Genomic DNA, 71,296 nt, shown 5'->3' with positions numbered 1-71,296 from the left:
CGAATCTGGGTCTACTATATTGCAGGTGGATTCTTTACCGCCTGAGCTCCCAGGGTCTCTTTTATGGTATACTAAATTCTCACATGCAATTGGATCAATTTCTGGACTTTCTTTTCTGGTCTGTCTGCCTGTCTTTGGGCCAAAATTAAACTTTTAATTATAGAAGCTTTATAATACCCTCTCATGTGTGGTAAGGCTAGCCTTTCTTCTCTTGGTCTTTGCTCTTTTCCAGGGTTTTCCTTGTTCTTGCTTGTGTACAAACCATATATTTAAAATTTTAAGGAGAATTTATACAATTGTAATACATAGATGTTGCTTAGATCCTTGTTCAAACAAAGAATTATTTTTTTTAAAGTTAGTATCAAACTAAGAGAATATCCATTCTATGTATTTGATGAAATTATAAAGAATTATTGTCAATGTGTTTGTGATGGTGGTGGTTGTTTTAGACACTAAGTCATGTCGGACTCTTTTGTGACCCTATGGACTGCAGCCTTCCAGGTTCCTCTATCCACGGGATTTTCCAGGCAAGAATACTGGAGTGGGTTGCCATTTCCTTCTCCAGAAGATCTTCCTGACCTAGACACCAAACCTGTCACCTGCATTGCTAGGTGAGTTCTTTACCACTGAGCCACCAGGGAATCCTGTGTGTAATGGTACTAAAGGGTATTTTTCAATCCTTATCCTTTAGAGAAATATAGTGAAGTAGCACAGATTAAATCATAATTTATATCTGCTTCTAAGTAATCCTGGTGGCTGGAGGAGATACAGATGAAACAACTGACCATAAACTGATAATTATTGAAACTGGGTGGTGGGGACTTGAGGTTCATTTTACTATTCTACTTATTTTTATATATTTTTGAAATAATAAATAGTTTAAAAAAGAGAAAGGGATTTCGAGTTCTAAAGGTTTTGAAACGTGGAGCAATATGAAACTTTTTAAAAAAGTAAGTTTCAGCAAAGAGTGGGTGCTTTGCATAAGGAAATTTGCAGTCAGAAGCCAGGATGCAGAGGACGGAAGTAAGGAGAAAATGTTTGCATTATTTACCCGACTGACTCAGCCCAGGGCCAGGTGCATGAACTAATCCTTTTCTCCATTAAACATTTACCTGTAACTGAACTATATCCTTTTTCTGGGACATAAAGGTCCAATGTAGATAGGTGTGCCCTGATTTACAGACCAGATGAGTTCCCGAAAAGTTGGTTTCAAATTCTCTATTTTCTAACTGGTTGCCTACCATGTTGCTCAGAGTTTGGGGTCTTTGAAATTCCAAAGTGTTTCAGAAGGACAAATTGAAAAAGATATCATAAATGTCACTTTTATGGAACTCTTTTTATTTATAAGCAATGTATATTTTAGAAATAAAGCTGTAGACTGCAGACCACAGACCCTCTAAGTTGCTCTTTCCACACTTCAACGCTTGAGAGGTGAATTTCGTTCAGAGTTTAAAACTAGCTCTCAATCCTGCAGCTTGACCCCCTCTCTTGACTGAGTATCTGAACACTGCTCTCAAGAAGTTATCATGTTTGCAGTCTGTTTTGAAGAAAAAATACAGATAGAACTGGGTTGTTGATGTGAGGAAGGAGGAAAACAAATATATCCCTTTTATTTCTTTAAAATTCAGTACTGGCTACCTATATTACCTGTCAAACATTAATAGAAATAACTACTTGGTAAAATAGTCCTGCTCTGACTGAAGGTAAAGATACATACAAATGCCACGACCCACAAATCGAGCTTCAGAGATATTCGTGCGCATGGGTCCCTGGACTCAAGTACAAATGAATGTGCCAACAAGATTGCTCCCAACAAGGAAGCACTGGAAACATACAGGTGTCAGAAGCAGTAGGCAGTTGAGCGTTGATAGGCTAGATAATTCTACAGCCATGAAGAGGAAGTATCCATGGTTACATTCAGTAACATGGATGAATATTACAAAAGAGTGCTATAAGAAGAGTAACAAGAATGCATACACACTGTTTATAAACTGTTGCTAAAGGATGCATACATAAATGTTAAAATAAAGAAAACAATAGGAAGAGCGACAAGTATACATGTGCTAAACTCAAGGATCAGTTGTTGAATCATCATAGAAGGTGGGGGCTTCCCTGATGGCTCAGAGGTAAAGAATCCACTCGCCAATGCAGGAGACGCAGGAGATCCGGGTTTGATCTCTGGGTTGGGAAGATCCCCTGGAGGAGGAAATAGCAACCCACTCCAATATTCTTGCCTGGAGAATCCCATGGACAAGGGAGTCTGGTGGACTAGAGTCCATGGGGTCGCAATGAGCCGGACAGCAGAATAGAAGACAGGCTGGGAGTTATCTTGGTGAGAAGGGGAAATGAATGAGAAGAGACACATAAAGACATCTGGGGTTCTGGAAGTGTCCTGTTTACCAGCCTGATTGGTGAATGCACAGGTATACAATGTATGATTATTTATTAAACTGGATATTCATGTATATACCTTGCTGGATAGGTTTCATATTTTTTTATTTAAAGGTTACAATAAAAAGTTAATTAAAGGGCTTTTAAATGTTTATGGGAAACATAATTTCCTTTGTATTGTCTATAAAAATCTATATATCACTCTTATAACAGCCATCGTGGGCATAATTGTAATGTCACTGAATTGCTGGACCATATAACTCATACTTATGTAAAGAATATTGGAGAAACTAGAGATATGTAAGGGAATAAAATATCTAAATATGTCAACAGCAGTGATTTTCGCTGAATTAACAGTTTGCAAATAGACATCTGTGAGTCCAAGTTAAATAATGCTTTGTAAAGAGAAAACATAAAACAGAGAAAGCTGTAGCTCCCAGCAGAAGATTCAGCAAACTCTAAGTATATTGATTTTTTTGTATTTAGAATAAAAGTCCTGTCTCACACTTGATGCATGTTTGTAGGGCAAGGAGGAGAAGACTGAGTGATGAGGGAAGTGATTTTACTTTGCAAGTGCAGGCTCTGGAGGCCCGTATGATTTGCCATGTGGGAGGCAGAGTCCTTTCAAAAATCAGATCATCACAGCTGTCAGCCAGTCAGAAACGCAGGTTAGGCTGCCTTTCTAGATTTTGACATTGGTTAATGTGTTGTTGTTGTTGTTCAGTCGCTCAGTCGTGTCCAGCTCTTTTTGACCGACCCCAGGGACTGCAGCACTCCAGGCTTCCCTGTCCTTCTCTATCTCCCAGAGTTTGCTCTAACTCATGTCCATTGAGTCAGTGATGCCATCCAACCATCTCATCCTCTGTCGCCCCCTTCTCCTCCTGCCCTCAATGTTTCCCAGCATCAGGGTCTTTTCCAGTGAATCAGCTCTTTGTATCAAGTGGCCAAAGTATTGAAGTTTCAGTTTCAGCATCAGTCCTTCCAATGAATATTCAGGGTTGAGTCCCTTTAAGATTGACTGGTTTGATCTCCTTTCAGTCCAAGGGACTCTCAGGAGTCTCCTCCAGCATCACAGTTTGAAGGCATTCATTCTTTGGTGCTCAACCTTCTTTCTGATCCAACTCTCACATCTGTACATGACTACTGGGAAAACTATAGCTTTGACTATACAGACCTTTGTGAACAAAGTGATGTCTTTGCTTTTCAATACACTGTCTAGGTTTGTCACAGCTTTTCTTCCAAGGAGCAAGAGTCTTTTTAATATAGTACATGCATATCCCCTGCATTAGAGATTATTACAAAAGAAATGTGTAGTATTGATACTTCACATGGCACTGGGTTTGAGAAACAAGAGCCAGTTACAGAAATACAACGAACAATTTGACGTGTTATCAGCAGAAGTTACAGAATTACTCTGAGCAAAGAGAAACAAGGAGCGCCTGATCTTTACTGCACACCTGGGACTGTGCCAGTCTATTTCACAGGTAATCTCAAGCAATCTTACCAGCAGGGCTTCCTGTGAAGCAGGAACAAACCCCCAAGGATGATGGACCGTTCTCCCCTATTTCACAGACAAGGACACTGGGATTCAGAGCAATAAACTCACCTGTACAGAGTAAATGGCAGCATCTGGGAAAAGTGTGAATTTCAAGAAAAACTTAAATTGCTGTCATAGACAAGATATTAAGAAAATGCAAGGACTTCCCTGGTGGCCCAGTGGTTAGAAGTCCGCCTTGCAGCACAGGAGATGCAGGTTCCGTCTCTGGTTGGAGAACTAAGATCCCATGTGCCACTGTACAACCAAGCCCAAGGGCCGCAGCTGCCAAGCCTGTGCTCTTGGAAGCCTGAGAGCCACAACTAGAGAGTTTGTGCACCACAATGAAAGATCTCACATGACTCAAGTAAGACCCAATGCAGCAAACTAAAAAAAAAAAAGAAAGCTCAGATGCTTTCTACAATATACTTACTATATGTGAAGACTAAGCACTGAGCTTAAATAAATAAATATTCAAAACGTGACCCATTGCCAAGTCTTCCTGACTTCAAGACTTATTACATAGCTATTATAATCACGAGAGTGTGATATTGGTGGAAGGACAGATATGTGGATCAATAGAAATGAAACAGTGAACCCAGAGGTAGACCCACACACAAACAATTAATTTTTGAAAAAGCAGTAAAAGTAATTTAATGGAGGAAGAATAACCTTTTCAAAACATGGTGCTGGAGCAATTACAAGTGCATAAGCAAAAACCAAAACAGGGACCTTGACCTGATTCTCACATGTGACAGAAAAACAAACTTCAAATGTGTGATAGTTATAAATGTAAAACTCTGAAACTTTTAGGAAAAACATGGGAGAGGATCTAGGATAAAGCAAAATTCTTAGGCTTGACACCACAAGCATGGTCCATAAAAGGACAAATTGATAAATCTGACTTCAAAATTTCAAACTTTTGCTCAGCAACAGACCCCGTAAAGAGGATGAAAAGACAAACTCCAGAGTGGGAGAAAATATTTATAAACCATATAGGCAGCAAAAACCTGCTATCTGGAATATAAAGAACTCCTAAAATTCAACTGTAAAAAAAAATTGAGCAATCTAATTAAAATATAGGCAAAAATCATTTCACTGAAGAAGGTACACAGATGGGAAATAAGCATACATGAAAATGTGCTCCACATCGTTAGCCATTAGGGAAATGGAAGTTAGAACCACAATCAGATCACACTCCGCACTGACCAGAATGGCAAAAATAAAAAGTAAAACCAGCACCAGGTGCTGGTGAAGTTGCAGAGAAACTCACTGATGGAAACATAAGATGGCACCACTCTGGAACCACTTTGGCAGCTGCCTAAGAAACTAAACATAAATGAAACACACAACCCAACAATTACACTGCTGGGCATTTATTCCACAGCAATAAAGACCTGACATTCACACAAAACCCTATAAACAAATGTTTGTAACAGTCCCAAACTGCCACCAATTTCGATGTCCTTCAGTCAGTGAAGAGTGAAACTGATGGGGCCAGGTACACAGCACAACTCCGACGGGTCTCCAGATTCGTCTTCGTGGGTGAATGACTTATCTTGAGGGGGGTCTTACACCTCTTCATTCTTGGTACGTCAATTGTTTTCAATCAAAGGCTGACCTGAGGCTTTGGCATTAGAAGGTTTTAAGAACAGTTTGAGGAAAATCCCTATTGTTGTCCAAGTGTTTAAGTTAGCCTGCCATCTTCAAAATTAAGGTGTAGAGTCATGAGCAATGTTTACAATTTAGTATTTTCATGTCTTCCTAGTGCAGCAATTCTGAAACTTTTGAATCTCAGGACCTCTTTAAATTCCTGAAAGTTCTTGAGGATCCCAAAGAGCTTTTGTTTATACGGGTTAAATCTACTTCATATATACTATATTTGAAACAAACACCCAGACATATAAAAAGTTTTATTAATTCACTTAAAAGTAACAGTAAATAAATCCTCTGTGTGTTGACATAGATATTTTACTTAAAAGAATTATATTTTCTTAAACAACGAAACAGTGAGAAGGGTATCATTGTTTTCCATTTTTGCAGACCTCTTTCATGTCTTGCTTTGTAGTTTGCAGATCCCTTTAACAGCTGGGTTCTCATATTTGCTTCAATTTGTTGCAGTGTTTGGTTGAGGTGAAGCATATAAGAAAGGCCAGCCTCCCACAGGTATGCAGTTAAAAAAGAGAGGTCTGGGTGACCCTTTGGAAATGTCTTGGGCCCCCCAGAGATCTGTGGACCACATTGAGTCTGAGATCTGTAAATCCACACTGATCTAGTGGATTTCCTCAGATTTCATTTGTCTTCTTTCTTCAAGGTTGCAGAAGACACAAAAAGTTTGACATTGTGTTCAAGTTTTTGGAGGACTTAGTCCTTTTAGACAGCTTGGGGAATAGTGCTTTCCAGGAGGCACTAGTGGTAAAGAATCCACCTGCCACTTCAGGAGACGTAAGAGATGCGGGTCCGATCCTTGGGTTGGGAAGATTCCCTGGAGGAGGAAATGGCAACCCCCTCCAGTATTCTTGCCTGGAGAATCCCACAGACAGAGGAGACTGGCGGGCTACAGTCCATGGGGTCGCAAAGAGCTGGACACGACTGAAGCAACGTAGCACACATGCATGCAAACTGAAAAAAGGATGATGAAGAAAAACAGCATCTCCAGAGGCTGTTGATGGAGAGGGGTAGGGTCTGTCTTTTCTTAAAAATCGTACCCTGAAGACAAGGTCTCAGTGAGCCCACAAGGGCCAGCGTTGGGGGCTGAACAAAGTCCGTGACCCAGCCCTAGTGCCCCAACGCACAGGTGACCCAGCCCTGGGAAAACGGGGCGTTTCCAGCAGCTCTGGAACCGCAGTGTCTCTCTCAGCTTTCCTTGTAACAAGATTAGTCTTGCTTTTCCCTCCTCTTTATTCCACCGTCTTGCGGGCCACCTCTTGGCTTTTGCGGTAATGTGATTAGCTGGCCTGTGGCCCACACGGAGGCCACTGACACAAAGATCTCTGCTTAGCTGAGTGCACCTCTTTCCTAAACAGCATCTCAGTGTTTATAATCACAGGGCCATTGTGAGTGCTGGGATTCCAATAGGACAGGATATTTACGATACCGCCTACCTCCCCCACCTCCATAAAAGTCCATTCAAGGAGACAGTTGGAAAAGGAACAGAGACAGATGTGTGTCCTTCCCAGATGCTGACAGGCCTCAATTGTTCTGCATATGTAATGACTTTTTATGGCTCTCTGCAAAGGCCTCTTCTGACTTTTAAAAAGGTGCCAAAGTCAAATATAGGTAGTTTTAGTAATCTCCCCGGATGCTCCAGCTGCCTAGAAACCCTCTGTCAGAGGGTGTACAAAAAAGCCTGCCTCCCTTTCCTGTTTCATGGCTGTAACAATGATCTCTTAGTATTTATATATGACTGTTCATGTACATACAAGAGTCCATAGCATCTTATTTGGACAAGAGTCCTTTATAAACATTCAATGGTTCAATAATTGTTTTAACGGCAATTTATGTAATTAGAACATAAAGAAAATAAAATGAATGGAGAATGTAGACCCTCCTATGAAGTTTTTAACAAATATTTTAATGTTTCTATATTTCTGAATATAGAACTTTAAAGTTGAAAAAACTTTTCAATGTGGAATTAGCTCATTTGATTTTTATAGCCACATGATCTTGAAGGAATGTTTCTTTTTAAAAAATTTGTTTATTTTCTAATAGATAGCCAATGAGAATGTGCTGTATGGCTCAGGAAACTTGAACAGGGGCTCTGTATCAACCTAGAGGGGTGGGATGGGGAGGGAGATGGGAGGGAAGTTCAAAAGAGAGGGGATATATGTATACCTATGGCTGATTCATGTTGAGGTTTGACAGAAAACAACAAAATTCTGTAAAGCAATTATCCTTTAATAAAAAAATTTATTAGTTAAAAAATTTTATTATTTTCTAAAAATTGAAGTATAGTTGCTGTACAATATTATATAGGTTTCAGGTATACAGTATAGTGATTCGCAATTTTTATAGGCTATACTCTTATTTATAGTCACTATGAATGTTCCCTCTATTCCCTGTGCTGCACAATACATCCTTGTAGCTCATTTTTTACCTAATAGTCTATACTTCTTACTCCCCTACCCCTATGTTACCCCTGAAACTTATTTTCTTTTAATGCAAATTAATACATTTCATAATTTCTGATGGATAAGATTTGTTCTGGTCATTTGGGTAGTTTAGGTTGAGCTGAACAGGAAAATATCCAGGATTGGAAAATTCTATCTGCGGTGCTGATCAGCTTCTTCTTTATTTATTTTAAAATGTCTATTTATTTATTCATTTGGCTGCACCAGGGCTTAGCTGAGGCATGTGGGATCTATTTCCCTGACTGGGGATTGAACCCAGAACCCCTGCGTTGGGAGCGCAGAGTCTTAGCCACCGGACCACCATGGAAGTCCCTGATCAGCTTCTTGCTGTACTCCTCTCACCTTAAAAATCCTCTGCTAAGAGTTAGCTCCCTTGGTTTGATCCCTGTGCGTAGGGTCGCCACTCTGTGCTTCCGCTATGACTTCAGAGGGACACTCAGGAGGATACTGAGTGCCTCACAGGTTTGTTCCCACTGTCATATTTCTTCCAAAACCCGAAGCAGAAAAATGAATACCCGACTGATTTTAAAAATGGCAAAAGACAGCAAAGTCCTTGAAGAGATGCTTCCAAACCCAGACATTATTCCTCTGCATGCTAGGCCCAGTTCAAGTATCTTCTCATCGGTGAAGTCCTTGGCACCCTCCATCTGAAAATGCTCTTTTTCAGTCCTCATCTCAGTTAGGCGTGTCCAACAGTCTGCTGGTAAACGTTTAACAACCAGCTCTTTGTGGAGAAGATGAACCCTGGTTTGTAGTGCTTGTGATGTAAACAGTCCTGCCTGGCTGACTTTAGTCCCACCAAGACGTCACTGGACTTCCCTGGTGGCTCAATGGTAAAGAATTTGCCTGCAATTCAGAAGCCCTTGGTTCAATCCCTGGGTCAAGAAGATCTCCTGGAGGAGGAAGTGGCAACCCACTCCAGTATTCTTGCCTGAAGAATTCCATGGACGGAAGAGCCTGGCAGGCGGCAGTCCGTGGGGTCAAAGAGTCGACACAACTGAAGCAACTTAGCACGTGCCCATGAGTGTGCACACACACACACACACACACATATATATACTTTTTAAGGGGCTTTCCAGGTGGCACTAGTAGTAAAGAACCTGCCTGCCAATGCAGGGGACGTAAGAGATGGGGATTCGATCCCTGGGTTGGGAAGATCTCTTGGAGAAAGGCGTGGTAACCCACTCCACTATTCTTGCCTAGAGAACCCGATGGACAGAGAAGCCTGGAGGACTGCGGTCCGTGGGGTTGCAAAAAGTCAGACATGACTAAAACTTTCACTGTCGTTCTTTTTCATATTCTTTTCCATCGTGGCATATCACAGGCTATTGAATATAGTTCCCTGTGCTACACAGTAGGACCTTGTTGTTTACCTATTCTCTAATATTCAGGCTTCCCTTGTGGCTCAGCTGGTAAAGAATCCTCCTTCGATGCTGCAGACCTGGGTTCGATCCCTGGGTTGGGAAGATCCCCTGGAGAAGGGAACGACTACCCATTCCAGTATTCTGGCCTGGAGAATTCCATGGACTCTATAGTCCTTGGGGTCGCAAAGAGTTGGACACAACCAAGCGACTTTCACTTCACATGTAATATTCAACAGTTTGCATCTGCTAATCCCAAACTGCTATGTGGTGCAGCCAAAAAAAAAGGGAAAAAATCCAACAAAATAAAAGCACAAAATATGACATATGCTGATATATGTGGAGAGAGTGAGAGCCCTGATTATATTTAACATGTAAACACACTGATATAAAGTATTATTTTTCTTTGGACCTTAGACCAGTGATCTCATGGCTGATACAGACCTACAGTTATTTTACCACACTGATCCAAATATGTAAAGCACTTATCGTTACCATAAGCATCAAACATGTTTATTTGTTAAATGTTCATTAAATGTCCATTTAGGTTGTGTGTTAGTCCCTGCAGTCAGAGTGATTCTTTCTTTGAAAATGGTGACCAGAGGTCTCAATCCTATTTAGCCAAACCTATTACTAATACCTAGGAAATGCTCCCAATTCCTGGTCCTATAGGTGATGTCTCATCTAACATCTCCCAAATTTCTGGATTGGGCAGAAGTTACAGAAATTTCCAGTTTCTATTACAGGTTTTTTCCTGTGTTTTTATTAATTTAGGCTGTCATTTCCACAATACATACGTTTATTCTCAGAAGTGAAATCTGACCAAAATATAGATGGAAGCATTTTAAAAAGAATTTCATTCCAACTGCTTTAGCCATTCATCTATAATTATTTGGGGCATATATCAGAGAATCATTTTCTACTTTAGGTGAATATGACTCAGTCAACAATCTCTTGTGAGTGAATAACATCCTGGGATTCACGGCTGGTCCCCACAAGGTGCTGCTAATAGACTGATTCGCTCAGCTCCTCATCCTTGGGAGGAAGTCCAGCTTCACCCCTCTTCCTCCTCATCCCCCAGCCTCAGAAGGGAACTTGGGCTTCTGGTATTTATAGATAAATATACAGACTGTGGTCCAACACTGGACACCTGCATAAGCTCATAAAAGCATCCCCGGTTCAAACAACCAGTTTTACATTCTTGGCCAGTTGTGGAAACCCCACCCTCACTGGGCTGAGGCAGCAGCAAGTTCCAGCTAAGGCACGCACACACTCAGCTTGTCTTGCTGGACTGACCGCCTCTCTAGGAACCAGATGGAAGCCATTGCTATGTTAGGATACCCATCACACGGACGAGCAGGTGGGGGACCCAGAGGGAGGAGACCCCAGAGGCGTGATTCGGGAGCCCCTCGGAGATGAGGACAACCTTCAAAACCAGGCTCTCAGTCCATCACTCCCCACACCCTGAGATTCCCCGTGTGAGATGAGTTGAGAGCTGGTTTTACCAGAAGAAAGGGGACATTTAAACCTTATCAATCATGCCCAACAAGAAACGCCCCCTCTTCCCAAAACTAAAATGCATTTGTCGTCAAAAGACCTTTTCATGAAGGCAGTTTTGTCAATACGCCATCTGGGCACAAATAAAAGGGTCCATTTGAATGCACGTAAATGCTGTCGGCATTCAGGTTGCTCAGACTGTGGGTGACGGTTGTGTTTTAGCCAGTGCTACCTGCACCCGTACCTCTCCAGTTCCTCCTGGAAGCCAGATTGCTGCATCTCAAGGCTGCAGTTTCCCCTGCCTATAAGACAGAAAGCTGTGAGGCTCCAGGCTTCTTAGGTCAAGAAGAATTGATTTAATTTTTCTTATTCAACTGATTACTTCATATATAACATGAATAGAAGGCACTTATTTAAACGTATCTTTCCTGTAGTATTGTTGCTGTTGTTCAGTCGATTAGTTGTGTCCGACTCTTGGCGACTCCTCCCTGTCCTTCACTATCTCCTGGAGTTTGCTCAGACTCATGTCCATTGTGTTGGTGATGCCATCCAACCATCTCATCCTATGTCATTCCCTTCTCCTCCTGCCTTCAATCTTTCCCAGTATCAGGGTGTTTTCCAGTAAGTCTGCTCTTTGCATCAGGTGGCCAAAGTATTGGAGCTTCAGCTTCAGTGTCAACTCTTCTAATGAATATTCAGGGCTGATTTCCTTTAGGATTGGCTGGTTTGATCTTGCTGTCCAAGGGACTCTAAAGAGTCTTCTTCAACACCACGGTTTGAAAGCATCATTTCTTCAGCAGTCAGCCTTATTTCTGGTCCAACTCTAACATCCATACGTGACTACTAGAAAGACCATAGTTTTTACTAGATGGACCTTTGTCAGCAAAGTTATGGCCTCCAAATTAACGATTTGCTTATCGGTTTTCTTTAAAACATTTTCTCCCAAGAAGATCAGAGGTGAAGGTTCTTCTGAGAAGAGAATAGTTTCAAAGTCTATGGTACTTCCTTCCTGGAACACCACGTGGTGGAAACAGAGCCCAGGAGCAAGTCTGGAAGAATCTGGATGGACGGGGTTGGGGTGGGCAGGAAGATGTCAGGCCCTCCTCTGCAGGATCCTGGCTCAATCCAATAAGAAATTGGAAGAGGGAGATGGAGAAAATATTTCTGTCTGGTTATATTTTCACATGGATGGGCCCTTTTTGAAAAAAATGTTAAGACCTCATGAAGAATTAGATATGGGCTTCCCTGGTGGCTCAGTGGTAAAGAATCTGGCTACCATTGCAGGAGACATGGGTTCAATCCCTGATCTGGGAAGATCTCACATGCCTCGGAGGAACTAAGCCCGAGCACCACAACTACTGGGCCTGCGCTCCAGAGTCTGGGAGCCGCAACTATGGAGCCCACGTGCCGCAACTACTGAAGCCGGAGCGCTCTAGAGCCTGTGCTCTGCAACAAGAGAGGCCACCGCAAGGAGAAGCCCGCACCCCACAACTAGAGACGAGCCTGTGCAGCAGCAAAGACCCAGCACAGCCAAAAAAGTAATTGAATGTTGGTTTTTTAGAAAAGAATTAGCTATTATAAAAAATAAAACTTAAAAAAATAAACTCCACACGTGACCAATAAAAGGGCCAGTGCAGTCACACGGGGCGAAAAACGACATTTAGTCCTCTGATAAAACACTGCAAGATGTATGAATCATCCACACATATCCTTGGACGTGTCCTTTGATATTGGAATCTGAGTTTTATGATCTGCCTGTAATTAAAGTTCTGGGTTAAGTTTTTAAGGGAGAGAAAATTAAACACTTTAAAAGCCAACACCTTGTTTCTCAAGACGTAACCCGGGGCAGGTTTTTATGGTCGCACTAGGGTTTTAGTCACTGGCTGGCACTCGCATCCTCATTTTCATGTTGCTGCTAGCCCTCTTTATGGCAGGGTCTGTGCGTCCCGCAGGGGCTGCAAGTGCAGACCTGCCCGTTCAGCCTGTGTAGACAGGCTCTGTGGCCACAGCTCGTCGGTCCTGGTCGTGGGGTGAGCACTGGACCTGCGACAGTGACGAGGGGTGAGGGCTAATACTAAAGAGAGTGGGCCAGGCTTGGAGGCGGCCAAACTATAAGCTGAGAGAAGTCAGAACGGGACACAGTCACTGTGTCTGAAAGAATAAAGAGCCTCTCTGAAATCACAGGTACCTTCACTGCCGCAGACACAAAGGTGTGCCGGGCCAGCCGGTACCGGCCCCTGAGAACCTCCCGGTACCTTCCAAATCAGTTATTAAACACAGCCATTCTTTTCTAAAGACATTTATTTATTAGGCTGTTTTGGGGCTTAGTTGTGGTGTGTGGGTTCTCTTCATTGCCACGGGTAGGACTTTTTGCTGCGGCAGGCTCTCTAAGTTGCAGTGTGTGGGCTTAGTTTCTCTGCGGCATGTGGGATCCTAGCTCCCAGATCAGGGATTGACCTCGTGTCCCCTGCATTGCAAGGCAGATTTTTAACCACTGAACCACCAGGGACATCCCCTAAAGAGTCATTCTGAACAATAAATCGTGTAAGAAAAGAAGGTGGTATATTCGAAGTTGATCACTTACTACTTGTCTTTTACTGCACTTTACTATTTATCTGTATTCTTGAGGTCATTGGATTATTGTGGAAACCCTATAAGGATGCTTTACTGGGCATCTCTTATCAACCCCACATTCAGTGATGTCACATCAGTAGGTGGAAACCAGCCTTGGTGAGAGTGTGTGCACCATAGAAACTGGCAAAACACTTGATTCATTGTTAAATCAGTCAGAGCTTGATTACGTATCAGGGCTTGATTTATTGTTTTGCTGATTGTCTAGACTTCAGAAAGTGATGGAGGAAATGTTAACACTGCAGATTAAACTGAGAAAGTATGTTATGTGTATAACTGTTAAATTGTGAGTATCTGGAAAATTCAAAATGTATCCTTCCAGTATATGAAAATATTATCTGACATGGTAAAGAGTACACACACATCACTGATAAATAACTGAAGTTTTGATAGTTTTTGTTGTTTTACTTTTACACTTGAGCAAAAATAGCAACTAACAGTTATGTTGGAACTATGTTTGTTCATCAGTGGCACCTCTAGGTTGGCTGTGGATTCAAGTGTGCAACAAAAATTAACGGACAGCATTCTGTGAGACTCAACTAGATAAATGGAATTTACAATCAATAGTATTACATATTTTTGGGGGGGAAGGAATAGTTAGGGACTTTGGGGGGTCATGCACACACTGCTATATTTAAAATGGATATCCAACAAAGACCTATTGTATAACACGTGGAACTCTGCTCAATGTTATGTGCCAGGCTGGATGGGAGCAGGGTGTCGGGGAGAATGGATACATGTATATGTAGGGCTGAGTCCATTTGCTGTTCACCTGGAACTACCACAACCTTGTTAATCAGCTATGTACCCCAACAGTGAGGGACCGGGAGGCCTGGCGTGCTGCAGTCCCTGGGGTCTCAGAGTCAGATATGACTTAGTGATTGAACAACAGCACCCCAATACAAAATAAAAAGCTTAAAGTTTAAAAAAATTACATACTTTTTAAAAATTTGTAAATTATATCACATGTCTATACATCTATTATATACACACCTATAATGTATAATAAACCTATATATTATTATACAATGTATAATAATTATGCAATAATAGTGTATAATAAACCTATATATTAAGTACATTATACACACACACACACATTTTTACCCCCTGAGAACTGGTTTCTTAATACCTATTGCCTATGACTGTACATACTGGTGCAATGTAACGCCAGACTTGCAGAACTCAGACCACAGGCCACTGTGACAAGCTGAAACCCTTCTGATCTACCTCCCTCCATCCGTTTCCATATGACACAGAGAAAGAGCCCCTCAGATACATTCAGCAGAATTATGCTCATTTTAAACTTTGCAGTAGGGGTGTGGGTGGTGGTTTGCTTTGGAGCATTGCTGTGTTACGACCAGAAGTTTAAACAGATGCTAACATACCCCTACACACTGCAGAGCTAACCAGACAACTCACCCTGATCTAAGTGGGCGGTAGCAAAGCTAAACCCACAGTAGGTTATAATTTAAAAGCCAGAGAAGCGGCAATCGTGACACATGACCAGCTCAAGACAGACAGGTGACAGTTTTCCTCCCCCCAAACTGCAGGAATCCCAGCTATGCTGCAGGGACCCGGAGCCAAGCCTCATGATAGCTGGATCTCTGGGCAGGGGTGGTTGAGAGGGGCTCTGGGTGTATCCAGTCTTGCGCTGTTTAGTTTGTGAATAATACACTAACTCCTAATGGCTCACTGTCAGGTCACAAATAATTAAGGCGTGAGTCATCTGTAAAGCTGAAAGTGTCTGGAATGGCCTGTCATTCATAATGCAAGAGGAGGGAAATTTGCCTCCTTTCCCAGGTGGTCTGTGGTCACAGAAGCCCCTGCTTCATAGGTCCTGGGGCTCTGTGGACCCTGACCATCTCACATGTAAATACTCTGTCCCCCACGTCAGACTCAGACACGGAGTCCTTATTTCATTAAGATCTGGTGGTGGCTCGTGAACAGTGAGGGTGGCATCTTCGTGGAAGATCAAATCCTTCCTGTCTTCACGGCACCTCCAGGTCCAAGTCAATCACAGCACGTCTCAGGCAGCACCTGGCTGCCCTGCCCCAGGTAGAAGGCCTTCTCTGATCACCCGTCACTGCAAAGGCCCAGCTCCACCCCAGGTGCGGGGGTGCTTGGGCAGACAGGACTCTATCCTCCAAACGAGGGCTAAGTAAAAGTCGCTCAGTCATGTCCAACGCTTTGCGACCCCAAGGACTATACAGTCTATGAAATTCTCCAGGCCAGAATACTTGAGTAGGTAGCCGTGCCCTTCTCCAGGGGATCTTCCCAATCCAGGGATCAAACCCAGGTCTCCCACATTGCAGGTGGATTCTTTACCAGCTGAGCCACCAGGGAAGCCCAAACAAGGGCTAAGCGGCCAGTTATCTCTGCTAGGGAAATCCTGTGTCTGCTTCGTGGGTGCTTTAGAGAGCTTATCTTTCTGTTTGTTTGTTTATCTTCCCAATCCAGGGATCGAACCCAGGTCTCCCACATTGCAGGTGGATTCTTTACGAGCTAAGCCACTAGGGAAGCCCAAACAAGGGCTAAGTGGCTAGTTACCTCTGCTAGGGAAATCCTGTGTCTGCTTTGTGGGTGCTTTAGAGAGCTTATCTTTCTGATTGTTTCTCCTGATCAAAACCGCTTTGGCCCATGGACAAACCAGCACCAGAACTGACCCAGCAGCCTCAACTGAGAGTTGACTTGGGGGTTAAAGGTTACAGTTTTTGAGAAAGGCAGTCAAACATTAATGATGGGTAAAGTTCTTTCCCTCTTGCCCCATGAGCTGACTGGGCGATCCTGTTTGTTCTACAACGTGGACAGTATTTGCTGAGGGTAATTGAAATCCACCGCACAAACAACCTCCCTCATCTCCTGCCGCCTCTGGGCCGCCGTGTCAGGTGAGCACCGCCAGGCGTTATCAGGCAGCCGGAAACAGCCTGGTCCTGTCCCCGACCTGCTCTTCATCAGCTCCCACACTGGACAGATGCTGCGTGTTCTGCGAGACCCGCTGGACCAGAGACTGGAGTGTCTCAGATGCTAGGAGCCTCATGGGTTTCTAGAGCTTAGTGTTGTTGTTGTTCAGTGGCCAAGCCTTGCCCCACTCTTCGTGATCCCATAGACTGCAGCATGCCAGGCTTCCCTGTCCTTCACTATCTCCCACAGTTTGCTCAAACTCATGTCCATTGTGTTGGTGATGCCATCCAACCATCTCATCCTTTGTTGTCTCCTTCTCCTCCTGCTCTCAGTCTTTCCCAGCATCAGGGTCTTTTCCAGTGAGTCAGTTCTTCACAACAAGTGGCCAAAGTATTGGAGTTTCAGCGTCAGTCCTTCCAATGAATATACAGGGTTGATTTTCTTACTGTCCAAGGGACTGTCAGGAGTCTTCTCCAGGACCACAGCCTAGAGTTTATACCTCACTTGCAAATATGCATCCCGTGGTGCCCAAGAAATTAGGGCATTTTCATCACCAGAGACACTGAGTTTATACCTGTCTCCAGCCCCCAGGCTCCTGGGTGACCCTGGGCCATGCTCCAAATTTGACATCTACAGTGTGATGCATTTCTTTGTTCATGGACATGTTTCCATGCTTGGAGCAGTGTCTGACACATAGTGAGTATCTGTTAAACCCCAAAATGAATCCTATTACCTCTTCCTTGGGGCTTCCCTGGTGGCTCAGATGGGAAAGAATCTGCCTTCTAATGCAGGAGACCCAGGTTCAATCCCTGAGTTGGGAAGATCCCCTGGAGGAGGGCATGGCAACCCACTCCAGTATTCTTGTCTGGAGAATCCTGTGGACAGAGAAGCCTAGCGGGCTTCAGTCTATGGGGTCGCAAAGCGTCAGACACGACTGAGTAACTGACACTTTTCACCTCTTCCTCACTGGCTGCCCATTGCCTTCATGCCACTTCCCATCGCTCCTGGGGGGATGTGGCTGTTACCTGGCCCGTGAGAAACAACCGAACCAGGCCAGTGGAGCTGGGAACTGACCCCTGTGGGCCTCGGCAGGAAGTCAGTAGGCTCAGAGACCCTTGTGGGCCCAGGGCTGAGGCCCAGCAGGTGCCTTTTCGTCTTCCAGGCAAAGATCAAGCTGGCCCACGTGGGAGTGCATCAGCTGGAGGAGAAGGAAGCACAGTCCAGCCTGCCCTGTGGACACCAGGAAAACAGCTTGTTGTAAAAATCAAACTGAATTCTTAGCTGCCTTTGAGAGCGTGGCCAAAGCCATCCATGACAGACCATCCCCTCATTCGAGCTGATGTCCCTTGGTGCCTGGGAACATCTACCCCCATCCCAGGCTCTCACAGTCCCAAGGTCTGTGGTCCTGAGGCTTGGCTTTCCTAACACAGCCCAGAAGGCCTCCTCTTGGAGAAGGAGCCACACCTGGGAAGACGTCTAAAGGAACCGCATCTCTAGGCAGTGAGAGAAACCCGCATCAGCCATCACATTCTTAGAAACGTCTCTTGTGATGAGTACTCAGCAGGGAGCTTAGGCTCACTTACCTGAGGCTGAAGCTTGCATGCAGGAAAGCACACAGTGTCACCAGTCACAGCTGATACACGCCAGCAAAGCTGTGTACAAGAGCCCTGCGAACGCAGGTCATGTGGGCGCTTGGAGGCGCAGACAGCCTGAACCCAGGTGTCAGCCACACTCTGAAAGTCGCCCCCAATGCCTTGCGGGTTCTCTCTGCAGGCATGGAGAATGCGGCACACTTGTGTTTACACAGATAAAAGTTGGCCACGAGATGATTGATGCTCCCAGGAGCCACAGCATGAGTCGTTGACGCCTACAGATGGACATTCTGCATCTCACATCATCTCCGGTGAATCAGACACAGTGTGACTGCACAGCTTTGACAGCCTTGGAGAGCAATCCAATGTATTACTATTTTTCACCATGGTGCTAGCACTCAGTCACTAAGTCATGTCCGACTCTTTGTGACCCCATGGACTGCAACCCTCCAGGCTCCTCTGTCCATGGGATTTTCCAGGCAAAAACACTAAGGTGGGTTGCCATTTCCCTCTCCGGGGGATCTTCCCAACCCAGGGATTGAATCTATGTCTCCTGCGTCTCCTGCATTGGCAGGAGGGTTCTTCACCACTGAGCCACCTGGCAAGCCCGCTTTTCACCACATAAAAATCTAAACCATATAGTTGGGGCAAATAACAAATCTTTGGGAATGGATCCTTATTATCCGATGTGGTTATTTACTTTGATCCACTCACAAACTGAGTGGATCAAAAACTGAATACTGATTTGATTATGTGCCTATAAAGGTAACCCAGGACCCAGACTGAGTAACTGTCCATCAAAGTCTCTTCTGACAACAGCAAGCATTATAGCATGCCAATAACATTTTTATCAGGTAGTTAAGTTAATTACCTGTGGTAAACGTGTTAGTGAGACAAGCGCAGTTTGTTGTCAACATTTGCCGACCACTTTAAAACACTGCCCGGCTGTGTGGGAGGAATCAAGGGTACAAGAGTTTGCAGATGCGTGGACACCTGCCGGTGAACTGTAAAATCTGATGCACGCTTTAGGCTGAAACCTGCGTGTTGTTTTTCCACCACAAGATGGCTCTGTATGGTTTCTTCTCAGAAGAAATATGGGCTTGTGTGGCAAATCTGTGTTTGTGAAGCAGCAGCAAGCCCTGGGCAATGGTATTGTCCAAACTGGATGGTCAGTTTTTAAAGGAATCTTCGTCCTATTCTCCATGGTGGCTGGACCAATTCACATCCCCATCAACAGTGTACGAGGGTTTCCCTTTCTCCACATCCTTGCCAACATTTGTTGTTTGTAGACTTTTTGGTCTGGAGAAGGCAATGGCACCCCACTCCAGTATTCTTGCCTGGAAAATACATGGACGGAGGAGCCTGGTAGGCTGCAGTCCATGGGGTCGCTGAGGGTTGGACACAACTGAGCTTCACTTTCACTTTTCACTTTCATGCATTGGAGAAGGAAATGGCAACCCACTCCAGTGTTCTTGCCTGGAGAATCCCAGGGACGGGGGAGCCTGGTGGGCTGCCGTGTGTGGGATCACACAGAGTCGGACACGACTGAAGTGACTTAGCAGCAGCAGCAGACTTTTTGGTGATGGCCACTCTAAATAATGATAGCTCATTGTGGTTTTAATTTGCATTTCTCTAATAATTAGTGATCCAACAATTCCACTCCTGGGTATATACCCAGAAAAATCCAAAAATACCATTTTGAAAAGATACATGAACCCCAGTGTTCCTAGCAGCGTTATTTACAATAGCCAGAATGTGGAAGCAACCAAGTATCCATCAGCAGATGAATGGATAAAGAAGATGTAGTATATACAAACAATGCATTACTGCTGTTCAGTCACTGAGTCGTGACGACCCCGTGAACTGCAGCACACCAGACTCCCTGTCCTTCACTATCTCCCAGAGTTTGCTCAAACTCACATCCATTGAGTAAGTGTTACCATCTAACCATCTCATCCTCTGTTGCCTCCTTCTCCTCCTGCCTTCAGTCTTTCCCAGCATCTTTCCCAATGCATTAGTGCTCTGCCACAAAAAAGAATGAAATACTTCCATTTGCAGCCATGTGGATGGACCTAGAGGATATTATGCTTAGTGAAATGAGAGAAAGACCAATACTGTATGATATCACTTCTATGTGGAATCTAAAAAATAAGCCAACTAGTGAATATGAAAAAAAGGAAACAGATTCACAGATAAAGAAAAACTGGTGGTTACCAGTAGGGAGAGGGAGGTAGGGGTAGGTGATTAAGCTACTATGTATAAAATAAACTCTAGGGATCATGGCATCTGGTCCCATCACTTCATGGGAAATAGATTGGGAAACAGTGGAAACAGTGTCAGACTTTATTTTTTTGGGCTCCAAAATCACTGCAGATGGTGACTACAGCCATGAAATTAAAAGACGCTTACTTCTTGGAAGGAAAGTTATGACCAACCTAGATAGCATATTCAAAAGCAGAGACATTACTTTGCCAACAAAGGTTCGTCTAGTCAAGGCTATGGTTTTTCCTGTGGTCGTGTATGGATGTGAGAGTTGGACTGTGAAGAAGGCTGAGCGCCGAAGAATTGATGCTTTTGAACTGTGGTGTTGGAGAAGACTTTTGAGAGTCCCTTGGTCTGCAAGGAGATCCAACCAGTCCATTCTGAAGAAGATCAGCCCTGGAATTTCTTTGGAAGGAATGATGCTAAAGCTGAAACTCTAGTACTTTGGCCACCTCATGCGAAGAGTTGACTCATTGGAAAAGACTCTGATGCTGGGAGGGATTGGGGGCAGGAGGAGAAGGGGACGACAGAGGATGAGATGGCATCACTGACTCGATGGATGTGAGTCTGGGTGAACTCCTGGAGTTGGTGATGGACAGGGAGGCCTGGCGTGCTGCGATTCATGGGGTCGAAAGGAGTCCGACACGACTGAGCGACTGAACTGAACTGAGGGATACATATCGTAAAGCACAAGGAATACAGCCAAGATTTTATAATAACTGTACATGGAGTATAATCTTTAAAAATTGTCAGTCAATGAACCTTGTGTTATGTTGTAAATCAACTATAACTCAATAATAAAGAAAGAAACAAACTCAGGCAAATGTTTCATAAGAGTGTTAAGGGCAAAAGCCAGAGCATAGGATACAATGAAAGACAGATAAAAATTGATAATTAAAAAGCATATACGTTAAAAAAATCCAAGAGCAACTTGAAAAATTTAAACATGATGGCAGAAAATATAACAACATAAAAATAGTATATAATATTTTATTTATTTTTAAAACTCCCGGTATTAGATATCCTTTCTTCATACCCGATGTGGACAGTTCTAACAGCCTACAGAATTGGTCCCTATCTTCCCCTTTAAAAAAAACGTTTTTGGCCGCACAGGGTCTTCATTGCTGCAGCAGGCTTTCTCTAGTTGTAGAGTGGGGGCCACTCTCTAGATGTGGTGTGTGGGTTTCTCACTGAAGTGACTTCTCTTTTGCAAAACACGGGCTCCAGGGCACCTGGGCTCAGTAGTGTGGCGCACCAGGTTAGTCACTCTGTGGCCTGTGGGATCTTCCAGGACCAGGAATCAAACTTGTGTCCCTTGCATCGACAGGCGGGTGCTTAACCACTGGGAAGTCCAGTATACAATATTTTAAAAACTCAGTAGAAAGCTTCGAAGATAAAGCTGGGGCAATCTTCCAGGAAATAGATCAACATGAAAAATAAGAACGTACAGGTGAAAACATTAGAGGAGGAGCATCACTGAAGAAGTAAGCCAAGGAAACCTCCAAAGATGCCGGACATGGCTTTCCAGACTATGAGAGCCCACTCTGTGCCTGCCCCAGTGGTGAAAACAGGCTCTGTACATCTTTGTGAAATGTCAGAACACCGAGAGACGGAGAGGATCCTCAGAATTTCCAGTTTCATAGCAGGTCCTGGAGCCGCCAGTCCAGGTGAGGAGAGGTCAGACGTGCTCCGGCAGGAATTTCTCCAAGAAGGTAAAGCTCATAGAACACCTGATGTGTTGGAGCATAGTGAGGGATCACGACTGGCAGGAGATAGGTTGAATTAGAGATAAGTACAAAAAGCACAAAAGACCAGGTAAAAACAGCAACAAAACCCAGACAGGTTTTAAACTTGGTAAATTTAAAAGTTTTGCAGAAAGGAAAGAGACGTCACAGTTTACTGCCTGAATCAGCTGTGGCTAGCACTGATATAATCGTATTAGTAAACACATTGAAGGTGGTCTAACAAAAGCTGTGTCATAATCCCAGCCGTCTATGTGGTGACTAAGAGCACAGACCCTAAGGCCAGACCGCCCAGGCTGAAACCTGCGCCAGGTCATAATAATCCGATTATGAGCTGTGTCAGTGGGCCGGCCCGTCACTCTGACTCAATGTCCTTATCCGTAAATTGGGGATCATAACCGAACCTATTTCACAGGGCTTGGGGGAACAGTGAATGAATCAATACACAGGAAAGGCTTAGAACAATGCCTAGCCTGTGGCAAATTCTATACACGAGTAAACCTAGGATTTCCCTGGTGGTCCAGTGGTTAAGAATCCGCCTGCCAATGCAGGGGACACGGGTTCTATTCCTGCCCAGGAAGGTCCCATGTGCTGCGGGGAAACCAAGCCTGCAAGCCATACGACTGCGCCCACTGCACCCCAATTACTGGAGCCCACACACCCTGGGGTCTTCGTTGCTGGACCAAGTGGCTCAGGGTGAAGAATCTGCCTGCCAATGCAGGAGACGCAGGGTTGATCCCTGGGTCAGAAAGTTCCACTGGAGGAAGAAATGGCACCCCACTCCAGTATTTCTTGCCTGGAAAATTCCATGGACAGAGGATCCTGGCAGGCTACAGTCCATAGGGTTGGGAAAGAGTTGTATATGACTGAGCAACTGAGCACACACTTTCACACGCTCTAGAGCCCGTGCTCCACCACAAGAGAAGCCACTGCAAAGAGAAGCCGGCACAGCAACCAAAGAAACGCCATGCAGAGCAACAAAGACCCACAGCAGCCAAAAAGAAAGAAATAAAACGCTATTATGTAACACATTCAGGTTTTGGTTTTTTTTTAAGATGAACTTGAGATACAGAAATATAATTTTTTTTTAAAAACATATATAGCATAGTTAGCACTGTTATTTATAACTGTTTAGGAGAATGGAGAAAGTGTGTGTGTGTGTGTTAATCTTCATATTCCATAAGAGAAAATCAACAGAAAATGCCTAAAACTTAAAAATCAAGAAGTAGCACTATGAAAATGTTATTCGAAATATAAATATAAAGAAACATAATGTACCCCCCTCAAAAAAAAAATATAAGAAAAAGGCTGAGATGAGTGTAAAATTGTTGCTTCTGGAGAACAAGAGGTTGGAGAGAGTCTGGGTGGAGGTGGCAGAGGCCTGTTGTTTTTTGGAATAAATCTCATAAAATGATTTGAATCTTGGTTTGCCGGAGCAGACACTGGGACAGGATTTGTGGGCATGAAGGAAGTGCTGGAGGGGAACCAGTGGGACAGGGGACGTGGGGGAGGGGGCAAGGTCCAGCCTCCTGCCCCTGCAGGCAGAGTCGCTGCCTCTCCTGTCCCCCTGGCTAAGGCCACCACCCAACGGCCCACAGGTGGGGGGCCCTGCAGCCCCGGGGAGGGCCCTTGGGAGAGTGCTGGATGCTGGCGCCCAGAAGGCTGGTGATAGGACTCAGAAATGTAAAATTATCTGGGAGGTGGCCTTTAAATCGCTACAGGTCCTAAAAATCTAGTTCAAAACTCCTCAATTTGCATCTCAGAGCCAGAGGCTCCCAGACGTGTACAGCAATAAACCCAACTCACCCCATTCCCCCGGGGGGCTCCTGGAGGTTTCACAGCCGCCTTCCTAGGAAGATTTGCCAGTTTCTTTTCAAGTACCCAAATAGCTCAGTGTGTACTTTAAAGTAGGAAGCAAAGGACCATTTCAGGGCCAAGTTCTTCCTGAACCCCTGGAATCACGGGGGCGCAGACAGACCCCCTTTCCACGGGGGGCTTGAAGCTGGGTGGCTGCCACTCAGGAAATGCATGCTCATTACTTACTGTCCCCCTCCCCCATGCAATTAAATAAAAATGACTGTTTAATACATTTTACAAATATACAAATTTTAATCCAATTATGATATTCAAACAGCACTCTTTTGCAAATACAACCAGCAACAAATGATTCATTATTGCTTGAAGTAATTTTGCAAGACAAACCAGTCCTTTTGGTTTTCTCCCAGATTCACATACTTTCTTGTATTGCTCAGTAGCTTTATAGACCTTATATGTGATGCCATGAATAACATAAAGTCTTTCTTCATAAACACATAGTCTTTCTTCACCAACCTTGCTGTCAATAAATGGGCAATTTCACTCTAACATTTTGAACCACCATCTAGCGCAGCAGTGGTCCGGGTGTCCGTGAGGTGTCACCTCGGAGACTCTGGGGTGCACCCCCTGAGCACCATGTGGGTCTGGCCCAGCACCTCATATAGAGATTCCCAATAAATACCTGGAAGTCCCAACCTTGACCCGTTCTGTACAGATCCTCCTCCCTTCGTCGTTCATCACCGAGAGCGTCATAAATGTCACGTCTCTGTGGGAGGCGAGGACGTCAGTTACTTGTTTGTGGCTGAGATCGGCTGTCACACACCATCCCAGGGAGAACACACTTCCTTCTAGAGGACAGTACTGCCCCTCTGTGGCCTCCTGCCCTGTGGGATTCTGGAGGAGCCCCCTGAGCTGGAGACAAGCCCTACTGGGAAGAGCCATGAACTTCAGGACTTAAAATCATACCACAAAAAGCAACCAAAGAGCTAAAATTCCAACCAGGCTGCTGGATCCATTAGTCTCAGCTGCCCCAAGTGTTACTTTTGAAAAAGCGTTTTCTACTCACTGTCTGGAGTAGGCATTCTTTTTTCTTTTTAAAAAATTTTTATTTTTTTAAACACCAAAACATTTTGTATTGGGGTATAGCTTATTAACTGGTGGCTCGGACAGTAAAGAATGTGGGAGACCTGGGTTTGATCCCTGGGTTGGGAAGATCCCCTGGAGGAGGAAATGGGAAGCCACTCCAGTATTCTTGCCTGGAGAACCCCCATGGACAGAAGAGCCTGGTGGGCTACAGTCCATGGAGTTACAAAGAGTTGGACACAACTGAGTGACTAAGCATACATGCGCGCGCACACACACACACACACACACACATGGCCGATTAACAATGGTGTGGTAGCTGCAGGTGAGCAAAGGGACTCAGCCATACGTATACATGTATCCATTCTCCCCCAAACCCCCCTCCCAGGTTGGCATGTAACACTGAGAAGAGTTCCATGTGCTATAGGTCTTTGTTGGTTATCCATTTTAAATAGCAGTGTGTACATGACCTTCCCAGAGTCCCTAACTATCCCTTCCCCGTGGCAACCATAAGTCCATTTTCTAAGCCTGTGAGTCTCTTTCTGTTTTGTAAATAAGTTCATTTGTATCAGTTCTTTTTAGATTCCACCTGTAAAGGATGTCTCATGACATTTCTCCCCTGTCTGACTTCACCCACTGTGACACTCTCTAGGTCCATCTGTGCTGCCACAAATACTATCATTTCATTCTTTTTTATGGCTGAGTAATAGTCCATTGTCTATATGAACCATTGTCTTTATCCATTCCTTTGTCGGTAGGCATTTAGGTTTGAAGTAGGAATTCTTAACCTGAGTCCACATCCCATGAAACTGTATGCACTCCTTGTTTGTGGACAGGCATGTGGGTTTTTTAATGAGGTCACCCTGGGGATGACCTCCCCACAACATCAGTTATAATGATGGGCTCTAAGGCTGACAGAGAGCTTGTGCTGTGCAGAGGAGTATAAATTTTTGCTACATTTGGTAGAGGAAATACTCACATAAACCAGTTTCTTTGACCCTATTTCCACTGGCTAAAGGAATGAGAAAAGGCCTGGAAAAGAGAAAGCCAGAACAGAACCATTTCAATGTTCTCCAGTTGCAAATAGACGATGGCATTTCCTCTTTTTATAAAGGGGCAGCAACCTACCCAGGAGAGGCAGCAGCTGTTTCAACATGTGCTCAAATTCCTATTTCTAGAAGATTAATACTTGAGATCAGCTATTTTCTCTTCTCCACAGGTAACTGACTATTAGTAGAGGTTCTTTTAAGATTCTTGGGAAACTTTGTATTGATATTATCATAGACATTAGAGCAGTGGTTCTCCAGGACACATTCTGCAAGTTCTGAACATGGCCCCAGATGTCCCAGGGCTTCCCAGATGGCTTAAGAGATGGTAAAGAGTCTGTCTGCAATGCAGGAGACCTGGGTTCAGTCCCTGGCTCGGGAAGATCCCCTGGAGAAAGGAATGGCTACCACTCCTGTATTCTTGCCTGGAGAATCCCATGGATTCTCCACATGGAGCCTGGTGGGTCCATGTGGTCACAAAGAGTTGGATATGACTGAGTGACTAATACTTCCACTTTCCAGACGTTCCCAAAGATCCAGGAGGCCCCTGCTCTTCCTGTCTCTTCCCTCTGTCTGGAGAGAGATGGTTCCTATTTCTTCGTGGCACTGTTGGGAAAACTTTGGACTCAGTCAAGAAGAAAGAGTGATACAAACTGAGAAAACAGCATGTCGGGGGAGTAGATGATGGCTGGGTGTGAGTAAGGAAGGAAGCCCAGTAGACTTGGACCAGAGTGGTGGGATGCACAGTGAGGCTGAGTGTGGGGTACAGCAAGGAGTCGAGTCTTTATCCTAAAGGCTCTGGGATGCCACTGAAATCCCTGGCACTGGGGAAGGATCCCTTAGCAGTGGTGTGGAGAAAGGACTATAGAGCAGGAGCTGGCTGCAGGATGCATCTGGAGATCAGTTGAGACAACAGTGGAAGGAGATGCAGACAGTGGGGGTAAAGAAAGATGGATGGCTTTCATCCCTAAGGAAAACCAAGGAGCCATCCAAAAATGGGACGAATGCTTCTGCTCATCTCTGCCAGGAGGCAGGGCGGCATCTCTGTGGGCTCGATCAGAAAAGCTGATGGAGGAAATTATCAAACACGAACATCTTGCATGGGCTGCAGATAGAAACTGTGAACACTCAAGCACCTGACCCTGTGAGTAATCAGACAGCAATCAGGCCCTGCTCACTAGATGGAATCTGGCTGCTTCCGGCTTAGATGGATCTGAAGCGGGTGAGGGGTGACTAAGCGCGGGCCCTACCCCGGCCCGGCAATTACAGCCGCAGGAGAACACCGCAATCAGGCTAAAGCAAGAGGAGGGCTAATTGGAGCAGCCAGGCTGGAACTTCGTGGTGAGCAGGCAACCAAGTGGGGTGATCTTGGATCTCCCGCTGGTCACTGATGGTTCCAGGGGAAGTCGTGGGGGGAGGGGACGGTCCAAGAACAGATGCTTCCAGAGGGCGAGGACTCTGCTGACAGAGGACAGCTGGGAGCAAGGGCAAAAGAGCAGATGATGCCTGGGGACCTCTCTTGACTGCTTAGATGATCAGTGACCCCGGAGGCTCCCTGACAGACGAGGGAGATGGCAGTATCAGGGAATGTGGCCGATGGGCAGAATCTCTCTTGCTCAATCCTACCTTGGTCATCCTTGGGCTGACCTTGGTTCAACCCTTCACTCACTTTTTGTTTGAGCCAGTGTTTGAGAACGTAGTGTCATAATAGTTTACATAAAAAGCAGAGACACTACTTTGCCAACAAAGATTCATATTGTTAAAGCTATGGCTTTTCCAGTCAAGTATGGATATGAGAGTTGGATCATAAAGAAGGCTGAGCGCTGAAGAATTGATGCTTTTGAACTGTGGTGTTGGAGAAGACTCTTGAGAGTCCCTTGGATTGCAAGGAGATCAAACCAGTCAATCCTAAAGGAAATCAATCTAATATTCCTTGGAAGGACTGATGCTGACGCTCCAATACTTTGGCCACCTGATGCAAAGAGCCAACTCATTGGAAAAGGCCCTGATGCTGGGAAAGACTGAAGACAGGAGAAGGGGACGACAGAGGATGAGATGGTTGGATGGCATCACTGACTTGATGGACATGAGTTTTTGAGCAAGCTCCAGGAGTTGGAGATGGACAAGGAAGCCTGGCATGCTGCAGTCCATGGGGTTGCAAAGGGTCGGACACGACTGAGTGACTGAACAACAGCAGCACTTCATGGTTGGCAAAGGTGCTTTACATGTATTTTCTTGTTAATCTTCACTATCTCCGATGTAGGTATTACTATCCTCAACGGGCTGATGAAGAAACCAAGGTTCAGAGAGGTCAGTCAATTGACCAAGTTCCCAGGTGATGCCCATAACAACTGTGTGAGGAGAGAAGGAAAGCAAGCTGGGAAGAGTTGCCCAAAGTCATACACAAGTAGTTAGTCGCAACTGGGGTTGAATCCAAAGGTCTTTCTTCCCCACGCCTATAAAAGAGGGAACAGAGAATTCCCTGGTGGTCCAGTGGTTAGGACTCTTCGCTCTCACTGCCAAGGGCCCAGGTCCAATCTTTGGTCAGGGAACTAAGATCCCGCAAGCCACATGGCATAGTCAAAAAAATCAACCAATAAAAAAACGTTCAGAGCTTTAAGTTAAATATGGGCTTCAGGGATGATGCCCTGGTGCCTTGCTTGATCTGCAAGGACAGTGGCCCTGGCTGACTGTTTTGGCTGTGCTGGACTGACACGGGAGAAGTAAACATTAGAAGAAAAGAATACAGTTGGGATTAAGGGACTGTATACTGCAGGGAAGTCCATATTTGAGCTGTTTTGTCCACTTATCACCATACCTATGTGCATTCTTTCATGCTATGTATTTGACTTTTGGATAGGAAGACAGTTGTGTGGTGGTTGGATGCTGGGTCAGAGTCCCCCTCTTGTCAGAACCCTCTTTGTTCAGCTGTTGTCTCCTTAGGGTGAATTCAGGACTATTGGAGTTATTTCGTGTGATGAAAGACTGACTGTGTGTTAGTGAATGCTGGGTAACAAACCACCCCAAAATTTAGTGGCATAAACCAACACACACCTATTATCTTACCATTTCTGCAGGTCAGGAGTCTGGGTGTGGCTTACCTAGGTTCTCTGCTTCACGGTCTCTCCCAGGCTGCAAAGAAGGAGGCAGCCAGGTTAGGGTCGCATCCCAGGGTCTGGCTGGGGCAGAACCTGCTTCTAAGTCTACACGGTTGTCAGCAGGATTCAGCTCCTCCATGGCTGCTGGGCCGACAGCCTCAGTTCCCTATTGGCTGGAAGGCCATCCTCAGTTCTTTGCCTTGTGGGTGTCTCCAGCATGGTAGCTGTTTTGTCAGAGTGCACAAGCCCAGAAGGGAATGAAGGTCTGGGAGGAAGATGAAATCCCATTATTTTGTAAACCTAACCACATCTCATTACCTTTGCCTTATTCTATTAGTTGGAAACAATTCACGGGGTCCAGTCTACCCCAAGGAGGGGGTGATTACACAAGGAGGGGATACTAGGAAGCAGTGATCATGGGGGGCCATCAAAGAAGCCTGTCAACCACAGGCCACGTGTAAGGATAGAAGGCATAAGCCAGCACAAGGTGGGGGAAAATATTTTTGAATTTTTTTTCTATAAAGATTTATTTATTTATTTGGCTGTTGTGGGTCTTCATTGCTGGATGTGGGCTTTGTCTAGTTGAGGCAAGCAGGGGCTACTCTTTGTTGTGATGCATGGGCTTCTCACTGCAGTGGCTTCTCTTGTTGCAGAGTACACAGGCTCTAGGCTTGCGGGCTTCAGGAGCTGCAGCATATGGACTCAGTGGTTGTGGTGCATGGGCTTAGCTACTCCGTGACATGTGGGCTCTTCCCAGACCAGGGATCAAACAAGTGTCCCTTGCATGGCAAGACAGATTCTTAACCACTGGATCAGGGAAGCTTGATTTTTTAAATTACTTTTTAAGTTGAGCTCTGAGCCAAGCACTTCACATGAACTGACTGTCTTGTATAAACCTCACAACAATGCTCTGGCATACATATCGCTATCCTCACTGCACAGATATCACAAAGTTCAGAGGAATTAAATAACTATCGTGTGGTCAAATAGTAAATGCTACAGACAGCAAGCAGAGTTAGGTCTGCTAAACTACCAAGCCCATTCTTTTAACCACCACCTTCACTGAGTTGCCTTGTTACCTGTGCACTTGAACGTCTCCTACCTGCCTCCTTCTTGATGGTCCTGTGGTCACCCCCTAGAGCCTGGACCTCCTATTCTGCTGATAACAGTAGCCTCTCAGTCTTCCTGACTCCAGGACTTTCTCTTCTAATCCTACTATAGACACTCTTTTCCTTCAGTACCAGTGTTAGAAGGTATAAGGCATGCTGGATAATGGGGAGAACTGAGATCTAGAGAAGTCTGGGGAGGATCGATCCCTGGACACTTTTCTGGTGGCATCACAACCAACTGGGAAAAGCCAGTGCTCTCTCACTATAATACCTCCCGTCAGGGGACTGAGCATGAAAACTTGGGTATGGAGAAGCACCTGGGAAGAACAGATAGGTAAGGGGATGGGAGGCATCGGGAAGGCAGAAGCAGAGCGTGGGACTTGGCATGTGTCAGGAGAACGAGAGGAGGGAGGATGTGGAAGAGGTTTACCATACACCTCACCACTTCCAGGGCGCAGTGGAACATAGATGAGACAGCCAGAACCACCACCGGGGGATACCATGTACGATGTTCACGGTCATAGGAAGGATGTGTGTGGACTTGTCCCTGGAGAGGGGCTGGGTCAGCAAAAGAGAAAAGCGGCATGTGAACACATGTCCCAGACACCCTCTCCCAGTCCTCCAGATACCTGACAAGACAGGCTATTATCCTCATGGAAGCCCTGGCTGGCTTTCAAAACTGCACTTCTTTGCAGGGTTCATCACCTTCAGACAGGGCTTGCTGAATGATTCTGAGTGAAGTTTGTGAAAAATACACACCTGGCAGAACATCACACAATCCTGTCATTGTTATTCTCCTCCAAGGATGTTCTTTAAATATGTGGTCCCCCAGGAACCAAGATACCCATACCATTCAAGCCTCTGAACAGAGCTGCTCAAATTCCAATTTGTATCAAATCACCCATAGATCTCTCGGATTCCAGAAGGTCCAAGGTTCCCATTTCTAATGATGCTGCTACTCCAAAGACCACACTCTTGTGCGACCAAGCCATAGAGCAGTGGTCCCAAATTTGTCTGCACGTTGGAATCACTTGGGGAATTTCCAGACTGTGGATTCTCGTTTTCCACTGCCAAAACTGTGATTTAATTGGTCCGGGATATGTGCTGGACTAGGAAGTTTTAAAATATCTCCACTTGATTTTAACTAAGTTTAGGAAGGAGGCACTATCCCGGAAATTGCGGAGGAAAGTTGTAAGAGCTTGCAGGAAATTAATCCATAAAGAAGGCAAACCCAAAATTTAATAGTAAGAACTGGATAGTTTGGATGATGCAAGGTTAGTACTCTGCAAAGGGTGGTGGCAGATGGAAAATACATATAAGCAGTGCTTAGGGGTCCACGGAGGACCCATGACTCGCGGGCGCCTTTTGCTGGGGTAGGACAAAGCCCTGAGCCCTTCATTCCTCGCCTCCGCTCTTCCCCGGGAAAGGTAGAGGCGCGGGCAGCCGAGAGGGCTCCCTGGAGCAAACGCATGCGCCGGCGCGGGCGGGGTCTCTCGGAGCATGCGCGAGCGCCACGCAGGCGCTCCAACCCCGCCCCTCCGGGGTCACGCTCCCGGAAGTGCCGTGGGCCCACGCGTTGGGTCCGGGGGAGCGGTAGGTGGTCAGCGGTTCTGCGGCACGTGGGTCGGCACGTGACGGAGCGCTTGGCCCAGGGCAACCTGGAGCCGCCGGCCTCGGTGGCCGAGGCGGTGTCGTCCCTGACTATCGCCGATGCATTCGTTGCAGCCGGCGAGGGCGCCGCCCCGCCGCCCCAGGCGCCCCCTCGGAGCTTCATCTGTTCCTTCCCCAGCTGCAGCGCCGCTTACAACAAGGCCTGGAAGCTGGACGCGCACCTGTGCCGGCACACAGGGGAGGTAACCGGCCTGCGGCCGCCGGGGGCGTGGCGTGCGGGCCTCAGACCTGGGGCAGCCAAGGCCGCCGCCCACTCCTTAGGTCAGGGGAGGATCGAGGACGCAGACAGGTCGTTCTAGGACCGAGAGATACCCTTGTCGTGGGTCCAGGGCTCACTAAGCAACGCTTTAATCTTTGATCTTGAGTGATGGCCAGCCACCGCCTCCCTAGAACTTGAGAATACTTGCAAGGTTGGAATACCCTCTCCCACCCTCACCCCTCTGGTGGCTCAGATGATCAAGAATTCGCCTACAATGCAGGAGACCCGGGTTCAATCCCTAGATCGGGAAGATCCCCTGAAGGAGGGCATGGCAACCCACTCCAGTTTTCTTCCCTGGAGAATCCCTTGGACAGAGGAGTCTTGGTGGGCTATAGTCCATGGGGTCGCAAAGAGTAGGTCACGACTGAGTCGACTGACACTTAACTTTTTTCACTTTTCACCTCCCCAATTCCACCCCAATTGGCCTTCAAAGGCCCCGCCTCCTGGGACTGGAATGGCGGGAGAACTTCTGAGTCCTAAGGGTCTGCAAGCAGCCTGTGTTCATTCATTCGTAGTTCTGCACCATTCTAGCCCGGAGAGCTGCAGACCCGACAGGCCTGGCTTCTGGTGTCACGGACCTTACGGTTTAATCCGAACAGACCGAGGAATAAGTAGGAATGCAGCACAGTGAAGAGAGGGCTTCTGGAGGGCGGTGGGGAAAGCCCTCTCTTAACCTGAGTGAGAAGGAAAGGTTTCCGCCCTGCAGACACTTGAGGGAAAAATAGGGCAGGCAGAACTGCCAAAGGAGTGTGTGGTCCTGGGGGCAGACTCCGGGCAATGTGGTTGCGTGGGGGCACCATCCAAGGGGAACCTGAGGGGCAGGCCAGGAAGGTCGTTTGCAGACCAGGGTGCAGATGGCTTTAGAGCCTGGGTTTTGTTTTGAGGGCTGTAGGAAGCCTTTGGGAGGTCACAGATGAGGAAAGGACATCTCATGGAGGCCTAGGAATCAGTCCGGTTTCCTGGGTTTTTACCTTTCCTTTTAGACTCCTGGACTGTGTTTAGGATATTGGCACTCCCAGCTTCCTTCACGCCGGCTGGAAGACTCGGAGCCACGTCATCCCACATCCCACACGTCAGTTTGACAAGCGTTTTTCGAGCCTCCTCCATGCCAGGCTGTGCAGAGTCCTGTGTACCTGCCTGGCAGCGCAGTTCTTGTCTTCCTGTCCACCTGCTTTGCCACCAGTACTGTCATCTGAGGCCTCGGTGCCTCCTTCCTGCATGGTCGTGGGGCACGTTTTCTATAGTTCAGTACACAAAACTGGTGATGTGGGGGACCCTTCCTCCCAGCTCCTGGGTCCCTAGTGGTGGTTACACGCTGGGCCGTGAGCTTTTCTGGGTGTGACACAGTCCTCCGTAGCTGTGCCAGGCATTCCCTGAGCAGATGATGGGCTTGTCCAAGATGACACAGAGCCTGCCCTGGACTCTGAGCAGACGAGAGGATGCTGGGGAGAGGAGGCAGGACCTGTGGACATGGGCTGTGCTGATAGCAGCCAGGAAACCTTTGAGGGGGCCACTGCCGAAGCTCAGTGTAGGTCAGGAGCAGCTTCACGAAGCTGTAGTGTTACTGTGGAGGCTGCCCCCCTTTCTCATACGTTGCTATTCCTAGGTCAGAATCTGCTGCAGCAACCTTGTGAGCAGCCATGGCAGTTTGGTCATGTAACCCCAGGCGGCAGGTGCTCAGCACTTACTGGGTGGAAACCACCTCTGCAGACAGAGTCCACGGCTTTGCCCATCACACAGATTAAGGCTTTAAATAACACCAGTGTTACTGACTGGGACGGGACTGACATTCTTTTTCTTTCCTTCCTGCTAGAGACCATTTGTTTGTGACCATGAAGGCTGTGGCAAGGCCTTCGTCAGGGACTACCATCTCAGCCGCCACGCCCTGATTCACACCGGAGAAAAGCCCTTTGTGTAAGTGGGGAACTGTCTTTGGGCCTTTGAAGTGGGTCGTATTTGGCACAGAAAATTGATCGATGACTCATGAGATCAAGAACGTGGGGCTTCTGCATCTCCTCAGAGGAGATTTGGTTTGGAATATGTGGAGGAGAGTCGGGGTTTTGTGTGTCATCGTGTGTGACAACTTCAGGGGTGGGTTCATCTGAAGGTCTCTTGAATCTGATCCTCTCAAATGCTTCCCTGGCAGATTGAGGGCTCTGCATCCTCAGGGCCTTTACGAACCAATCAGCTGCTGGGATAACAGACATAAGCATGAGAAAGTAGAACTGTAACAGTTTATCTTCTGTTTCTTTCAAAGAAGCCCCTGCTCCTTGCCATGCCAGTATTAATTTCATTCTACTCAGAGTTACTCCTTATCTCTGAAAGGGTGGATATACTATTTTTCTTTTAAATCGACTACTTTAAAGCAGTGGATCTAGAATTTGGGGTGCCTCAGAATCACCTGGAAGGCTTGTTAAAAAGATAGAAGAAGCCTGCCTGCTCATCAGGAAGGACCAGTTAAAGTATATGTATATCTATATGGTGGGATACTATACAGCTATAAAAAGGAAGGCAGGCATTCCCTGTGAAACTTGTAAGAAGATCTCCAGGGCTCATTAATTGAAAAACCAAGGTTCAGAAGAGGGTGTTTATCAGGCTACCTTTTTGTGTGTTAAAAAGAACCCGGAGGGTAAACAGGAAGACCTCTATTTGTATTTGCTTCTGTTTATATAAAGAAATCCTAAAAGTTATAGAACAAAACTTGAAATATTCTTGCCTGTTTTGGGAGCAGTGGGAGGCCTGGGTGGGTAGGAGGCAGGGGTGAAAGGATTCGTGCATTTGTGTCCCTTTTCATGCTTTTTGGTTTTTACTTATTAGTAAATGATGGCTAAGATTAGGGCTTGTAAAGGAAGCCGTGCTTCACCCATCAGATTTATGAAAAGTCATCACAATAAGAGCACATATTTTTTAAAAAGTTCACAGAGAATTTAGATAATTCAGGGTCAAGATATAGAAACACTTGTTAAGGGAACCTGTCCCAGCTTGGTGAGATGCTAGAGGCCACAGCAGTTATGGTTCCGCTCTGTCTGCTTTTTGCCTCTAATTATAAGCTGAAACCAGTTGTTTTTGAGGTCTTTTTGGAAGTGCAGTTTGTAGAGACATTTCAAGCAAAATTAAAGTGATCAAATTCTAAACTGAGAACAGCTTCAATGTGATTTAAGTCTAAGCAGGGTGTGGGCTTTCGGAACTAGTGTTTCCACCTCTCCTCGGCCCACTGTACGTCTGCTGCACTGTGCTTAATTTCAGAAGCCTTACCTGAAAATGCATTTCATTACATGAAATCAGACTGAGATGCCTCCATGGTATGGCTTAACACTTCAAAATTTGTTAAAGAATATTTTATACTATATTTCAGAGTAGATAGCTTTTATAAAGTGGGAGGAGGTAAACATCTTAAAATTTCTCTTCCCTCGGTTTGTTAATATTTTGGTTTATACAATTTCATAACAGTTGTACAGCTAGTGGCTGTGAACAGAAATTCAACACAAAATCAAACTTGAAGAAACATTTTGAACGCAAACATGAAAACCAGCAAAAACAATATACAGTAAGTATGAATGATTTTATATGCTCAAATTCCCTAAATTTTATGTTTACTGCCTGTGTATCTAGAATGTTCATGAGCTAAATTTTGTCTGTCAAATATCTGAATTTAGTTTGACACTAGCTATAATAATATCATAATATTGGTATTGGTATTGTTTTGAAAGCAGACATTTTTTGCTAATTGTATTGTTGGTTCAGTTCAGTTCAGTCGCTCAGTCATGTCCGACTCTTTGCGACCCCATGAATCGCAGCACACCAGGCCTCACTGTCCATCACCAACTCCCAGAATTCACTCAAACTCATGTCCATCCAGTTGGTGATGCCATCCAGCCATCTCATCCTCTGTCATCCCCTTCTCTTCCTGCCCCCAATCCCTCCCAGCATCAGGGTCTTTTCCAGTGAGTCAAAGCTTCACATGAGGTGGCCAAAGTATTGGAGTTTCAGCTTCAGTGTCAGTCCTTCCAATGAATACCCAGGACTGATCTCCTTCAGAATAGACTGGTTGGACCTCCTTGCAGTCCAAGGGACTCTCAAGAGTCTTCCCCAACACCACAGTTCAAAAGCATCAATTCTTCAGCACTCAGCTTTCTTCACAGTCCAACTCTCACATCCATACATGACCACTGGAAAAACCATAGCCTTGACTAGATGGACCTTTACCAAATGAAACATGTTTTGCTGTTTCAAACATGCTACTTTTTGAAGCTTCTTGAATTTTATAGTAAATGGGTGAAAGAAGGAAGAAAATAACCTCTGCAGTATTTTTATCTTGAAAGGATTCTGTTATGAACTGTTCTTTTTTTCCAAGACTAACAAACCTTTACTAAACAGTGCAGTTTTGAAGGTTGTGAGAAGACCTTTAAGAAACATCAGCAGCTGAAAACCCACCAGTGCCAGCACACCAACGAGCCACTGTTCAAGTAGGTACTTCGCATGGGTGAAAACCTCTTCAAGCTCAGGCAGAGATAAGATTAAAATGCACAGGTGGCGTGCACATGCTCAGAAACAGTTTCTTTTTTTTTTATTTTTTAAATTTTATTTTATTTTTAAACTTTACAGTATTGTATTAGTTTTGCCAAATATTGAAATGAATCCGCCACAGGTATACATGTGTTCCCCATCCTGAACCCTCCTCCCACCTCCCTCCCCATACCATCCCTCTGGGTTGTCCCAGTGCACCAGCCCCAAGCATCCAGTATCGTGCATCGAACCTGGACTGGCGACTCGTTTCATACATGATATTATACATGTTTCAATGCCATTCTCCCAAATCTCCCCACCCTCTCCCTCTCCCACAGAGTCCATAAGACTGATCTATACATCAGTGTCTCTTTTGCTATCTCGTACAAAGGGTTATTGTTACCATCTTTCTAAATTCCATATATATGTGTTAGTATATTGTATTGGTGTTTTTCTTTCTGGCTTACTTCACTCTGTATAATAGGTTCCAGTTTTATCCATCTCATTAGAACTGATTCAAATGTATTCTTTTTAATGGCTGAGTAATACTCCATTGTGTATATGTACCACAGCTTTCTTATCCATTCATCTGCTGATGGGCATCTAGGTTGCTTCCATGTCCTGGCTATTATGAACAGTGCTGCGATGAACATTGGGGTACACGTGTCTCTTTCCCTTTTGGTTTCCTCAGTGTGTATGCCCAGCAGTGGGATTGCTGGATCATAAGGCAGTTCTATTTCCAGTTTTTTAAGGAATCTCCACACTGTTCTCCATAGTGGCTGTACTAGTTTGCATTCCCACCAACAGTGTAAGAGAGTTCCCTTTTCTCCACACCCTCTCCAGCATTTATTGCTTGTAGACTTTTGTATCGCAGCCATTCTGACTGGCGTGAAATGGTACCTCATAGTGGTTTTGATTTGCATTTCTCTGATAATGAGTGATGTTGAGCATCTTTTCATGTGTTTGTTAGCCATCTGTATGTCTTCTTTGGAGAAATGTCTATTTAGTTCTTTGGCCCATTTTTTGATTGGGTCATTTATTTTTCTAGAATTGAGCTGTAGGAGTTGCTTGTATATTTTTGAGATTAGTTGTTTGTCAGCTGCTTCATTTGCTATTATTTTCTCCCATTCTGAAGGCTGCCTTTTCACCTTGCTAATAGTTTCCTTTGTTGTGCAGAAGCTTTTAAGTTTAATTAGGTCCCATTTGTTTATTTTTGCTTTTATTTCCAGTATTCTGGGAGGTGGGTCATAGAGGATCCTGCTGTGATGTATGTCGGAGAGTGTTTTGCCTATGTTCTCCTCTCACAGGCCCTGGGCCTGGGACTTGCACCAGCAGCAGTGCCGGTCCCCGCTCGCAGCCCTGCTGCCTCTTCTCGTGCTGCTGGTGGCCGGAGTGCAGAAGCGGTGCGCTTGTTCTGGCTCCCCAGAGCCAATGCATCTACAGCCCTGTTTTCACACCATCCCCTGGCAGCAGCATTAAGGAAACCAGACACAAACGATTCAGGATGGCTTGGGTACTTACCCCAGCCATCTTTCTCTGGCCATGGAGATGAGGTGTATTGTCCAAAGTACAAAGATGGAAACAGTGTTTAATTTGATCACATAAGCATTAATAACAAAAACAAACTTTTTTTTCTGGGTTTACTCTGCCCAAGGCTGGTCAAGTGACTTGCATCTCATCTGCAACTACTGCAACTAAGTCTGAATTTGAAGTCCCAATTTTGTGACTGCTCTGGTTGTAGGAGAGGGGCTTTCCTGAGAGGGGCTCAGACAGCAAAGAATCTGCCTGCAGTGCAGGAGACCTGGGTTCCATCCCTGGGTCAGAAAGATCCACCTGGAGAAAGCAGTGGTGACCCACTCCAGTATTCTTGCCTGGAGAATCCCATGGACAAAGGAGCCTGGTGGGCTACAGTCCCTGGGGTCACAAAGAGGCAAACACAACTGAGTGACCAATGCTTTTACTTTAGTTTTGGGAAGAGGAGACTGGCAGGGTGGGACAGCATACTGTTTATTTTAGTAGTTAGTTCTCTCTGCGAGTGGGTCGATCGGCTGACACTCATGTGTTGTTAACCCAGGTGTGCCCACGAGGGATGTGGAAAACACTTTGCCTCCCCCAGCAGTCTGAAGCGGCATGGGAAGGTCCATGAGGGTAGGTCCCCGTGCCCACCCTGACAGGCACAACAGCCGTAGTGTGTGTAATACTCTGATCTAGCTTGTTTTTGATAATAATAATTTTCCTTTCAGTCTAATTTGATTGTTGTTTATACTGAATATTCACAAAAGACAACATACCAATCTGTTTGTTTTTTAATAGGCTATATATGTCAAAAACAATGTTCTTTTGTGGCAAAAACATGGACAGAGCTTCTAAAACACATGAGAGAAACCCATAAAGGTAAGGCCAGGATGGGGGGACATGATAGAAATGTAATATCTGCCCCTGTAGAACTATTACACATGCTCGGGAAAGTAATAGATTATCATCTATTACTCTCTGTAGTATGTCTCTGTAGTATGTCTTGTTAAGCGCTGGGTCCCTCGGGTGTTGGACACATGATCAGAGAGACCCGTAGCTGCAGGTTCAGGAGGAGCTGGGCCGGGTCTCCAGGCCTGTGCTCACCTGGCATCTTAAGGCTCCAGCGGGGGAGGCACGTGGGGAGGCCCTGGCTGGAGTCTGTGGGGGCAGCTGGGGAAGCGTGCCCTCTGTGCCTGAGGACAGGGGAGCAGACGGGTCTGTGTAACTTGCTCCCCTGCCCGCAGCCCCATGCAGAGAAGCCCTGTGTTTAACAGGGCTGGGGAACCGTGTATCACATAGGAATGTAGGAGAGCTAAGGCAGACCTTCAAGAAGCAAGCACTGGAGTTCGCTTCCTCCACCCGACATTCCGATGGGTGTGTTGTCATCAGGCTTCTGGCGTCAAACCCATTACTTGATATATTCAGTGTTTGCTTTTTCTCTATGGTTAACGCTGGGGACGCGGGCTCCCCTTGCTTCTGCTCCCCCAGAGGACATAAGGTGTGGCGTGTGCCAGAAAACGTTTAAGCGCAAGGACTTCCTGCGGCAGCACATGAGGATGCATGCCCCCGAGCGGGACGTGTGTCGGTGTCCACGGGCAGGCTGCGGCCGCACCTACACCACCGCGTTCAACCTCCAGAGCCACATCCTCTCCTTCCACGAGCAGCAGCGCCCCTTCGTGTGCGAGCATGCCGGCTGCGGCAAGACCTTTGCCATGAAGGTGAGCCCCGCCCAACTGCCCGCTTCAGGGACGGGGACCGCCCTTGGGTCTGCATCTTTTCTGCCAGGCTCCTGGGAGATGCAGGGGCCGGAGGGCAGGGGTCTGGCCCATCATTCTGGCTCCAGCGGGAGTGGTTCTCCACTAAGCTAAGCAAACACCAGATGGGCCCCTGCCCCTTGAAGTCCAGCCCTCAGCATGGCTGGAACCTGCCGGAAATGCACGTCCAGGCCCCGCTGCAGACCCACTGACTCAGAAGTCTGGGGGATGGGTCCACTCATTTGTTTTTTAACCAACTTCCCAGGTGATTCTTAGGTGACTGAATTTGAGACCCAGTGGCCGGTGGCACCATATGCATACTGTTAAAGAGTCTCCTGATGTCCTGGGTGTCCTTTTGAACTGGAATGGTCTGGGGATTGGGAACTGGGTGGGGTCTGACAGCTTCGGGATGTTAGTCCAGATTTTGAGAGCAGGACCCCGACCCTGTGGACCTGTGCCCAGTTGGTGCTGTCACAGGCGGTGACTGAACTACAGTAGACAGTGGAGGGTGAGGGTCGTGGTCAGCGACAGGGCGGAGACCAGACCTGGGCCAAATTTTCCAGGGGTGTTGCGGGTGCTGTAGACACCGGGGCAGTTAGAAGAGTCTCCCTCCTTCAGCTCAGAAGAGTCCATTCAGACCTGGCCCCCTTCCACCCCTGCCCCCTCTGCAGGTGGGGACCACACACACTCCTAACCTGGGTCCTGCGGGAAGGCAGGGATTTCAGTGGAGGAGGGAGCAGTGTGCTCCAGTGCTAGAGGTCAGGTCCCTCCACAGAACAAAACAGAAAGAAGGATGTTGGTTTATCTGAGTAACTCATGGGACTTTAACAGACTCCAGGGATGTCTCACGAATATAGTCACTGTCTCTCTCTCCTTCACTGCAGCAGAGCCTCAGCAGGCATGCCGTTGTGCATGACCCCAACATGAAGAAAACCAAAGTAAGTTGAGACTTAGCATGCTGTTAATTTTAAAACATTAATTGCTTAAACCAGATGCTAAATATGCTATTTGGCATATTTTCAACTACTTATTAGTTTGTGAGTCTGTACGCCTATCGAAGGCAATTACGTGGAGTTCACGTCCTTATTTACGACAGTTTTATTGTATGCTGCAGCAGTTGCATACCCAACAGACATACGATTCTGATAGTTTTGATTTGGAATTAAAGTTAGTCATCCCTTGGTATCCATGGGGAGTTGGCTCTGGGACCCCCCAGGATACCAGAGTCTGCAGGTGCTTGAGTATATGTAGATTTCCGACTGTGCTCGTGTCCATGTGCCTAACCCCCTCCCCTCCTACCCCTGAGTTCCAGGGCCATCTGTATTTGCATGTAACCTCCGCACATCCTCCTGTGTACCATGAATTATCTCTACGTTACTTATGATACCTAATACAATGGAAATGCTGTGTAAATTGTTGTCAGCACACGGCAAATTCAAACTTTGCCTTTTGGAACTTTCTGAATTTTTCCTTTTTTAAAAACTTTGGATGGGCTGTTGGTTGACCCAGCTGCAGAACCTGCAGACATGAGGCCTGACTGGCTCTGTCTTCCTTATTCCCTAAGGTGAGGCCGTCTCGTGGGAAGCGGAGCCTGGCCTCCCGGCTCAGTGGGTACGTCCCTCCTAAGAGGACACAGGGCCAGGCTGTGCCTTTGCCCAGGAATGGGGAGCCGCTGAGCTGCATGGAAGGCCATGTACTCTCCACGTCGCCATGCTGACCGCAGCTGCACACCCGCCTGCGCTGTGTGGAGGACCACAGACCAGCCAGTGCAGCTCTCTCCCCTGGAAGCATGTGTCTATTAAAGTCACTGGGGCAGGACACCAGATGCTCCGTCCTTCCCGTCTCCCCCGTTCAGAGCGTCTCTTCTTGGGGTGTCCGGAGCTGCTCTCCACGCAGCCTCCTCCTTTTTGCTCAAGGGACGAAGAACACACATCACAGCCTTGCCTCCTCTGATGGGCTGTGGCCGGGATGAGAAGGTTGCAATTCCAGACATGGTCTGGACGATTCGATTACACATCTCCTCCTAGAAGAGGAAACAAAAGGCTAGTATAAAACCAGCACCTCTGATTCTTTCCAGTGTTCATGCTTATCTGATACCCATAAAAGCCAACATTCTTGAATTGCTGTATAAGGGATCTGCTAAGTCAAATCGTATAGACCTGGTTAAGCTGATTGAAAACTGTACAATAACCAGGTGGTTATACAAACTCCATGTAACTAGTCCAACGCACTAAAGGTTTGATAGCTTTGAATCCCCTGTCATGACACTGAGAGGCTGTTTGACCCAAACCACCCTCTTACAAAAAGTGCAAAGCGGTGGGTTTGGGCACTGGCAGGGCCCCCTTATCCCCCTAGGTTGTCAGCTCGGTGCTGGTCCCAGCTGTCCTTCACAGAGTCACTGAGGTGGTCAGAAAAAGACACATGGTTCTAGAGATTCTGGGTGGGCTGGACTGGGCCCAGGGCCTGGGTCATTCTAGTCTGGAGCTAGGGCTGAAAACCACTGGAGTAAATGCTGCCTTTATCTGCTGCTGTGTAACTCCAAAAGTGAAATCCACAGATCCTCCACAGACTTATCCTGGGACTGTAAACTAACACGTTCTAGAAGAGTTTGACTTGAATGCTTCTCAGAGGCATTTATACACAGGAATCGGACTTAAAAAGATGAACCCATACAGTCTCTAGTTTTCTTATTTAAATGTTAGACCCTCTACAATCTGTGAAGTAGAATAGTAAGTGAGAAAGTAGTGTTCTCACATGGCGAAGTACTTAACGCTACAGTGGGAAAAAAGTGTATACATTTTGCATTTTGAAAACCCAATTAGAAAGCTACCACCAAGACTGGGCGGAATTATTACTTTTCTCTGCCTTTACGTTTTCCAGGTTTTCCACAGCTGTATTTGTAAGTTCAGAAAACAAGCAGTGGCTCAGGCCTGTCTTCACTTACCATTTTGTCCTCGGGCTCGTCTGCACTCTTCCCTTTCTTTACTGTAATCTGGACTTTGTACTTTTTTTCAATCCACTGCTGAATCTGTTTACTCTTTGTGTCCAGATCATGTTGTCCAATATTTGAAGAAAAAGTCAGCTCCTTGGTCAGGGTGGGTCCTAGGTTGAAAGAGCGAGATCTGGGGCTAGTGTGTGAGGCCTGTGTTTATCGCACGCGTGTCCTAAGGTCTACGCTGCTACAGGCCCTCCTGGTTTTAACAGTTTCACCCTCCAGTTAAATAGAGGAGACAGACACAAGGTGAAATACCACTTTTGCCAAGTAAGAGTACCTAAACAGGGAATGCTTCTGTTTATCATTACCATTGTTTGATGAAAGAACAAAGGAATGGTCCTTTAAAGAGAACCAGGTACTTTTTTTTTTTCATTTTGGGTGGTGTTCACTGTACTTTTTCTTCATCCTTTTTTAACTTAAATAAAAATAATTTTTCTAAAAAGATACACCTCCTTGCTTCTCAGAGCTCCTACCGGCTGGTTAGAGTCCTCTGTTAGCCCTTCCGCCACCTCTGAACCAAGCTTCTCAGGCTGTTCACCTTTTTTTAAATGTGACGCAGTTTGATGCCCTTAGCACTGCAGCGGGCCTCTTCTGGATATTTTTTGTTTTCTAGTCAATATCCCTGTTGCTAGATGTGTTGTCCAGAGAATCGACACATTCTGACCTCTAGTGATCAGCAGTTACTAGCCATCATGAAAAACAAACCTCTTCACTTGATTCAGCTCACGGCTTCTGTAAGGTTTAAGTGACAAGATGGTAAAACACGTTGAGTGTTCCTACCCTGACTATCACAGTGGGCATGGGGGATGCTCTGGGGATGACTTCAGAGTTAGGAAGAGCTTCTCTGTAATCAACTGCCTGCCTCCCCTCAGAGATGAGAGGAGAGAAGGAGGAGGGGACCCAGGGCAGGCGAGAGGCCAGTCCCCACCTCTCCCACACCTCACCCCATGCGGCGCTCTGCGGTCCCGGCCCTGGGAGGCCCCGCCACGGGGAAAACAGCGCCCATCGTTTTGGCGGTGGTCGCCTTGTCTGTCTCTCATTTTGCACAGGGGTAAAGGAAGAGATGACGGATACAGAGTAGCAAGGAGAAAAGGAAAAGAAGTAAGTGGATGGAAAACACACTGGACACAGCAGTAAAACCGGATTCCCGTTACTCACCGCCTGTGTTTACAGGCACTTGGCAGATGCCCGATTTAAACTGCAGATCTGCCGGCCCGAGGGACATGAGAGCAGAGAGCAGGGTACCTACCCGGCTTGGGTGCGGCCCTCTCTGCCTCTCTGAGCCGCAGCCGCTCCTGGTGGATCTGTGCGCCCGTCAGGAGCTGGTACTGCGGGGGCTCGGCGCTGGCGTCCCTCTTCACCAGCCGCAGGTCCCGCTCAGCCATGAGCCTGATCACGTTTGCCCGGTGCATGTGGCCCAGGTCGTTGCCCTGCTCATCCAGCACGTGAATGATGCGCTCGTTGATTTTTCTCCCAACACTACTGAAAGCCGTCTCGTTCTTTTTTTTCTTTGTCATCTCGTCCTGGGTGTCTTCAGTGCTAAAAGCTTTCGCGTGAATGAGGCAGGACGGTCTTGGGGGCTGCTGTGTGGGCGCTGGCCCCTGTAAGATGTATTTGCCCAAACATCTTCTAATGCAGTAATTCTCAGTCTTTACCGTTTGTAATGTTAACTTCTTGAGGAAAAGAGCAGCCATCCTATAAAGCAGGGAGAAAAGATCATTAAAACCCAGCCGTTGATTCCTTCGGGTTGGTGCTGTGGCGCACGGAGGTGGCTGGTCAGGTGAGGGAGAGGACGCGGTGCCTCAGACAGCGCTTCTCGGGGACGCTCCCGGGTCTCCTGCTCGAGCATTGCCGGGGTGTGTAAGGCTGGGACTCCCTCTGGTCCGACTTTGATCCTCCTGGGCTGTGTATCCCAGCCCTCTTGCCGTCACCACCACACACACCCACTGTTGACCAGTAAATAGCACAGGAAGTGACGGGAGGTGCGCACTCTGACTGCCCTGCCCCTCAGGTACCCAGGTCGATCCCTGCAACGCCATCCCTGCAGAGGTAACTGCCCGCCCAAGCCCAAGCCCTCCACCCAGGCAGCACCCTCGGGTCAGCACGTGCAGGACTGAGTTCCACCTGCCCTCCCGCCCCAGCTCAGGCCTCCTGTTTCTATATCACACACGCACTTCATGTGTAATACAGAGCTAAGCGATCCCCAGACAGCTAAGTGATCCTTGGCCCTTCTTTTTCTCTTAGCCGTTCATCAGCAGATCCCGTCGTTCCACCTCTAAAAGCCACCAGGACCCAACCACTCCCCACCCCCTCCCTTGCCGTCACCCACTCCCGAGTGCGGTGATCACCTCTCACCTGCGTCAGGTCCCAGCCTCCTGACCGCCTCCTGCAGCTGCCCTTGGCCCTGATGACCATCATCCATGCTTAAAGCATGGACGTCAGACAACGGCCCCACTGTGCTCACAGCCCTCCAGGGCCCCCGCCTCACTCCAGAGCCCTCCCCCACCCCACCCCACTCCGCCACAGCACCCAGCCCACCTCCTCCACTCACTCTTCCAAGCTTGCAGCTCCTTGCTGTTCTTGTAAACACTGTACACACACACCCCCACCCCTATGTGATCCTTTCCCTCAGATAATGTAGCTTCGTTCAGTTCTTGTCCACTCTGTAAATGACACACCCCATCCTTGCAAACCCATCACTTTGCCCTTTAAAAGCATCCACTGCTGACATTTATCTCCACACAACGTTCGTGATCTTCCCTCAGTAGAATGTAAGCTTCATGAGAAAACATGTTTGTCCGCTGGGTTAGGAGCACGGCAAGGGACCCACTGGTTCTAACCCAGCGCCTAGAGTCTGTCCCAGAACATGCAGCATCCTCAGTATCCTCATGGGGCCGATTCCAGGGCCCCCGGAGACACCCAAATCCACGGATACTCGAGTCCTGCATGTAAAACGCTGTGTGTTTGCATGTAACCTGTGTACATCCTTCCACATACCACATCGTCTCTAGGTTACTTACAAAACCCAACAGGGGAAATGATGTGTCAATAGCTGCCTGGCATAGCAAATCAGTCTTGCTTTTTGGAACTTTCCAGAGTTTTTTTTTCCCTGAGTATTTTCAGTCATGGTTGGTTGCATCCATGGATGCAGAACTGGTGGACACGGAGGACTGGCCATACGTGCTGAATGAATGTGTGAGTCAAAGGAGACGGTCAGGAGGGAGGCAGTGTCCGCAGGCATTATCCCGGGCCTTCAGGTGCATCACCCCACCCGCCACACAGAAGGCTGCTAAGTGTGGTATCTGTCTATTTTAGAAATGCTCAACTTTCCTCCTTATATCTTCTTCCTTTATTCAAAACCTAGGGTCTTTTTTCCCAGGAGTATTCGATCATATCACTGCATCAGCTTCTTCTGACGATCTTCTATAGTACCATCAGAAAATAGTCAGACTTATGAATAAACCTTGAATAAAATGACCCATGCTTTACCAAAGAAGAAAACAGTTCCTAGCTGGCATTTCAAATGTCCACCACCCTTCATGAAACCTGTGATGTTTCATCCACGGTGAATGAGGCGCCTGGAGTCATGCAGAAGGACCCCACCTGCAGACGCTGCAGAGGCCCCAGGATTGGACTGAAACTGGGTTTAAACAGCTGAGCCACATCAAAAAGTCTACAAACAATAAATGCTGGAGAGGGAGTGGAGAAAAGGGAACCCTCTTACACTGTTGGTGGGAATGCAAACGGGTATAGTCACTATGGAGAACAGTGTGGAGATTCTTTAAAAAACTGGAAATAGAACTGCCATATGACCCAGCAATCCCATCGCTGGACATATACACCAAGGAAACCAGAATTGAAAGAGACATGTGTACCCCAATGCTCATGTTTACAATAGCTAGGACATGGAAGCAACCTAGATGTTCATCAGCAGATGAATGGATAAGAAAGCCGTGGTACATATACACAATGGAGTATTACTCAGCCATTAAAAACAATGCATTTGAATCAGTTCTAATGAGGTGGATGAAATGAGCCTATTATACAGAGTGAAGTAAGTCAGAAAGAAAAACACCAATAGTGTGTATTAATGCATATATATGGAATTTAGAAAGATGGTAACAATGACCCTATATGCGAGACAGCAAAAGAAACACAGATATAAAGAACAGACTTTTGAGCTCTGTGGGAGAAGGCAAGGGTGAGATGATTTGAGACAATAGTACTGAAACGTATATTACCGTATATGAACTAGATCACCAGTCCAAGTTCGATGCATGAAGCAGCCACTCAAAGCCGGTGCACTGGGACAACCCTGAGGGATGGGATGGGGAGTGAGGTAGGGGGGTGGGGGTTCAGGATGGGGGCACATGTACACCCATGGCTGATTCGTGTTGATGTATGGCAAAAACCACTACAATACTATAAAGTAAGTAGCCTCCAATTAAAATAGATTAATTTTTTATAATTATAATAACTAATCATAAAACACCATTAAATATATACCACTATGAAAAATTAAGTAAATAGCTGAGCTACTTACTGCTCAACAGCAAACAATCAGACACTTATTCATGGAGGAAGCCCCCAAAGCAAAAAAAGCAGAAAAGTCTGAAGATGCTGGAGAAAACTTCTATTTATCATGAAAAAGCACACATGCCCTGTGTGATCATTACGCAGGACAAGGGAGCAAATAAACTAGGCACAGGAAAAAGATGGATTTCAGAAGAACCCTGGAGTTTTCCTAAGACTGAAGACAGTGATTTTCTCTTCTCTATTCTTCCTAATTATCATTCTCTAATTTTTATAAGGAGGGGATATTTCTTATACTAATAAATTCTATGTATTTACAAAATAAAAACTGTTTCTGAAACATAACATAGGTTTTTTAAAAAGCTTTAAAAAGACTTTCCAAAAAGAGGAAAAGGTAAATAGTATATTTACCTTTATTTTTTTTAAAGCATCTTTGCTGCTGCTGCTGCTAAGTCGCTTCAGTCGTGTCCAACTCTGTGCGACCCCATAGACAGCAGCTCACCAGGCTCCGCCATCCCTGGGATTCTCCAGGCAAGAACACTGGAGTGGGTTGCCATTTCCTTCTCCAATGCAGGAAAGTGAAAAGTGAAAGTGAAGTCACTCAGTCATGTCCGACTCCTAGCGACCCCATGGACTGCAGCCTACCAGGTTCCTCCATCCATGGGATTTTCCAGGCAAGAGTACTGGAGTGGGGTGCCATTGCCTTCTCCGAAAGTGTCTTTACCGTTATTCAAATTTTTAAAGGGTTTAAACCTTCTTGACTTACACAGCAGTTATGCTTCAATACTAGCTGAATTTTGACTTTAGATCAGCGAAGTTGAAGATATACACATTTCTTCAAAATAAACTTTACATAGATAAACATATAAATACAGAGTTAGGGGGGAAAAAAACCTGTGATATTAAATGTGAGAGACAAATAACAAATTCAAGTCATTAAGAAACTTTTAATCAGGAAAATTCTCAAACACGTACAGAAGAAAGAGCAAAAGGAAGGCCGAAGCATCCATCGCTCAGCTCCCTGACTCTCAGCACGCCAGCCAACGTGCTTCCTCTCCACCAACAACTGCTCCCTGGACCCCAACATCCAGTAACGACTTCACAGTAAATCCCGTCTCATCAATAGCCAATTGAGTACATCACCTCTAAGAGCTGAGGACTTGCTTATCTTCTGAATAACAACAGTACACATCCCAACTAATAATCATTCCTCTACATCATCAAATATCCAGGCTTCAGATGTCCCTGGTGGTTATCATTCTGTTTATGTTTCATTTACAACTTGATTGCATGAAGAGACTCTCACTGGCCAAATGTGTGATCATTTACACATCAGTGACTGAAATTCATTTCAACACACCAACCATGCAAAAATCCATGAAAAAGAAAGACAGTTTGCCACAATTCTACGTGACTAATACCCTGACTCCTTACTTTGGAAATTGGTCATTAAAGAAAAAGAACTAAGTATTTATCCTACCTTTTTAGGAAGAACTGTAATCATCCCCAGTCGATGAAGAAAAGTGTTCTTTAGAGGAGAATGCCAGCTAATATCTGGAGAAGAAAAGTAAAAGTTAATTGAAAACCACCATTTTCCCAACTCCAATCAGACCACTGATTCAGGCTTGTTGTTCAGTTTCTAAGTCGTGTCTGACTCTGTTCAGGCCTAGATGGTTGCAAACATCATTAGGTAAAAAGCTGATAAGGAAATAAGGAGTTCATGGGGTGCCAAAGGGTGACCCAAGGTACACTTCCAAATGGAAGCAGGAAACACATGCTCCAGCTGTCACCCCATAACAGGTCAGACTCAGCACTCTGACACCCTAACACTTGTCTTTTCGTGGGATGGGTGATCCTTCTGTGAAACAGGCCTGCCCAAAAAGGCTGAACCGGAACAGCATCAAGCCTCCTGGTTTTCAAGGATGTAAGGGCCAGACTCTGAGAGGAACAAATCAGATGACACAACAAGGAAACCACTGACAAATCCAGACTATGGGACAAGACCTCTGGCTTCACGCCTTACAAAAAAATCAGTGTCACTGGAAACTTGAATTAAAAGACTAAGGAGACATAATAATAAAATTCAATGATTGAAAAAGAAGCAATTAAAAAGACACATGGGGATAAGGGAGGAAGAACTACATATGGCCTAGATTCATGATGGATTAGACTCTATCAGAAAAGTACTATTTTCTCAGCCATGAAAATGGCATTCTTAGGAAATCTTAGGGAGTTAGTCACAACATCTGTTTACTTACTCTGAAATGGTTCAGCAGCAAATGTGATTATGGCAACATTTGCAGAAGCTCGATTATGCTTGTATGAGTGCTTAGTTGTTAGTCTTTCAACTTTTCTATGTTTAAATTTTTTTTTCATAATTAAAAAGTTCATTTTAGAAAGAACAACCTACAGGGAGGAAAAAATTCACTAGTCATGCCAATATGACTATTCCAGTCTGTGTAATTGTATATTTACTGTAATTTAATAAACTGGCACTCTGACTTTATGTATCCTTAACAAATACTTCTTTCATTAGCTGTAAGTCTATGTTTAAGCCTCTGCTTAAACATAAGCCTATGTCTAAGGAACTTTACAAACTTAATGGTCTGACTTTTTTTTTTTTAATTGCAAATTGCCTTTCTTTCTCCATCTGGTTTTCATCAGATCAAGTCCAAAAGTGCCTTACCTGGTAAATGGTGATGATTTCAGTTTAAAGTAGAATGTGTACAATTTTCTGCTAACTGAAGTAGCTAAAAGCTAATGTAAGAAGTAGCTAAAAGCTAATATTTTGGAGAAGGGCTCTCAGAAGCTGGGGGCCCACCTGCATCATCTGGGGATGCTTTTTCAGAACACATGATGTGTCCTCACCCCTCTCATAGTTAACAGCTCCAGGGTTAGGACCCCCAGAAAAAGATGGCGTAAGAAAGTGAGTAATAAAGCATTACAGTGTAAGTGGATTCAAGTAACTTACGCTGAGATGTCTTGGGCTACCCTTAACCTTTCAAGACTGATGCAAAATAGGAAGCCCGTTTCTCTGATGAGATGTCTTTGTCAAACATATAACAGCCTGAATGAATCAGATCTATCAAAATGAAAATGCTTATGTTCTTATGACAATACTGGTATACTTGGTCACTCCCACAACTATCGTTTCTGAGACATCCAAAAATATTTTAAGAGCCAGTTACCTTAAAGCCAGTTACTTAAAATGCACAATTTGATAGTATGAGATATCCATTTCTGATTTTGTATTTATTCAGACCTTACTGAAACCATGCTGTGCTGTATCAGCTGCATCTACTGGTAGTTTTAATTGAGTAGCTAACTCCACATTCTAGAGAGAAACAGAGGGCTTTTCGCTGTTGTTCTTAACTTACTTGAGACGGGATCACTGAAAAACTCCACATCCTCTGAGCACTGGAACAGACTGACAGGTATCCCCAGAGCCCGTCTCCTCTGGTCGTGGCTCCTCTTCTGCAGCTCCTGCTACTTTCTGTCCTCACTCCACTTCCCGGTGTTCTTCTGCATCATCCCTGACTGTCCTAGATGATATAAGAAAAAATGTCAAGTTACATTATTCCAGATGTACACAACAGGGGAATTGTCTTTGATCCATATATTCCATAAGAACTGGAATGTAAACATTTAGCCATAAAGTGGGCAGTCCTGAAATGTGTGGCACTTCCATCCTTCACACTGTCACATCAGTCTTCAGTTGTCTCAAAGGAATCACATTCTTTGAGGACTATTACCAAGTTTAAGCTTGTACTGCTCACCACACGACAGACCAACAAATCGACAGATGAGTTGTTGGGATGAGGAATGGTGACTTTGTTTAGAAAGCCAGCAGACTGAGAAGATGATGGACTTGTGTCCCAAAGAACCAACTTCCCTGAGTTAGAATTCTGACGTCTTTTACATGAAAAGGGAAAGGGGTAAAGTCAGGTTCCAGCCAGACTCCAGAGGGGATATGTTAATTTCTTCCTCCTTGCAGCCATTCAGAGGTGGGACTGGACAAGGTGTTTTCTGCGACCTGAACAAAGGTATTAGAGCTTCACCTGGGAGGCAGGGTTTCTAAAGATGGACCACGGTGTAATTTAAGCTTGCAGGCAACATCTCTTTAATGATTAACTGGAATACATTGGCGCTTCCCTATTATAAGGCAACTTTCCCCAACTTTCATTAAGAAAATGCTTAAATACTCAGAAAAGTTAAAATATTATACAGTCAACACCCCAATACTCATTCACCTAGATTCCACTATTGCTCTCCTTGGTATATGTATATTTACTCCTCTTTCCATCCATTTTATTATGTTTTGATACATTTCAAAGTAAGCTGCAGACACTGCTACACTTCACCCTCAAATACTTCAGCATGCATATCATTACCTAGAGTTCAGTATTCGTTTACAACTCTTATCATTTTGAGACAAAATTTACAAACAATGACATGTACAAGTCTTAAGCATATAATTTGACAACACCTCTGTAACCAAACTCCTATCAACTGACGAGATGAAGATAACTTCTATTTACTTGTTCACTCACTGCTTTTCTTTCCTACATAGCTGATATTGTATATTGATATCTATTATTTCCTAGGAGATTGGAACAAAAGTTACATGGATTCTAGTGGACTAAAACATTTATGCAATTAATTTTTCCAATTCTGATGACTTTCAAGAAGCCTCTGTCACGCCTTCCAAAGGAGTTTCACTAAGTCCTTCTGCCTGCAGCCTGCTCCCTGCCCCATGTGCCGGCTCTGGTAGGGGCTGAGCATTGCAGACCCCAGGCCTGCAGGTTGCTGTCTGCTGGCTCTGGTTTTGCACAAAGTATTCTCCATACCGAGATGGGCTGTTTAAGAGCTAGAATAGTGACTAAAAACACTGGAAAAAGCCAACATAATATCTTGGCTAATTATTTAACCACATTTCTTTAGCCATAAAATTTTAAATTTATTTTTTAGTTATTTTATTAAAATAAGCATCCAGAAAACATTTTTAAAAAAGCTTTTAAATCCTGAGTTCAAAAAAAAAAAAAAAATCCTGAGTTCAAGACTCAATACTAAAATATGTACTTAATCCTGTATATAATTCTTCTAATCTGTCATCTCACCTTCCAGAACCCCCATCTCAGAGACCAGCATCTTTTCCAGGTCTGCTCTCCAGCACTCCCACAGCTAATCCAATACCAAGGCTTCTCAATGTTACTTCCAAACACTAATCAAATCCACCTACTTCTCTCCATGTCCATCGCCACCACCCTCCTGAGGACACCTCCCACCATCAGTCTCCTAACTACGCTCTTGCACCTTGAACTCCTCCCCTCTGCACTGCTCGTGCTGGCTCCACACGCAGTGCCCGCCCACCTCAAAATTGCCTGCAGACTAAAGACCTTTCAGGAGGCCAAAAGGCCCTTCCCGCCTCATTCCACACCAAACTTCCTTTATGCCTAAACCACACTGGCCTTGCTATCTTGAATGCTCTTCCCCCTTGGTTTAGGGAACTCCCTTCCTGCCGAGCGCTGCCTTTCTCAGGGAATTCCTCTGATCACCTCCAAGCCTACGCCAGATCTTCCCTGAAAGCGCCCCCGCCCCGCCCCCCGCATTTGTTTTTCGAGGTCAACGGTCAAGTATCCCCACAGTATAACCTCTCTTTCCACGATTATAATTTTGTGATTATTACTGATTCCTTCACTAGACGGTGAGTTCTGTGAAGCAAGGAACACACGTGGCATACCCTTCCCGGAACCGCGCCTGGCACAGTAAAACCTCACAGCTTGCCCTCGGAACTGCGGCTATTCAGAAAGAAAATGTTTTTACTTTTTTCAAGGAGCCCTATGCCGGGGAGCCCAGTAAATGATAAAAGGGAGTAAAAAAAGAAAAAGAAATCCCAGATGGTTCGGCGACTTTCCTCCAGCATTCCTCCTTGGGCGGCCTCGGAAAGCAAGGGTATACAGGTGTCTTCGCTGTCTCACCTGCCAGGCGCTGAGCCAGGGGCCGAGGGGCGGGGCTACGCGCGCCGAACGGACCAATCAGGTGCGCTTGCGATGGCCACGCCCACCCACGCGCCGCGGCGCGCCCGGGTAGGAGCCGGGCGTAAGCAACGTCCAGCGTGCGTGTGTCCCCGTACGTGCGCCATGATGGCCGGACGGAAGACGTAGGGGCCGAAAGGACGGGGGCCCGGCCTAGCCAGGGCTCTAAGACAACTTTACACCCCGGCCGCACTACGGCCGCACGGCAGCGTCTGCAGTCCGCCGGGAGGTGGGCGGCACTGGCCTTTCAAAAGGACGACGACACGGCCGAGCGCTAGGCCGCAGGCCCGCCCCTACGACCCCGTGTTCCCGCCGCAGGTTCCCTCACTCGCGCAGCGCCCCTGGCCTTTGGGTTTACCTGTGTCGAGCCGCCGATTGATGAGGTTTGGCGGCAGCAGCCCGCAAGCGGGCTCCCCGGTGAGACCCTCTTCGCCTTCCGTAGTGGGCGGGGCCTCGCCGGCTTTAAAGGGAAGGCGACGGTAGGAGGAGAGCGTTTCCGGCTGGCGGCTTCAAGTCCTCCGACAGAAAAGGGCGCGCATTGGCCGCTCCCCTGGCTCCAGCCGCCGCAGGTGGTGCGGCGATCGCAGGCCCGCTTCCCCTCGATCCCTTACGTTGGCGCCGACCTCAGTGTAGCTGCGTGCCCAGTGGGCTTACAGCTTGCATACGTCTTTCTTATTTAATAAAATACTACTTTGATAGGATGGTTAATCAGTTCAGTCCAGTTGTTCAGTCGTGTCCGACTCTTTGCGACCCCATGGACTGCAGCACACCAGGGCTCACTGTCCATCACCAACTCCCGGAGTTTACTCAAACTCATGTCCATCCACTCGGTCATCCTCTGTCATCCACTTCTCCTCCTGCCTTCTATCTTTCCCAACATCAGGGTCTTTTCCAGTGAGTCAGTTCTCATCAGGTGGCCAAAGTTTTGGAGTTTCAGCTTCAGCCTCAGTCCTTCCAATGAACATTCAGGACTGCTTTCCTTTAGGATGGACTGGTTTGATCTCCTTGCTGTCCACGGGACTCTCAAGAGTCTTCTCCAACACCATAGTTCAAAAGCATCAATTCTTCGGCGCTCAGCTTTCTTTAGAGACCAACTCTCACATCCATACATGACTACTAGAAAACCATAGCTTTGACTAGACAGACCTTTGTTGGCAAAGTAATGTCTCTGCTTTTTAATATGCTGTCTAGGTTGGTCATAACTTTCCTTCCAAGAAGTAAGCGTCTTTTAATTTCATGGCTGCAATCACCATCTGCAGTGATTTTGGAGCCCAGAAAAATAAAGTCAGCCACTGTTTCCCCAGTCCTGGGTGTTCATTGGTAGGACTGATTTTGAAGCTGAAACTCCAATACTTTGGCCACCTGATGGAAAGAGCTGACTCATTTGAAAAGACCATGATGCTGGGAAAGATTGAGGGCCGGAGAAGAAGGGGACGACAGAGGATGAGATGGTTGGATGGCATCACCAACTCAATGGACATGGTTTTGGGTGGACTCTGGGAGTTGGTAATGGACAGGAAGGCCTGGCGTGCTGCAGTTCATGGGGTCGCAAAGAGTCGGACGTGACTGAGTGACTGAATTGAACTAAACTGAGGTTGGTCATAGCGTTTCTTCCAAGGAGCGAGCGTCTTTTAATTTCATGGCTGCAGTCAGTGACAGTGACAGGATGATAACAAGCTATTTCATAAACAACTTTATACTTACTGTGATGGGAGCCCTGCCTTAAAGTTCAGGTGGACAGGCAGACTTGGGAAGTAGAGGCTCCCCTTGGTTCCCAGGTTAGGGGCGCTAGCCACCTGCAAGAGCACTGGGCCGGGTGGGGAAGGCCCACATGGCCCGCCACCCAGGAGAGCTCAGAGTGGTCAGCGTGTAACCAAGGGGACACGCTCATGGCAGGTGCATGGCATGTGCTGGCTCCAGGGATCATGTACCTGGTCTCTTCCCTCACTGGCTTTGGGGTCCACAAACCTGCAGCCCGCCTGGCCAGGCCTGCCCCTTTGGCCTCTTCTCCATAGGAAAGTCCTCAGTGGCAGTGGGAATACCCGGCTGGAGCTCTCTGAGCCCACCTAGGTAGAGAATCCTCTGGTTTATTTCAGAGCCTGTGACTTCTTTAGGGTACTTGTAATCCAGCAGGATGCATCGCTTTATTCTCATTAAATAGCTCCTCAAGCATTACCTCTTTGATCACAGATGAGGAAACTAGGTCAGTCTTGAATAGCTCCTTGAGAGCAATGAGCCAATTTTTTGTTTGCTCATCAAATCCACGGGGTCTGGCCCAGAAGGTGAATATGAACAATGAAGTGGTAAACCCAGGAAAAACTGTCTGCCTCAAAGGCTAATGGTTAGTATTTGCATGTTGACCTTTTTGAAGAGTTAAAATTTCAGTTTCATGTTACCAGGAATATTCTTTAATAACAACGTGGTTACTTAGTGTAAGTCTGGGAATGGAGTGACCAGCACAAAACTTGGGAAATAGTGGGTGCTGACTACTGTGCTCCATGCTTTCCTTCTATCAAGTCATCTGCTGCTGCTGCTGCTGCTAAGTCGCTTAAGTCGTGTCCGACTCTGTGCAGCCCCATAGACGGCAGCTCACCAGGCTCCCCCGTCCCTGGGATTCTCCAGGCAAGAACACTGGAGTGGGTTGCCATTTCTTTCTCCAACGCACGAAAGTGAAAAGTGAAAGTGAAGTCGCTTCAGTTGTGTCCGACTCTGTGCGACCCCATAGACGGCAGCTCACCAGGCTCCCCCATCCCTGGGATTCTCCAGGCAAGAACACTGGAGTGGGTTGCCATTTCTTTCTCCAACGCACGAAAGTGAAAAGTGGAAGTGAAGTCGCTCAGTCATGTCCTACTCTTAGCGACCCCATGGACTGCAGCCTACCAGGCTCCTCCGTCCATGGGATTTTCCAGTCAAGAATACTGGAATGGGGATCAAGTCGTCTAATCTTCAGGAAAAGCCGATTACCCCATTTCACAAATGGTGGAACGAAGCCTGAAGAAGGTAAGTATTAATGGTTTGCCCAAAATCTGGCAGATAATAGACTCAAAAAAAAAAAAAAAAATCCACTCAGGCAGCCCAGTGCAAGAGTTGGTGTTCTCAATGCTGAATGTCTCTTATGAAAAGAGTGAAGCAGTGGGGTTCAAGTCTGTGAAGATACTAAGTGAAATGTGTGGAACTGAATGAAGAGTTTAATACCCAAACTCAGGACTTAACAGTTTGGTGAGATTATGACCAAGTCGTCATCAGTAACTGGAGCTTCCTATCAGCAGCCCTTTTGCAGCCCCTCTGAAGTACGTGTAGCCAGAGTGGATGCTTTGAGGAGTTTTCTAGATTGCCGGCGTCAGGTGTCTCAACTTCAAGAGACAGACGTTAGTGCTCCTGGAAGGAGATGAGCAGAAAGGGTGGGTGTCACAGACATGCCCTCAGAGAGAGAAACAGGCTCTTTTTATCTCTTCTGAACTCTGCTTTGACCTCAGCTGAAATGGGACCAGACAGCTTTCAAAGAACCATTGAGAGTTTTGGACTCAGCCCCACTGGGGGCCAACTTTAAAGACCCTTGACTAACGAAAGTAGAGCAGGCAGCTGGCTTTTTCAGGACCCCTCCCTGTATTTATGGCCTCTGCCTGCTAAGGCTCCCTCCTTGGTTTGGGCATGTCATGTGACTAGGCCACAAAGCCCTTGGAAGCTGTCTGATTTGATATGTGCATGGAAGAGTGTTCTCAGTATAGAGAGCTTTCCCAAATGTTATTGTCTCTACCTATAATTCACCAAAAAAACCCTACAAAACCCAGAATGTAAAATTGTAACTCCATAATATGACTCACATCCTGGTGACTAAAATTCCTACATTTTCCACCACAGCGTAATTTCCACGTTATTTCCTGGTTGGTCCCTGAATGGCACATTTCCTCACATACTGCAGATATTGGTGTTTTTGCCCTGAGGAAGGATTAAAGGAAACAATTCTGTCCCTCTCCTTGCCTGTTAGCTTTCGGAGTCCGCTCTCTTCCCCCGTGATGCAGAGGGAGGCGTGGGAGACAGTTGCTTAGCCCCGGTCGTTGAGGTTCAGGAGTCTTTACTCTGTGATTTCATCAAAAGTTATTAACTGTAAGCTGTATCTTCATGATGCCCCAGTGACTGCAACAAATTAAGAAGCTAGTCTGATAATAGTCCTGTGTTTAGTTTGAAGTTATGTGGATGTGGCAAAGCTGGTCTGGGGTCAAATACTCAGCCTATTCTTCAACAAGTAGCTATTAATGGATTGTAGGTAGTTTATATACCCTCTTTCCGCCATTCATTAGATTGTAAACTCCCATCAGAACCGTTTTGCTAAAACAAAAGAACGGGAGTCTATTACGTACAAGAACCTGTACAGTGCAGACTGAGTCCAGGGAGAGTGTTGACTTGAATGGCAGCCACTGTCTCATCTCAGAGCCATTTAGTAACGGAGAAGAGCCGTGCTCTGCTCTCTTGAGCATGTGTTTACAAACTTGTGGAAAGGGGCAGAGAAAGCACGGCATGCTCGGGACTGGCTGACAAAGTGTGACTTCAAAACCTTAGCTCTTAACACCTGAAAGCTGGAAGCCTTCTTATGACATCTCTACCATTATCCCCAGGAAGGACTGCGATGAATCCATTCTGAACATGTAATCAGCTAGACACTTAAAAAACAGAGCACCAAAACCCAGGCAAGCAGACCCAGCCCTCCGTCAGGAGCTCATCTCAGTGTTTTAAGGGGCTCAGGGACTCCTCCTTTACGAACCTAAATCCATCCGGCAGCTACTTCTGCTGGTTCCTCAGAAGAGCTGCACCATCTGGTGACCACATCTACGTCAAAACCTTTCACATACTCTTAAACTATTATTAGATTCAGAATAAATTTCTTTACCACGTGAAAAGTTTCCCATAACATTATATTCCAGATTAATCGTTTCTCTTATTGGAAGTGATGGCACCGGACTTCCCTGGCGATCCAGTGATTAAGACTCTGCACTTTCACTGCAGAGGGCACTGGCTCGATCCCTGGTCCAGGAACTAAGATTCCACAGCTGTGTGATGTGGTCAAGGGAAAAAAGTGATAACACCAATAATTGAAACATGACAGTGGTTGGGAATGACCAAAACAAATTTGTCGAATGAAATCGTGATGAATATTTTTTAAAAAGTTCTCATGTCTGCCAATACATGGACGAGATGGTTGGATGGCATTACCGACTCAATGGACATGAGTTTGAGCAAGCTCTGGAAGATGGTGAAGGACAGGGAAGCCTGGCATGCATGGCGTCTATGAGGTTGCAGAGTCAGACATGACTCAACAACAGAGTCGGACTCAACAACAGGTCTGCTAAGTAAAACATGTTTATATATGAAAGGTCCTTTAATTGTCTGTGAGAAAGCCTGTTATGCAACCAAATAAAGCAGAAAATCAGTTCAAAATTCTCCTTTGGAGAAACAACAGGGCCATATGCTTCCATTTCAAAGATGTTCCATTCAGGAGTGAGTCAGTTAACTTTGGTCATTTTGAAATACTTGATGAAAATAATTTCTGTTACCATCATGAGACGTCGTGTAGAAACACGAAGAGCTGGTGCAGAAAACCTTAAGAAACGTGCATTGTCTTGTACTGTGAAGTCAGCCTAAAGCAGGACCAAGTCATGAGTATTCTCTGTGATAAAATCCACTAATGTGTTTAAACACTCACATGAGATCTTCTAGTTACAAGGCTGCTTAAAGAAGTCAGGGCTAACAGCAAATATAATGTTAGTGGTGAAACAAACTTGTGCTCCTGCCACTTCCCATCTTTGAGGGACATGGAATTAAAAATGGATCATTCCATCTTGGAGAGTCCTCGGCTGCGGAGTTTGATCTGTTCACTGCAGGGAGGAACACGTACAGTCCCACTGTGCGATTCTGTCATTGGCTGCTTTCTCCCCTGCAAGTTGTTCAGTTGCAAAGATTTTAAAGGGTGATTTGCTGGCAGCCTGGGATGTATCCATGACCTTAGCAAAGTGGAAATGAAAGCTCTCAGTTTTTCTTCTTTTCTTTCTTTTTTTGCAACAGTAAAACTACCAATTTTACAGTCAGTTGAACAGCAATAGATGAATTTGTTTAAAGTCTGTGTTCACAAAGAAAACCTGAACTTTAGTGGCTTGAATGCCTGACGCTGCAGCGCGATCTTTGAAGGGCAGACACTCTTACAGCTTGCTCTAGGCCACTGTCACCTGCTTCTCTGCACAGGTGCTGACCCCTCGGTTGATCTGGGGCCTCCTGGCGGGGGAGCAGGAAAGCTGGGCCTTTGTGTGCTGCAGAGAACGCTTTTCCAAGGCCTGTGCCAGTTTTCTGCAGCGGCCACAGGAAGCAGAAGAAAGAAAAGGTTAAGGGCTACAACGAAGGTCAGAGGGGGTTTAAATTTAGTTAACGTTGGAGGTTATAGCTTTTAACAACAGCTTTAAGAAAACTGATTCGAAGATGCAATTTGTTTCTTCTTTGTCAACTGTTATTTTTTTTTTTATCCTATTGATAGTGACAGCTTAACAAAGTTTTTATATGCTAGACGTTTTCATCCTTTTAGAGGATAATGGCCTGTTCCTAAAAAGAGATGCAGGTGGAGAACTTTATAAAGCTTCCATGACTTTCAAATTGGGAGCTTTAAAATAGACTCCCTGCTTGGCTGAGTCAAAAATAATCTGTGAGGGATGTTTAAAAAAAAAAATCTCTATTGGAAATGGGGGACTACTTTGGCAGTCAGATACAGAGGCTCAGATTTCTAGAACTTTCTTTGTATTTTGCTTTCAGCCATTCTAGGATAGTTTTCCAAGTTTTTATTCAAAATTACCAAAGACACCTCCCCTTATCTTTTCATATGTGTATTTCTTTAAATTTAGAGCATGGTATTGTTCATTGTATCTCTTTGTGAGCAAAAGAGATGGCCACAGATTTCTGTACATGCGCTCTATGTTCCTGTCATTCTGTTAGTCCATGTTTTCTATTCAAGGATGGAAATGTTGTGGAAATTAGTCTTTCAAAGGAGAGTCATGTAAACTCTAGCTTCTCAATGGGAAACCCACACTGTTCAATAGGTATGATTACCCAGGGCTGACGTTGAATGTCCTATATCACACAAGGCATTGTGTATTATTTAGCTGCATTTCTACCATATGTAAGAGGCTGGACTCTCTTGGAATGGGTTTCATACATTTATTTAGCTGGAGTTTTAAAATGCTGAGCTTGGGTCTATAGAGCTGTGCTTTCTATTGTATGTTGAGCAGGGTAAATGTGACCTGTACATCCAACTGCTGTCCTGTAAATGCAGCCATGAAATTAAAAGACACTTGCTCCTTGGAAGAAAAGCTATGACCAAACTAGACAGCATATTAAAAAGCAGAGACATCACTTTACCAAAGGTCCATATTGTCAAAGCTATGGTTTTTCCAGTAGTTGTATACTTATGTGAGAGTTGGACCAGAAAGAAGGCAGAGCACTGAAGAACTGATGCTTTCAAACTGTGGTGCTAGAGAAGACTCATGAGAGTCTCTTGGACTGCAAGGAGACCAAACCAGTTAATTCTAAAGGAAATCAACCCTGGAATATGCATTGGAAGGACTGATGCTAAAGATGAAGCTCCAATACTTTGGCCATCTGATGCAAAGAGCTGACTCATTGGAAAAGACCCTGATGCTGGGAAAGATAGAAGGTAGGAAGAGAAGGGATGAGAAGATGAGATGGTTGGATGGCATCACTGACTCGATGGACATGAGTTTGAGCAAGCTTCAGGAGATGGTGAAGGATAGGGAATGCAGGCATGCTGCAGTCCATGAGCCTGCAAAGAGTCAGACACAACTAAGCGACTGAACAACAACAACAACAACAAATGCATATATTTGACAGCATAACGATTTCCAGTTTGGTGAGGACTCATTTAATTATTATTTTGGAAATGAAATTCTTTGTATAAGAGATGTTAATCTTCCAGATACCTAAGCGTACCTCTCAAGTGAACACAAAACTTCCTAACATTTTGAATAAAAGTGTTTTATAGAATCGATTACAGACTTTACTGCTTTCTGACACATGGTATAATGAATATTGTTCTCAAGAATGGGAGTATCCTCAGCCATTAAAAAAGGATGAAATAATGCCATTTGCAGCAACGTGGATGGACCTAGAGATGGTCATACAGAGTGAAGTCAGAGGAGGAGAAATATCGTATGACATCTCTTATATGTGGGATCTAAAAAGAACTGATACAAATGAATGTACAAAATAGAAAGAGACTCGAAGACTTAGAGAATGAACTTATGGCTGCCAGCGGGAAGGATAGTTAAGGAGTTTGGGATGGACATGTACACAGTGCTATATCTGAAATGGATGACTAACAAGGTTCTACTGTATAGCACAGGGAGCTCTGCTTCATGTTGTGTGGCAGCCTGGATGGGAAGGGAGTTTGTGGGAGAATGGATACATGTCTGTGTGTGGTTGAGTCCCTTCACTGTCTACTTGAAACTGTCACAACATTGTTAATCAGCTATACCCTGATACAAAATAAAAAGTTTAAAATAATAATGAAAAAGAATGGCAGTCTTGCTATGAATACACGTCTCCATATGGTGGTGTATATGACACTCCCATCATAATCAATGCTGCTACATGCCCAAACTGGCATGATTTTGAATTTGTGATTCTTTTTATAGATTTTCTTACTCCTCTCTTGCCATTATATTGCCAGCTACCCCCTGTTGCTCTAAGTGCCTTTGCATCTTTAATAGTTCCTAAAGTTCTGCTCAAGGTCAAGTTCAATCTCGTCTGGCCTCATGCAAGGGCTGCTCCATCCCACCTTATTCCAAGTCAGCCCACACACTGCTGCCAGGATAATCTCGTTTTAGTAAAAAGCTCTGTTCACACCAGTGCCTTGCTGGAGACACTGCCGGTGATTTTGCACGGCCTGCCTGCTGAAATGGACTGTGAGTTTCCACTGCAGGGTTTCTCACCCTCTGCGATGATCCATTAGCCTTTTGTAGTTGACAAGCTGCTCAATTTGTCTGTTCTGCCCAGACTCCTTTTTCCATCTTGGCTCCTGGACATGACCCCTGAGAGGGGAGCCTCACAGTCCAAATGTCCAGCCTGCAGACCCTCTCCAGTTCTCAGCTCACTGGACCAAGGCAGGACCTACAGCAGAATGGTCCATCCGCCATGACAGTTTGCGGTCAACGTGGGAGATTTGCTGGGTGTCAGAGGGCACTTGGGGCAGAGAAACTAATTGGATATCCATTCTCCTCTCCCAGGTTTTAGCTGAGCACATTTGTTGTTGTTCAGTTGCTCAGTCACGTCCAACTCTTTTCGACCCCATGGACTGGAGCGCTCCAGGCTTCCCTGTCCTTCACTCTCTCCCAGAGCTTGCTCAAACTCCTGTCCATTGAGTCAGTGATGCCATCCAACCATCTCATCCTCTGTCATCCCCTTCTCCTCCTGCCCTCAATTTTTCTTAGCATCAAGGTATTTTCCAATGAATTGACTCTTTGCATCAAGTGGCCAAAGTATTGGAGCTTCACTTTAGCATCAGTCCTTCCAATGCATATTCCAGGGTTGATTTCCTGTAGGATTAACTGGTTTGATCTCCTTGCACTCCAAGGGACTCTCAAGAGTCTTCTCCAACACCACAGTTCAAAAGCATCAATTCTGTGCTCAGCTTTCTTTGTAGTCCAACTCTCACACCCATACCTGACTACTGGAAAAACTGTAGCTTTAACTAGACAGACCTTTGTTGGCAAAGTAATGTCTCTGCTTTTTAATATGCTGTCTTGGTTTGTCATAGCTTTTCTTCCAAGGAGCAAACGTCTTTTAATTTCATAGTTGCAGTCATCATCTGCAGTGATTTGGGAGCCCAAGAAAATAAAACTGAGCACATAGCTGCCCAGAATAAAGACAACTCTAATCCCCTGGGGCCCACAGGGTTTCATTTCCTGTCTTTGGATAACTCTTAAGCAGATTTTCTTTTTTTTTTTCTTTTTTCTTCCCTTTTAAAAGTATATTATTTATTTCTCTATCTTTAGAGTGCACCACAAGGCTTGTGGGATCTTAGTTCCCCGAATGGGGATCGAACCCATGCCCCTGCAGTGGAAGCTCAGACTGTTAAGCACTGGACCACCAGGGACATCCTGATGTGGATTTTCTTATCTGTCTGTCGATTGAAACCAAACATCTTTACAGCTTTAACCCTCTTCACCCTCCTCTGCCAAGCAGCCAGACCATGATTTGCTCCTATCTTCCTTGTGTTTTCTGTGTCTGCCATTCACACCCTGCCCTCTTTCTGGAATCCAGCCCAGCACCCTGTCCTCACGGAAACCTCCCTTCACCCAAGTGGGTGGGTTTCTCCGTTCTTCAGATCCCGTTATTTTTCGTATGCTTGTTCTGTGCCATTTATTTTTCTGTCTCCTAGTGCATTTACTTGGACGTTGGCACATCCCACCCTCTACAGTGTCAGCACCTTCAAGGCTGGGACCCTTGGTCCCTGCGTCCTGCAGAGAGGTCAGCCTCGGACCTGCATTTCTTTAATGCACATTAAGACTCTGTTGTGGGCTGTGAAGCACACACCTAAGCCTTTTCAGATGGGGGTCTCTGAATAAACTGTAGGAGCTCTGCTGCAGGATTTCATGTCTTCTAGATGTTTCCCCCCTCTCTGCTCTTTTGGAGCTGACAGTCCTTAACCAGAGACCACAGGTGCTGGGTCACAATTTTAGCAGGAAACTTTCTAAACCACTTGGGAAGCTCTCTGAGGTTAGCATCTTTTGTTGAAACAAATTGCTATGCTCAGTAGCATGCCTGCTGAATTAGAAGCATGAACAGTTTATAAACTATTTATGAAAAAAGTCACAGGGAAGCTCAGTGTCTGTAAAGGGGTAATAGCTGGGTCTCCAAACTTTTGTGCTAATTACCATGTTATGGACTCTATAACTGCAACTGACATTCTGTATAATCATCACGCATGTGTGTATACTCAGTTGCTCAGTCGTGTCTGACTCTTCTGACACCATAGAGTATAGCCCACCAGGCTCCCTTGTCTATGAGATTCTCCAGGTAAGAATATTGGAGTGGGTAGCCATTCTCTTCTCCAGGGGATCTTCCTGACCCAGGCATAGAGCCTGAGTCTCCTGAATTGGCAGGCAAGTTCTTTACCACTAGTGCCACTTGGGAAGCCCATATTCATCATAAGAATTGTCCAAGGATTATTAAACCATCAAACATGTATAACCTTGGGTTGACCTTGCTGCCTCTAAAACAGAAAGTTCACAAGGAACTAGAACACCCAGTCTTAAACACTTCTTTAACTTTCTGTACGTGGTTGATGGGTTTTTATGACTATCATGGTCAAATGTTTTGATAACATGTAATGCACTCATATCTAAATACTTTGAAATTTTATATTTCATTTCCTCTTTAAATCAAGATCTACCAAGATATTTTCATTTTATTCTATAGTATGCCAGGCTTTTTTAATGGATATAAAGTTGTGTATATGAATATATCAATTTAGATCAAGCTTGTTTGTTATTTAAATTCTCTGTGTACACTTTTCATTTATTTGAATTTTTATTCTCCATAAAAAACAAAAACTATCTAACTATAGAAAAATTTTTTGCAGGTACTTTTTTTCCCCCCATGAATTAGGCATGCAATTGAATCTCTCCCCATTGCCGCCATTTGTATTTTGTGATAAAAACATGATTAACCTCAGGCCAGAGGAGGCACTGGCATCCCACTCCAGTACTCTTGCCTGGAAAATCCAATGGACGGAGGAGCCTGGTAGGCTGCAGTCCATGGGGTCGCGAAGAGTTGGACATGACTGAGCGACTTCACTTTCACTTTCACATGAATCTTACTGTAAGAATCAGACATCATACAACAGGTCCATGTGTAATTATAATTGTATCTTTAAATGATCACTATGAGGGCATGCAACAGAATAATGAGAACTAATGAGGAGAAGAACTGCCCTGAAGCATGTGGGATCTTCCCGGACCAGGGATGGAACCCGTGTCTCCTGCACTGGCAGGCGGATTCTTTATCGCTGTACCACCAGGGAAGCCCCCTCCCCCGCCCCACATTTCTGCTGCGTCCTTTATAGGCTGTGACTGATGGCCTTTCACAACTTCTAGTATCCCCTTTCACACTCAGCCATCGTGTCAGGATCCACTGGTGTAGGTGAGTGTTTTACACTAGCAATAGTTTAAGTCAAACGTTGCCACTGACTTTACTGTTTGCAGATTAGAATGGATTTGAAGTTACTCCTTTGCTAATTGGCCACCAGCTCACTTGCTCTCTCAAGTCGGGGAGAGTTGGCTGCCAAGTTACAGCAGAGGGTGCATCACTCCCCAGACCTGATTAGGCCAGGCTCTCGCTTCTTGCTGGACTCCCCGAGTGTGGCCAGGGGGCTCCCATGGGAGCTTTGCACGCTTGCGGGGCTGCCGCAGAGGGGGACACCTGTTTTCCCAAGTGTCCAACTCTCTGTGACCCCACAGACTGTAGCCCTCCAGGCTCCTCTCTCCATGGGTTCCTCCAGGCAAGAATACTGGAGTGGGTTGCCATTCCCTTCTCCAGGGGATCTTCCTGACCCAGGGATGGAACTCGGGTCTCCCATATGCAGGGAGACTCTTTACCATCTGAGCCACCAAGGAAGCCCAAAGGTGTTTTTCTTTCCACTGGTGCTGGCATTAGTGAAAGTATACACCCAGACTGAGAGACACATTCATACAGTGAACGTGACAGAGTTGGAAAAGAAAATGCGGGACGGCAGGGATTCAGCGTGGGCAGGAGGTTGGGAGAGCCCCAAGCCGACACTGGGCCAGGGAGGCTGAGCTGCCAGAGGGTGGACCCAGGGGCAGGTGGCAGGGGAGCAGGTTTGCTGCCTCATGAACTGCAGAAACGTGATGGTCGGTGAAAGAAGCCAGTCACAAAGGAACATGTATTGTTTTTCCATTTATAAGAGCCATCCCCAAATGACAACTATATGGAGACAAAAAGTAGATGATGCTTACTTAGACCAGGAGCTGGCAATGGGGAAGGATTGTGAATAGAAAAGTTTTTTCTTTAGGTGATGGAAGCATTTCTAAGATTAGATTATGGTCATAGTTATACAACTCTATACATTCACTAAAACTCCATTGTAAAAATGGGTGGACTTTACAGGATGTAAATTTTATGGTGTGTATTCATATTAGGTATCAATAAGGCTATTTTGGGGATGTTCCAGATGGCACAGTGGTAAAGAATCTGGCTGCCAATGCGGGAGACACAAGAGATGCAGGTGTGATCCCTGGGTCAGGAAGATCCCCTGCAGTAAGAAATGGCAGCCCACTCCAGTATTTTTGTATGGAAAATCCCATGGACAGGGGAACCTGGTGGGCAAGTCCATGGGGTTGCAAAGAGTCGGACATGACTGAACACAAGGCTATTTTTAAAAAGCCAAAGGATTTATTATTTTAATAATAATCCAAGCTCTTCTAGGAAAATATTATATAAAAATATCATTTTACCAAATTTCTATTCTTAGTATTACATCCATTTTATCTCACTCAGTGACCTGTAAAATGCTCACTGGGATGTTAAATATGAATGGCATTTTAATTTTTCTAAAATTATCATTCTGCAAAAAGGCAGCAGGTATTTATTTCAATTCATATGGTATTGGATAGGAATATATTTATTTTCCCCAGTGAGTCAGTATTCCGTGGAATTGAGGGTGATCAGATTTTATACTTTTGCCTTAGCAATTATGGCATTATAGCAGGATTTTCATAACTTGAAAGTATAATTGGACTGCTGCTGACAGGATACTTGATTACATAAAATGCAAATTAAAATACAGCTACATTTTGCATAAATTTTGAGTCAGTTTCAGTGAGAGAGATTTTATAAATTCAGCCTGAGTGTAAATAGAATTTCCTTTACAAATTAACCTGTATAAACAGTAATGCTTATTATTCCACAAGAACATAGATTTCATATTTTCACCACCAGTTGTCTAAACATTCTCGTGAGAGGAGACTGCACTAGAGCTGACCCTTCATATACAGTGTGTGAGTGTCCAGGACGCTCTGTAGACACTGGGCCTGGACATCGGTCCTGCAGATCCCACAAAAATCTCTATGTTTATCAGACTCTTTAGGGAAAATCTTGTCTTGCTGGTCGGCAGGTCTCCCTCCTGGTGCTCTTATCGAATCATTCTCACCTGCCCTGAGGACCCTTTCCTAAGAGGGAATCAGGCCTCAGAGGCCAGGAACTGTTTGGTGAACTGTGTCCCTAATTCCACAACAGAACGCCCCATGGGCTTCCTGAGGGGGGCAGCACACACAACCGTTAGCAAAGCCACACGCAAGAAAGCTGTGCAGGAGGGCCTCTGACCACAGCAAGGGTTTGTCAGTTAAGCACCAACACTGAGAAAAACGGCCCAGACAAAGGGAGTGCACGGGGCTCAAACCACCCTGGGAAGCAACTTCCTGAAGTCCAGCACTGGAAGTAGTAACCTACCTCCGCCCCCACCTGCTCCCCACCCCCCAGCCACCACACACACAGCCCCAGGCCTGGGGATGCCCTTGGGATAGCCCAGCGTGTTTCATTGGACCTGGTACTGTATTCACTGGATGTGGTGTTGTGCAGTCCCTAGACGCGGTGTTGTGTAGTCCCTGAACATGGCGTTGTATATTCACTGGATGTGGTGCTGTGTATTCACTGGACATGGTGTTGTGTAGTCACTGTATGCGGTGTTGTGTAGTCACTGGACACGGTGTTGTGTAGTCACTGGATGCGGTGTTGTGTAGTCACTGGACGCGGTTTTGTGTAGTCACTGGACATGGTGTTGTGTAATTACTGTATGCGGTGTTGAGTAGTCACTGGACATGATGTTGTGTGGTCACTGGATGTCTAATTTGCAGCTTCAGCTTCTTGGAAAGGACACTGTAACTTAGCCCCAGCTGGGTGACCAGCCTTGTATACAGATCCAGGAGGGGCGAGATGCCAGCCATCTGGGGGCTCAGCCACCCAGGAACCCCCAGCACTTCCCACCCCCTGCTCCTCCTGGCTGGCACGGGTCTGCTGCACCCCACTGCTACCACCTGGGGCTGTGGCTTTTCCTGCCTCCGTGGCCAGGGCTGGGTCCCAGCTGCTCTGTGAATCCTTCCCTGACATTCTTTTCTGAGGTCGCCTACTCACTGGTCTTATTGATGGAGGGATTCTGTTTTGTTTTTGAGAATTCTGAGTCAGAAAACTGAGCCTTGACACCTAGGAGTCCTGGTCTGAATCAAGGCCCCCTGTAGGTCCTACCTGACCCCGGCCTGAAGGCTGAATGGCTTCAGGGCATTAGTAATAATAATGATACAATATGTGATATATCTACACACACATATATGTGTACTGCCTACTGTGTGTGCCAGCTGCCCTTCTAAACATGTTACATCTATTGACTCATTCAGTTCTCATAAAAACTTTCTGATTAAGTACTACTCTTGTTCTTATATCAGTTCAGTTCAGTCGCTCAGTCATGTCTAACTCTTTGCGACCCCATGGACTGCAGCATGGCAGGTCTCCCTGTCCGTCTCCAACTCCTGGAGCTTGCTCAAACTCATGTCCATTGAGTCGGTGATTCCATCCAACCATCTCATCCTCTGTCATCCCCTTTGCCTTGTTCTTATATATTCTTTCATAAATAAGGATGCTGAGACAATAGAGTTTAAGTAACTTGCCCAAGGTCATACAGCTAATTAACAGCAGAGCTGGGATTAGAACCTCAGAGGTTTGTCTCCAGAGTTTATGCTCTTACCTACTGTACTACCAGTGAGAGTTAAAATAATATTTTATCTATGCATTTCATTTTATGTGGTATTTTATCTATGTAATAATAAAAATAGTGACATTATCAAATTGATTATACACCTATGTCTGACTTAAAGTGTGTTATAATCCCAGAACTTCCTTTAAAAACTTGTAGGGAGGTGATACTGAAAATCATTTAGAGAGGAATATTTCTGTTAGTTTATACTTTATTTTCAAAATTCTTTGTCTTCCGTGTGGAGGACAGAGCTCCGTTGTGAGATTTATTTGCCAACTCCATCTTTTACCTCCTAAGGTTCCTTGAGAAGTTAGTTTTTTTAAATATAAGTTCATTTATTTTAATTGAAGGCTAATTATTTTACAATATTGTAGTGGTTTTGCCATACATTGACATGAATCAAGTTAGTTTTAAATCTCTGGACTCTTGCTTCTTCATCCTTAAAATGGGATAATATTGTCAAAGAGTGCAAGGATAAAACAGGATAAATTATTTTGGAAACTATAAAGCAGCATAGAAATGTAAAGATATTCTTCATTTCCTGATCCCAAGTCCCCTCGAAATACTTCTCTCTGAGCATTTGCTGGGCATGAACTGATAAGGGGATAAGCTAGGTGAACCAGTGCGACTCCAGGTGTGGTGTGGGGACCAGTAACGCTAGCAGCCCCTGGAAGCTTCTTGGAAACGTTGTTTCGCGGTTTGTTCTCAGGTTTACCCATTCAGAAATTGATTGTGGGCACGGAGTCCGCAGTCGTGCTCAACAAGCCCTCCAGGTGATTCTGATGCACGCCAAGGTTCGAGCAGCACTGGTGTGGAGTATGTTTAGTCCATTCGTCAACAGATATTGATGGAGTATCTCTAGAAGGGGCCGGTGGCTGGGTCTGGAGGGTACGACAGAGATGGTCTCCTCAAAGAGGTCCTTCTCTGTGAACCACTTCTCATCCTTCAAGATGCTGCTCCAGGACCCCCTGGAGGCCCCACTGTCCCTGGTGGGCGGGGCATGTGGGCCGCCGCTTTGTGGCCCCACCTTCTCCTCCACCCGTCCTCCCACCTGGAGGTCCGGCCTCCGAACTGCTCCTCCCAATCGCTCTGTGTTCGGTGTGGCCTCTGTGCTCCTGAGCGCCCTGGCCTCTGCCCCGGCGGCCTTCCCTCTCCTCCGCCTCCATCCTCCCGGGCGCTCAAAGGAGGCCTCCCAGCCCTCCAGTAAGTCAGCCACGTGTCTGTCCCTCTGCACCCACTGTGTGCCTCCACCAGGTCTTTCTCAGGTCATAAGGTAAGGCGTTTTGTGTCCAGTTTTCCCCTAAACTAGAAGCCTGTGTTTTAAATTTCTAGATCTTTGGAGCTTGATAACGTTCATGGCGGGAAGACCCGGGAGGTGGTGGGGGACAAAGCAGGGAAGTGGGGCAGGAGGGTTGGAGGAGAGCGGCGTTTGCCTTTTTCTTTGGAAGGCATCACCTCCATTCACCTGTTGTGCAAACTGGGTGATTTTGTCTTCCACGTGGAAGGGACCTTTCAAAGCCCAACTCTTGAAATGACCCACAAATGTAATTAAACTCTAGCTGTTTCTTTCGCATCTTCTACCCATAAGGCACTGTGGTGGTCCTGCCCTCAGGCAGCTCCCCATGGAACAGAAAAACACAGGGCCCAGCACCCCCGACCCAGCCAGAGGGTTTTTTTTTGATTAGTTGGCCACTTGGAACCCTCCGGAAGACATTCTAAGTCTTCGCAGCCTTCCTAAACATAGGGCTGGTGCCCCGACCCTCTGCTAAGTCCCCTGTTCATTCTAGAAGTTTGTGCTGGGAGCCCTGGCTGGGTGTGCAGTCCTGCAATCCTGGTTGCCTGTGCAGGGGCTGCTCTTTTGTTTGGAGTTGGGAAGTGAGAGGAAGCTGGTGGTGGGGAGATGGTGTGGAGTGTGGAGGAGACGGGGGTCAGTGGGGGAGGCAGGAGGGCCCCAGGGTGGGGTGATAAAACAGAGTTATGTTTCCAGAAGCACTGCGGTTCATTTGAAATATT

General features: G+C 45.8%; 2 protein-coding genes across 6 annotated transcripts; one reads left to right on the top strand and one right to left on the bottom strand.

Annotated features, from left to right (window-relative positions):
- Positions 1–31,664: 31,664 nt before the first annotated feature.
- Positions 31,665–43,341, top strand: GTF3A (general transcription factor IIIA). Its single transcript, XM_019971797.2, has 9 exons — positions 31,665–32,048; positions 33,939–34,039; positions 35,576–35,672; positions 36,503–36,591; positions 38,706–38,779; positions 38,945–39,025; positions 39,635–39,864; positions 40,785–40,838; positions 41,465–43,341. The coding sequence occupies exons 1-9, from the start codon at positions 31,665–31,667 to the stop codon at positions 41,615–41,617; spliced, it is 1,263 nt and encodes a 420-aa protein (XP_019827356.2). The 3' UTR covers positions 41,618–43,341.
- On the bottom strand, positions 40,984–53,998 carry MTIF3 (mitochondrial translational initiation factor 3). 5 transcript variants are annotated; one of them, XM_019971474.2, is made up of 6 exons: positions 53,822–53,998; positions 50,806–50,970; positions 48,909–48,982; positions 44,145–44,590; positions 42,845–43,002; positions 40,984–41,923 (listed from the first exon to the last, which is right to left on the bottom strand). In XM_019971474.2, the coding sequence occupies exons 4-6, from the start codon at positions 44,587–44,589 to the stop codon at positions 41,705–41,707; spliced, it is 822 nt and encodes a 273-aa protein (XP_019827033.2). In that variant the 5' UTR covers position 44,590; positions 48,909–48,982; positions 50,806–50,970; positions 53,822–53,998; the 3' UTR covers positions 40,984–41,704. The 5 variants fall into 5 exon arrangements, with proteins under 5 accessions (XP_019827033.2, XP_019827034.2, XP_070656352.1 ...); XM_019971475.2 differs by lacking the exon at positions 53,822–53,998 and adding an exon at positions 53,407–53,523; XM_070800251.1 differs by lacking the exon at positions 53,822–53,998 and adding an exon at positions 53,252–53,396.
- Positions 53,999–71,296: the final 17,298 nt, after the last annotated feature.

This window comes from Bos indicus, chromosome 12, assembly GCF_029378745.1.
Source record: "Bos indicus isolate NIAB-ARS_2022 breed Sahiwal x Tharparkar chromosome 12, NIAB-ARS_B.indTharparkar_mat_pri_1.0, whole genome shotgun sequence".
NCBI lineage: Eukaryota > Metazoa > Chordata > Mammalia > Artiodactyla > Bovidae > Bos > Bos indicus.
Note: the sequence above shows the minus strand (reverse complement) of the source record. Positions and strands in the feature narration are given on the sequence as shown.

Excerpts from the sequence above, each read along its gene's own strand:
- GTF3A (XM_019971797.2), top strand. The coding sequence starts at position 31,665 with ATGCGCCGGCGCGGGCGGGGTCTCTCGGAGCATGCGCGAGCGCCACGC. Across the intron at positions 35,673-36,502 it reads ACCAGCAAAAACAATATACA|TGCAGTTTTGAAGGTTGTGA; the intron begins GTAAGTATGAAT and ends TTTACTAAACAG. Across the intron at positions 39,865-40,784 it reads GCAAGACCTTTGCCATGAAG|CAGAGCCTCAGCAGGCATGC; the intron begins GTGAGCCCCGCC and ends CCTTCACTGCAG.
- MTIF3 (XM_019971474.2), bottom strand. The coding sequence starts at position 44,589 with ATGGCTGCTCTTTTCCTCAAGAAGTTAACATTACAAACGGTAAAGACT. Across the intron at positions 43,003-44,144 it reads GAGGGCCGCACCCAAGCCGG|GACCCACCCTGACCAAGGAG; the intron begins GTAGGTACCCTG and ends CTTTCAACCTAG. Across the intron at positions 41,924-42,844 it reads ACGAGCCCGAGGACAAAATG|GAGGAGATGTGTAATCGAAT; the intron begins GTAAGTGAAGAC and ends TTCCTCTTCTAG.